This window comes from Triturus cristatus, chromosome 10 (assembly GCF_964204655.1).
Source record: "Triturus cristatus chromosome 10, aTriCri1.1, whole genome shotgun sequence".
Classification (NCBI taxonomy): Eukaryota; Metazoa; Chordata; class Amphibia; order Caudata; family Salamandridae; genus Triturus; species Triturus cristatus.
Genome location: NC_140593.1, coordinates 588,047,684 through 588,119,772, shown reverse-complemented (window position 1 = coordinate 588,119,772; position 72,089 = coordinate 588,047,684). Strand labels below are relative to the sequence as shown.

Genomic DNA, 72,089 nt, shown 5'->3' with positions numbered 1-72,089 from the left:
TTGTCTTCACACACACTACCTCAGGGATTTGCAGCATGGCTGCATATGTCTTTCTTTCTACCTCAGCCAATGCTGAGGTTCCCAGATTATCCAGGCAGGCAGACGGTGTGAGTTTTGAGAGACCACTATCTGTTTCAGGCCAGCAACCCCTCCACCCCCCAGCCTAATGTCACCATAGCCACGGCATGGTTAGTAGTGGCGCTGTCATCATTGTTGACTGGATAGGTTTTTCCAGTCAGGTATTGCTCTGGGGAAACCTGTGTGCCTCTCACCATAGTGGCACTGGCACCTGTATCCCTCAGGGCTTCTATCCTTGTCCCATTCACTAAAGGGTATTCTAAGTACTTATTTAAATTAAGGGGCCAGACAGCCAAAGTGGCTAACCCTTCCTCCCCTTCAGAGACTAGAACAGCCTCAGTGTGAATCCTGATTTGCTCTGGGCATATTGTTGATCCCGTCTGGAGATTTTTCACACCAGTAGTAAATGGAGGGGGACTAGGGACATTCTTAATGGGACAGCCAACATCTCCAGTAGGGTGTTGAACCTTCTTACAGGCATGACACCAAGCCTTTAAGGGATCAACATTTTTCTCCCTATATCCCCCAGTGGACAGGGAAGACTTCTGGGACTAGGCTAGCCAGCTGGGCAGATGAAAATAACATTCTAGCAGATGTCCAGTATGGTTTTCACCCAGGACAGCCGACTGTGGACCAATGTCTAAACCTGTTTTTGCTTCTTAACAAGTACACTGTTGCCTGCCCCGGTACTATCCATCTGGCCTTTATGGACGTGTCATCTGCATTTCATCGAGTCAACAGAACTAAGCTCTGCCAGACCATGTTGACCATCAGAGTGGATAGAGATATTGTTCTCTTCCTGCGGAACCTCCATAGAGATACAAAGGCTGAGGTTCGATACGCACAAGAGTTCAAGGTTACGCGCCAGTTTCCAATACAGAGAGGAGTCCGGCAGGGTTGTATTTTGGCCCCTTTCCTGTTCAATTTATATATAAACAATTTGGAGAAGGTATTAGTGGAGTCCAAGGTGGACTATACCTAGGTGGGCCGGTGTGGTATGTCTGTACTTTTGTACGCAGACAATGCTGTCCTCATGGCTCGGACCATAAGGGGATGCAAACCTTGCTCAACTCTTTTGCTCTATTCATGGAGAAACAGGACTTGCTGATTAATAACTCGAAATCCCATGTGATGCAGGTGGGACCCTGTTCGAGAAAGTCTTATCCCTTCCAGGTTGGATCTGTTCCAGTCCCTAGGACTGGTGTTTTTTCTTACCTGGGGGTCCTTTTAGATGATAACATGAATTGGGGGCATTTAAAAAGCAGAAAGAAAGGAGACCTGTTACGGGTCTAAACCACTATTTTAAATTTTGCTTCAAGATTAGGAAAGAGACCAATTTGGGCTCTTTTGCAGATATATAGGGCCAGGTATATTGCTAAGGTGTCTTATGGCAGTGAAATCTGGGGATATATCGCTCAAGACAAACTACAAATAGTTGAAAATAGCTTTCTGACACGGCTCTTAAGTGTACCCCAGGGAACCTCTACCTTTGCAGTACATGAAGAGATGGGTGTGGCTTATCTTTCTGACTTGTTGGCCTTTTGCCCCCTTTCCCTGTGGATAAAAATATGGCTCAGAAAAGGGACCACTCTAAACAAACTGATCTTGAAGGACTGTATGGCCCTTGATCATGCTCATCATATTCCCTGGCTCAATTATATCAAGGAGTGCTTTACAAGCCTGGGAAGAGTTGATTTATTTGTTAATCCGTAATTGACCAGCAGGCAGGATCTGAGATGGGTAAAGGAATCTGTCTTTAGACAGCGGACCCTAGATATGGAAGATCGGGAGCTAAGGAAGCCTAGCGTATGTAGGTTTATTATTCTGAAAACTGTGCAAGATACGGAACCATGTCTTTTAGGGCCATTAAACTGTTATGATCGATTTTTATTGACCAGGTTCTATTTCGATCTCTTTTATCTTCTTCTTGCGCATCCCTGTGGGTTTAACAGGGATCAGAGTTTAATACCCTAAGCTGCAACAGTAAATCTCCACAGGACATGCTCCATTTGTAATGTTTTGTAGCTACTACGAGTTACCCAAGAAGACCTACATCATCCATATTCTGAAAAAGCTTAAGTTTAGGCAGGTGCGCCCAGCTTTTACCTTTTTACAAATGCTTTCTGGTAGCATTGTATTTTATGTTCTTAGCTTTTTTTAAATCCACTGTTAGGCTCAGATCCACCTGTGACTAACAGTTGGAGGCATATTAGAGCCGGTTGCGATGTGACCCTGGTAGCACCGTCATTTTGTACCTAGTTTTATGCCTTCATTTTTATTCCTCTTTTAAGCAAAATAATATCCTCTTTTAAGCAAACTAATATATATATATATATATATATATATATATATATATATATATATATATATATATATATATATATATATATATATATATATATATATATATATATATATATATATACACATATAATATAGCAGTATACTTTTATTCATGGAAATAGTATTTGATGTTATCTGGTAGGCATTTTTATCAATATGATTATTTATACATATACTGTTTAATTGACTTATATGGTTTTTTGCAAAAGCCAAATAAAGTGATTTGACTTGATTTGACTTCTGAGACCCACCCTCCTGAACAGGTTTTTGGGGGGCTTTAGAAGACTCTTGGTTTTTATCTTTTGGGGGATCACCCCCTTTCCCCTGGTGAGGTTTTGTGACCCCTTTCTTTTGGTCACCCCCTGTGGAAGTTTTGGTCACCCTTGTCTTGACCTAGTCGTCAACCTTCTTTCCCAATTCTTGGGGAGAAATTGAACCTAGGTCTACCAGATACTGATGCAACTTTTCATTGAGGCGGTTACTTAATATGTGTTCCTTCATGAACAAATTATAAAGTCCCTCTTAATTATGCACTTCACTGCCAGTTAACCAGCCACCTAGTGTTTTTACTGAGTAGTCTACAAATTCCACGAGGACTGACTTTGGGTTTTCTGAGCCCCCCTAAATGTAATTCTGTACTCCTCAGTCAGGGTACCACTCATGAATTCATAAGACTCATCTTCAGCCCCAGTAAGGGTCAGGAGTCTGTCCCTGCACTTACTAGTGGACAGTTCCCAATGGAGTGACCCCCAGTGAGTCCTTCCTGGCTACACAAGCCCTCTCACAGACTGTGAACCATTTAGTGATATCATCACCATCCTCAAATTTAGGGACAATCCCTTTGGGGATTTTAGGGTCATAAGATCCTTCCTTCTCTTGATTGTTTAGATTGCTGCCACCATTGATGGGTCTAGGCCCATCTCTGCTCTTTCTTTTTCTAGACCTAGGAGCCTAGTCTCTAGCTCTAGTCTTTTGGCCATCCTTACTAAAAGGTTGTCCTCTTCAGTAAAGTTGTCCTCACTGTCTTTTCCAATGTCTGCCCTAACTCTGTAGGATCCAGATCCTCTACTCCTTGGTCTGGAGGCATAGGGTACACAGTCCCCATCCTCCCTAAGTAGTTGATGTGGGGGTCTAAGACCTCATCATCCTCACTACATTCTCCCACTACTTGAAGATCCTCACCTTCAGCAGTGGTGTGGTCCCTTGAATACCCTGCCAGGAACTCCTGGAGCTGTATTCTGGTAGGGTTTGACTCGGTTCTTATTTTTTTAGCTTTACAGAGAAGCCTTAACTCTCTAACCTCTAGGCTGGAGTAAGGGTGAGGTCGCGCTCCTCCGGCATCTTCTCTGGGTTGCTCATTATTTTACTAAAGTAGTGTTCTTTTTAGAAGACCTACACAAAAAGTTCGAAGTACTTCCTCCCTGACTTCACTGAGATTTACATTTTCTAACAAATACTACAGGGACTTAATCTAACAGCTCTATTTGTGGTAGCGTGGTCAAGCAGTTAGGCTTATCATAGGGTTTGTTAAGCATTTATTGTATTCACTCAGCCAAGAACTGATGGCACACACTCAGAGACTGCCTCGAGACCAATTAGGTAAGTATAAAAAGGTATACTTATGTTTTATTTCAAGAAACAAGCAGAACTTGGCACAGGTAGGTAAAATGTACTTTCAAATGCAAGGCTGTGCACAGAAATTGAGTTATAGTTGAAATGGGAATCATTACAGGTTTATATTAGCTTTCAAAACAGTCCAAAACACACTGAAATTACATTGAAATTACTTAGGATTACTTTTGCGTTACTTTTTAGTTACATCGGCTATTCGAAGTGATATGCCTATATATCACACCGTGGGTCCTACAATACAAAGGTAAGTAAGAAAATTTACTTTTCAAAGCACAGTTACTTTTGTTCTATACAAAAAGCAAGTCGAAGCAATGGGAAAGCAGAAAGACTTGCTGTGATTGGAGAAAGAAAGAACAAATATTTGACAAGAAATGGGGTAAAATGTATTAAAATTGATTACTAAATCAAGAATGGGGTCTTGTGAATATTTCTGGATATTGCTGTGCGACTGACAAGGGAACGCAACTGCACTCCAAACCTTATGGATTAATACAGGGATGTGTGCCATGTCGGCACTTCACTTTTCTCTGCACTAAAACAGGCAGCCTGCAGTGGCAACGTGTGGGTGTTAAGGTGCAGGGTCTCTAAAGGTGGCACAAAAGTGCTGCTGCCCTTAGAGGCCTTCCTTGGTCACAGTGCCCTTGGTACCCAGAGTACCTTTTACAAGGGGCTTACCGGTGGCCAGAGATGTGCTAATTGTGGGTACAAACATGCAGTTTTAGGAAAGAAAACAGGTGCTTGGGCCTGGTTAGCAGGATCCCAGCACTCACTCAGTGTCATGGGGAGGCAGACGAGGCGCACTAGATAGGCACACATTGTATGGTGTGAGTGAGGGGTCAGAAACTACAAGGCCCATAAGTCCGGGAGGAGCATGTGATGAACCTATTTAAGCTCCGACCGCACTGAGCCCTGGGCTTGTCACCTGATTTCCGTTGAGATTCCTGGAGGCGAAGAAGATGTTGTCTCGGGCATTTCCCGCCCTTACTGTGGATTAACTACGCTGTGCTGCCTCGTAGATCATCCCGTAGCGCCTGTCATCTGGGTAAGAGAGTAAGCCCTCTTCGGCACTGCCGGAGTACACGGACCGCTCGGAGCGGTAATACAAAGAGACGCCAAGTACGCAACCACGCAAGGCGCTCTTCTTATTTTGCATTTCCGGACACGGGGGCTGAGAAGGCATCAACACCCGTAGTCTAAACACTTGTTCTTGCCGAGAAAGTGGAGACGCCGAGTTCTGGTGATTAGTGGCGGCCACTGCAACGCAAGGGGGCCACGCCCCTTTTTTGTCACAGCCATTAGTTCCCGCCTACCGAGCCTAGGAACACGGAAGTATTCATTGACTGCCGGCACGGAGAAGCGCGCCTGTTTCATTGTTGGGTCTTACTGGTTTTCCGCCTTGGAGAGTTGCGGAAGCATTGATCTATCGTGGGTGCGCAGACGCACTCTGTTTGGAGGTGTGCTGTTGGTTCCACCACTACACGAAAGAAAGAATACGCATTGGACGAACTCCCTGGTTTCCTTGGATTCTTGCCTATCATCCCATTGAGCCTCGCACAGAACCTGGAGTACTCGAGGAGCGCTGGAGGGTAATAGCGAGACGCCTCTCTACTGTGAGATAAGTATCACGTGTTCATTTCAAGACTGAGAATCAATTCCGTATTCCTTATTGGCCCTGCTGTCGTGTTGGGAGAGGCACCATGGTATTTCATGTAAGTACACACACATAAGGGTGTAGGGGGGAGTGTGGTCCTTCGAGCAAGATTGACCTCCTGTATGTCTTGTGTTTCACTTTCAGGGTTTTCCGGGTGGAGCGTAGGAGAGTGAGGTTCGCCCTATCCAACGACACCCCCCAGCCCACGCCTAGCAGAGCCTTTTTATTTCTGTTTGGTTATTTTCATCCCTTTTTTCCCTTTCCCCAAGAGTGGTGTTATACGTGCCGTGTCTTTCCAGTATACGCATGAGTACCACCACTTCGGGGAAGGGATTAAGCAGCATCTCATCGTTCCCGCTGTACCCGGCTGTAAGGTTAGTGATACCTACCTCTGCACGACAGAGTGACAAGCCCACGGTTACATACAGACTGAACGATGGACACCAACACCGTGCTTTCCACGGCGTTGGAAACATTAACCGCTTTATGACTAGAAGTGGACGCATTTCGGGGCGAAAACCTAGAACTGCGTAACGAAATGAGTACCATGAGACGCGAGGTCGCAGGGTTGTCTCACACTAGTCCCAGCGATACAAGGGGGGCTCAATACATTAAAGCTTGGACGCTACCCCCACCAGCCTCTCATGGTACAGGGGTAGGGCAACTGACACAGGCGGTAGGAGGTGCAGGAAGTCCCTCTACTATACAAGTCATTCAGCCTGCTCATTTACCATTAGCCCCCCCCAAAAGATTCTATGGAGACCCGAAAAAATTTGGTATCTTCCTTGGGCATTGCAAATTGCACTTTATGTGTAAACCAGCTGGATTCCCTACCGATCAGACCAAAACTGCATTCGTAATGTCATACCTAGGGGGAAATGCAGCTAGTTGGTCCTTCCCCCTCATAGAAAGAGATGACCCAGCCTTGCGTGATTTCGATTCCTTCTGTGAGGAAATGCGCAAGTTGTTTGACAGAAAGGCACTCCTACTTTCCCTGGACAGAGAATTGATCACGCTCAAACAAGGTAGCCAGGACTTATTATCCTACATCACGACTTTCAATAGACTCGTTTCTGAAACAGAGTGGCCGATGGAAAAACGAACCTCCCTGTATTACCAGGGGCTGAGGAGCGAATTAAAAGACGTCCTGGCAGAGGTAGTACACCTGCCCTCCTCCTGTGATGAGCTCATTGATCTCACCGTACAATTGGAGCATAGATTACAGGAAAGGAGAGGAGACAAACACCGCTGTGAGACCAGGTATGCAACCCCTCGTTCTCGAGCAGTTAACAACGGAACCACCCCCAGCACAGATGGGACAGAACACATGCAGATCAGCGGCATAAGAGGACCCCTAACGCAAGAGGAGAGAGAAACACGAAGAAAGCAACGGCTATGCCTGTGTTGTGGGAGAACTGGACACTTTATTAAGGAGTGTAAGGCAAAAAACAGAACCACGTACAGGGATGGTAAAGAGGAACAAAAGGTGCCAGCACTGGCTTACCTGCCTGACAGTTCAGAAAACTAGATAACCCAAGCAAGTCTCAGACCCCTTGTTTGTGGCTACGAGAGGATGAGGTCTGCCCTGCAGTGATCAATACTGTACAAAACACTGTGGCCCACCTAAATGTATGTGTTACCTTGGATGTCCCTGGAGCAGGGCTGGTGGCAGTGCATGCTTTATTCCATTCAGGGGCTACGGGCAATTTTATTGACCAAAATTATGCTCAGGAAATCGGCATGCGATGTGTTAAGAAGAAATTCCCAGAACAGGTGAAGGCTGTGGATGGTACAGAACTAACGTCAGGGCCTGTAAGATATCATACACAACTAGTCCAGATGCAAGTGGGCGTGAACCACTGTGAGTTCATTCAATTTGATTAAATAGACACACCTCAGTTCACCCTGATATTAGGCATGCCATGGCTTACGCTTCATGATCTTTGCGTGCAATGGGCCGCAAGGACTGTAACGCTGAACTCTTCCTACTGCACGGAGCATTGTACCCCAGACAAGTTACAAGAAACACTCAAGAAAGAAAATCCAGCTGAGTTGTTAGCCAGTAGTTGCGTCACGCCTAGTGTGGGTTGTACCACTACTCTACCCAGAGAATACCATATGTACCAAAACGTGTTCAGTGAACAAGAAGCCGGTAAGCTCCCTCCTCATCGGGCGTATGATTGCGTTATCGACTTAGAGCCAGGGGCCAGTATCCCTTGTAGCCGCATCTACGCCCTTACGGAAGCCGAAAACACATATCTGCAGCAATACTTGAGTGCGCTGTTGGCCAATGGCTTCATTCGTCAGTCCTCTTCACCGGCGTCCTCGCCTCTTTTTTTTATACCGAAACGTGAAGGGGGCTTGAGGGCATGCATCGATTATAGAGCACTAAATCGAATTACCAAGAAAAACAGGTATCCCCTTCCCTTGATTCCCGTACTGTTAGATCAGTTGAAGGGAGCTACAGTATTTACGAAGCTGGACCTTCGAGGGGCGTATCATCTGGTAAGAGTGCGGCGGGGGAATGAATGGAAGACGGCCTTCAGGACCAAGTTCGGCCTGTACGAATATCAGGTCATGCCTTTCGGGCTTTGCAACGCCCCCGCCGCCTTCCAATGCTTCCTGGATGAGGTTCTGAGAGGGTTATTGGATGTCTCATGTATCGTCTATATTGACGACATTTTGGTATACTCCTCCTCCATGAAAGAACATATTTCGCACGTGTCAGCAGTGTTGGAAAGGCTCCAACAATATTCCCTATACGCAAAGCTAGAAAAATGCTTTTTTAATACCAAGGAAGTGGAGTTCTTGGGGTATATCATCGGCCCCAAGGGACTGTGTATGGATACGAAAAAGACGCAGGCCATTCAGGAGTGGGAATCTCCTTCCTGTGTGAAGTACCTACAAAGGTTCCTAGGGTTTGCAAACTTTTATAGGAGATTTATACAGAACTTTTCCAGTATCATTCAGCCGTTAACACACCTATTGAAGAGAGGAACTGTGTTTCGATGGACTGCATTAGCTGAAGAAGCCTTTCAGGCCCTTAAGCTGCGCTTTACCAGTGCAACCATACTGAGACATCCTGATGCCTCTCAACCGTTCATATTAGAGACGGATGCCTCATTCTATGCGGTTGGGGGAATACTGTCTAAGCGGCACCCTGACTCAGGCCAACTTCATCCGGTTGCCTTTTTCTCAAAAAAGCTGTCCAGCAGTGAGATTAACTATAGTATTTCTGACAAAGAATTACTGGCCATCAAACGCGCCTGTGAGGAATGGAGACATCATCTGTTGCGAGCCATGTATACGGTGGAGATATACACGGACCATAGGAACCTGCTGTTCCTGAAGAGTGCTAGAGCCTTGACACCACGACAACTGTGATGGTCCTTGTTTTTTGCGGATTGCGACTTCATCATCAAGTATAGACCAGGGCCACAAAACGGAAAGGCGGATGCACTCTCCAGACCCCTACCTATCAGTACACCAGAACACGAGAAGATAGAAGAACCTCCTGTAATCCTCCAGAAGGCGTCCTTCCCTATGGAGACTGTGGCATTACTCGCCACCCAGAACTTTCTCACGGAAGTGAAGCAACAAACCGCTCACATCAACAAGATGGCATGGGTACAGGAAGAACCCCAACATAGATACATAAAAGAAGAACTACTCTTCCACGATGACAAACTCTATGTACCCAAAGGAACCCTTCAGCAACAGGTCTTACAGTGAATCCATGATTCACCCTTGAGGGGTCATATGGGTATTCAAAAAACAGTACAAGCCATGCATCGCTACTTTTGGTGGGAGTCCCTCAGAAAGGACACGGCTACATACGTATCAGAATGCTCAGTCTGCTCCCAAGCCAAGGCACTACATCAACGACCCAGTGGGCTGCTCAGGCCTATTCCCACACCACCGGCTCCCTGGCACACGATATCCATGGACTTTATAGTTGAGATGCCTCCTAGTCTGGGTTATGATACCATCCTAGTGGTTGTTGATCATTTGACCAAAATGGGTCATTTCATCGCCCTCAACAAGATACCCATGTCGGCAATTCTAACCTCTATCTTCTTGCAGCACGTGATCAGACTACACGGAGTGCCTTCGGTCATCATCACAGACCGAGGGACTCAGTTCACCTCCCGGTTCTGGAGAGACCTATGTGGGATCATGAAGTAGATGCTCGTCTGTCCACGAGCTACCATCCCCAAACAGATGGCAAAACCGAAAGACTCAACCAGACCCTGGAGCAATACCTCAGATGCTTCACGATAGGACAAGACGAAGAATGGAGCATGGTGTTATGGACAGCGGAGTTCGCATATAACAACGCCAACCACTCTTCCTTGGGGTGTTCCCCTTTCTACTGTCTCCAAGGGTTTCACCCCAACATGTTGCCCTTTGAACACCCTGTTTCCTCTAAACACCCTTCTATTCAGGACCACCATGCTCACCTCAAACTGGTCCTAGAAACCACCAAGCAACATTTGGAGGAAGCGCGACTAAGAGATAAGGTTCAGGCAGATAAGAAACGAACACCTGAACCAGTTTATAAGGTGGGAGACAGAGTATGGCTTAGTACCAAATACTTAAAGCTCAAAGGTAACAACAGGTTGCAGCCTAAGTACATAGGTCCCTATCCCATAGTTAAAGCCATAAATCCTGTTGCAATGAAACTCACACTACCACCTGCTTGGCGGGCTCATCCAGTATTCCACGTGTCTCTCCTCAAACCATGTCGCCAGAGCACACGCTTACCAGTCAGGCCACCTGCTGTAGACATAGCAGGAGGGGAGGAATACGAAGTACAAAACATCCTAGATTCCAAGATCGTTAGGGGCCGAGTACACTATCTAGTTGACTGGAAAGGTTACGGTCCCGAAGAGCGTACATGGGAGCCTATGGCCAATATGCATTGCCGCGGTCTGCTGAGGCGGTTTCATATTCGCCACCTATCTAAACCCGGAGGTCCGCAGAGTCGACGGACGTTGAGAGGGGGTACTGTCATGGGGAGGCAGACGAGGCGCACTAGATAGGTACACATTGTATGGTGTGAGTGAGGAGTGAGAAACTACAAGGCCCATAAGTCCGGGAGGAGCACGATTGACCTCCTGTATGTCTTGTGTTTCACTTTCAGGGTTTTCCGGGTGGAGCGTAGGAGAGTGAGGTTCGCCCTATCCAACGACACCCCCCAGCCCACGCCTAGCAGAGCCTTTTTATTTCTGTTTGGTTATTTTCATCCCTTTTTTCCCTTTCCCCAAGAGTGGTGTTATACGTGCCGTGTCTTTCCAGTATGCGCATGAGTACCACCACTTCGGGGAAGGGATTAAGCAGCATCTCATCGTTCCCGCTGTACCCGGCTGTAAGGTTAGTGATACCTACCTCTGCACGACACTCAGTCAAGTTGGCATCGGGTATCTGGCAAAAAGTTAGGGGGTAACCTTGCAAAAAGGGGCACTTTAATACAATGTCATACTCTACTGAGGCAGACAACTCTGTTACTGAGGCAGGGTGGTTGCAGGACACACCACTAGCCCAAATGAACACATGTTATAGAGTCCCAGTGCCAGCAGCATCTCTTTACCATCAATGAATGGAGTGGCAGCAGCACAGAGCATCACTATTCAAGCGGAGTGGTGACAGTGCAGAGCACCACCACTGAAGTGTAGTAGTGGCAGTGCACATCACACCACCATATAGTGGTGGCAGCTCACAGCACAGTCATTGAGGTGATACCACAAAATACCTCCTTGTCTGTCTTCCTTATCCCAGTCCTTTCTCATGTAGTCTGCCTAGAAGCCAGGTAGGATTTGCCCATCCTGTCCTTCCAAATTTCCAATTGCCTAGGCAACAAGATACCCCAAAACTCCTTCAATTGTTAGAGTGTAAATGAGGTAGGCAGATCCCAACCCCTCCTCTCAGTAGAACACCTGAAAATAAAAATAAAAATGTGCCCAGATACTTCCTGTGTTTTCCTATCTCAAAGACTGACACGTTGCCTGCTCTCCCCACCAGTAATCCATTTTTTTAAAATTACTTAGTTGTATTGTTAGCTCATATGAATAGTCTTGCGACTGTGCTGAACAAACGGGTGAACCTTTAGTCTTAACGATTCATGATTGTCTGTTGGAGAACAGGCCTGCTTTACCTATCTTTTCATTTGCCACCTCATGCTCCTTATTCCCGTGCAATATTTTTTCTTACTGGCAAGCCACCCAGGTGTGAATGTCAGCTCATGAGGACACGGATATTGTCCTCTCTTTTTGGGTGTTCTTGCAAGTCTGTTTCCCTTCTGCATAGCTAGTCAAGGAGTTGGCTTGCAGTCTGCATTTACCTATGATGCATTGAAGGTCGCTGCCATTTCATTGATTCTATCATGGAAGCGGTGTATTGAGGATTTCAGGTTTACACATCATCATCTACTGTCTACATACCTAGGGATCTCGGTATGGTTCATTCCAGGTAAGCAGCTTGTACAGGGCGTTCAGCATAATGGAGCACAGGAAATGCTCTAAGAAGTCACATAATTGTAAGCGCTCTTTTTTTCCACTTGTTTCATCTGAGGGGGAGTCTTCCTAAATCTTTTTCCTCTCTTCCACCCTCGGAGATATTACAGGGATTAATCAATCAAGCTATGGAACCAGGATTGTCGTCCTCCCCAGAGTACCCGGATGGGATTCATCAATAGATCCTGAAATGGAAGTACCAGAAGATGATCCTGAAAAAGAGTACTTTATATCCGATGCATGGACCAGTCCAAAGTCCTTAGACGCAATCTAATTTGGATTTTCCTAATACACCCTGCCCTGATCATGCCGATGTTTTCCCACAATCCCAATGCAACGAACCATTGAGCCTAACCTTACACATTCCTATATGTAAAGTGTTAAGCAGAGAATTGAATGACCAAGAGAATATGGCAAAGAAAACCATTGGGTGACATTTGGATTTCTTCATTCTTGGATAATGAGTTAGCAGTTACAACTAGAGAGTTGTAACTGCACTACATAACTCTCGAGGTAGGTACATAAGGGTCAGCCCTTATGCTAAACCTTTGCTAAAAGTAAGGTTGAAGGCATTTGACTACTAGTACCTATAAAAAAGGTTGCCATCACAAGTGTTTCAAGATATTTATTGAAAGTTGCAATATTGACTAATTATCTTAAACCAGAATTGGCTTATTTATTTATCCTTTTGAAAACAACCACAAATCATTAAAGCGACAAAAATTTATATGTGAATTTGTATTTAGAAGCAACTTTCCCTCATTTTGTGAAGGTCATTCTAAGCACTTGAATCTGACTTTAAAGGGAAAACTAGTAATGACTTGAAGTGCTGCAGCTTGGTGAAGCCTTCAAGTGGTTGGATCTGACTTGAGAGGGAAACGTGGTAACCACTTCAAGTACTGCAGCTGTTACGTACTGCAGTTTTATGAGAAACTTTCAGGCTTTTGCATCTGACTCAAGAGGGGAGTCTAGTAACAACTTGTGGTATTGCATGTTTTTTTAAGGTCTTGGCCATCTCAAGAAAATTCATAGCAATAATACATACATATAGATGAAGAACAGGACCTTTCATCAAACTTGTATATCTAATGATTTCTTCAACTGCATTGACACTTTACTTCCTAATAGCACAGCACACATCATAGGGCATTGGTTCAGCACAATTCTCTTATAGGCTGGCTGCAATTTTGTGACTCTCCACATCTATACTGCCAGTAAAAAACTGTTTGCTAATAATAAGGTGTAAGCCACTCGAAATTACCTGTGACTCCTAGTGCCTATACATATTAAGTTGTTATAAGTGTTCTATAGTAATGAAGACATTTATTGAAAGTTGCAATATTGGCATAACATTATAAACCAACTTTGGAATATTTACTAATCCAATAGAAAACAAACTCATTCATTAGAGTAGAAAATGTGTATAAATTCCTTTTTATGCTGAAACCACACCCTGTCAACTTTGTGAAGAACATTTGAATTTGTTGGCTCTGGGTCAAGAAAAACTTCTAGTAACAACGTGAGGTACTGGAGCTCCGTGAGAGTCTTACTAAGCCGTTGCTTCTGACTCGACAGAGACATATAGTAAAGCTTTGAAGAACTGCAGCCACCTATCAGACTTCAAGCTGTTCTTTATGACTCAAGATCGCCATCTAGTAATGTCCTGAGGTACTGCAGCTAGGCAAAAGGCCCGACCTATTGGCTTTACCAGTGGTTGGTATTAGTTTTGTTAAATCTAATAGGTTACATTGAAACAAACCAAGACTTCAACTCACAGTTGTAAATTGCACCAAGTCCTGAAATGGAAGTCCAGGACTGACCAGCGGTGTCCTGCCAACAGAAAGCTGGGTGCCTCGATTTGCTTTACTGTACTTTTTTCTAGTTGATTTATCACTTCGAGATTAATCGTTGGTGATCAAACTCAGAGTAATTAATCTGAGGCTCCTATTTTTTCATTATTTGTCAACTAATCTTGGTGATTTGTTCATGAATTCAAACGTAACATTTGGAATTTTACTTTGTATTTATCGAAGAGCTGACCTCATTACCTGGTCCTTTCCCTTTCCCTAAACCTTTTACCTTTTTTCATCCTTTATCATTACCGTTCTTTTTAAAAGTTACATTTTTTTTTTATTTGCGGTCGAGACCCCTCTATCTCTCTCTGTTACCCTAATTTTTTCCCTTTTCTCTATACTCTAATCCTTTCTTTCACCATAACCTTTACCATGTAATACTTTTCAGAACCCTTTGGTTTTAGTATCTAATATTTGTGTTCCCTCTATTTAATTACCCTTTTATTTTTGCATTCTCAGCAAAGCAAACAGAAAAATAGATGTCACTGCTGTTTCTATGTGTAGGTCTCCATGTGCATCAAGCAATCTCTGAGGAAGGCATTTTAGTTGTTTGTTCTGATGTATCCCTTAGGGAGCATATATATCCTACATTTGTCCTGTAGCTCATTCCATGAACCAGGGCAGTCAACATCCCTCGACTACAGCCCTCCACATCCTCCCGGTTGTATAATACAAATGATGCCGCTTGTTTGGTTAAGGTGCTTACAATTTCAAAATCTTACATCTGAACCTCACTCTTGAAAGGTGTAAAGCTAGAGACTGGGTAGGGTCCAGTTGTCAAGAACTGGCAAATAACTGGCCAGTAAGCTGGCAGGTTGATGGGGGCGTCTATCACTATCTGGGGTGAGGCCAGATCCTGGGTGTAACAGGCAGCCACCAGAAACTGAAAATTGCAGCTGACTCAATATTATGACCCTGGCGCAAATTGTGCCCACGCGTCCCAACCAGAATTATGCCTCATCTGACTGACTCTAACGTGGAAAACAAATAGCACACAGGCACTGTATGCCAACATTGGAAAGGGTAGTGACATGAATTATTCTCAACTTCCATGTGCATTAATCAAAATAGATCACCACTGGTGCTTTCCATAAATACTGAACCCAGTGCAATTTGTAATTGCTAGGTATGCAGTCAGTGCTTCATTTGAGCCAGTGGTTTCCAGTGCTCAGCACCAGCACTTAATCATCAACACAGGCACTTTTCATGAGCACCAGTTAAGGACACGTCCATTTATGGTAGGCACTGGGAGATTAAGTGATTTGCTCAGAATCACAGGATGTTGAGCTGATGCTGAGACTCGATCCTGGCTACCCAGCTCCGAAGTAGGCAGCTCTGGCCATTATGCCACATCCTCACCTCACTTTCATGGTCAGTAGTTGGTTCTGTTTTAGGCAGCGCTAACAGGAGAAATGGGTTGGTGCAAGCTGCCTCCTGACAAGAGCCCCGGCACTTTTTCAATGTAACCACTGTATGCAGTTAGCCCCTGGCGTTGTTTATTTATGCGGCTCTCAGGATCGGACCTGAGTGTTTCCCCCGTTGCCACCAAAGCAGGCAGACTGAAAAAAAGAAGTGAAACTAGCTGAGTAAATAAAAACATCTGTGCTGTGATCTGTTTCCCTTTACATACTCTTTCCCCGACAACAAGTGGCGGCTTCCTAGTTTAACAGTAGGAAACATTTCCTGCAACCTTAGCAAATTCAAACGGGACACTTTGAATTCGAAATATGACCAAGAAAGCTGCCTAAGTGGGGTTTTCATTGAGGAACAAAAAAAGATATAAATACAGTTGAAAAGTATCCGTTGTAACACTAGGAAACAAGCATTTGCAATGCAATAGGTCTAGCATTTATGCAAGTTTGAGCTATTGCCATTGTAAATGACAATGCCTTTTATTTATGTTTTGGTTTTTAACCCCTTTGCCGCGGCGGGAATTCCGCCGCGGCGCTGGGGGGTGCGGGGGGGCAGCGCGGTGGCGCTGTGCTCATGACGGAGCCCCTCCGTCATGAGCCACGGTTGAGCTGTGCTCATGACGGAACGGTTCCATCATGACTCCGCCCAGTTGCGTTGTCCCCCCGCACAGGCGGGGAAACAGCGCCGCGTGGGCGGAGCGGCCGCCAACGGTCGTGGCATGACGGAACCGTTCCGTCATGAGCACACGGCAACCGTGGCTCATGACGGAACGGTTCCGTCATGAGCGGGGAAGGGGTTAAAACATAAATAAAAGACATTGTCATTTACGTTGCCAATAGCTTCAACTCCCGTAAATGAGAGACCTATTGCATTGCAAATGCTTGTTTCATCCCAGCTACTTGGCGTTGCCGTGCATGGGAATTCCTACCTGGAGAATGACAATGCTGTCCAGAACTGCACATTCCTTCCTGACTTCAGTGATCTTGCTTGGCCTCCACTTTTACCCTTACTTTATCAGTACCACAGAATCAGTACTTCGAGGTTATTTTTTGCACAAATATTCTTCTGGGGGACAGTTCTATGGATTTACAGCACAGTCAGTAAATCAAGGCCATTACACTACAAGTCTTTGCTCATAGGCAGGACCACCTGAATAACGCAATATTGTGGCTGCCGCATTCTCGGAGTATTTTAATATTTTCCACACTTGCCGCATGATTCAGATCTTCAGTATCAGTTGCAAACATTGATTCTAGCTCAGATGGATCAAAAGAGGCTTTAAAAAGCATCAGCCGTGGTCCCCCGGGGGGACAGACGCTTTGCAAAGATTAACTGTCACCATTTCATTGCTGATGGCTGTATTCGGGTGTTAGATTGCTGCTAATGAGGACTACTGCTGACCTGGTTCTCAGGCTCTACAGCAACTTGCTGACCTGGTTTTCTGGCTCTACAGCAGCTCTGCTGACCTGGTTATCAGGCTCTACAGCGGCTCTGCTGACCTGGTTCTCTGGCTCTACAACGGCTCTGCTGACCTGGTTCTCTGGCTCTACAACACCTCTGCTGACCTGGTTCACTGACCTGGTTCTCTGGGCCAGTTCTTTGCCATAGAGCAGATCTGCTGACCTCGTTCTCTGGCTCTACAGCAGCTCTGCTGACCTGGTTCTCAGGCTCCAGAGGAACTCTGCTGACTTTGTTCTCTGGCTCTACAGCGGCTCTGCTGACCTGGTTCTCCGGCTCTAGAGCGACTCTGCGGACCTGGTTCTCTGGCTCTACAGCAGCTCTGCTGACCTGGTTCTCTAGCTCTACAGCCGCTCTGCTGACCTGGTTCTCTGGGTCTAGAGCGCCTCTGCTGACCTGGTTCTCTGACTATAGAGCAGCTCTGCTGACCTGGTTCTCTGGCACTAGAGCAGCTCTGCTGACTTGGTTCTCTGGCTCTACAATGGCCCTGCTGACCCAGTTCTCTGGCTCTAGAGCGGCTCTGCTGACCTGGTTCTCTGGCACTACAGCTGCTCTGCTGACCTGGTTTTCTGGCTCTACTGTAGCTCTGCTGACCTGGTTCTCTGGCTCAACAGCAGCTCTGCTGACCTGGTTCTCTGGTTCTAGAGCGGCTCTGCTAACCTGGTTCTCAGGCTCTACAACTGCTCTGCTGACCTGGTTCTCAGGCTCTACAGCGGCTCTGCTGACCTGGTTCTCAGGCTCTACAACTGCTCTGCTGATCTGTTTCACTGGCTCTACAGCGGTTCTGCTGACCTGGTTCTCTGGCTCTAGAGCAGCTCTGCTGACCTGGTTCTCTGGCTCTAGAGCGGCTCTGCTGACCTGGTTCTCAGGCTCTACAACTGCTCTGCTGACCTGGTTCTCAGGCTCTACAGCCACGCGCTAAAACTCCGAATACAAATACCAGACAAGCTGTTGCCATTGTGAAAAAAATATAGTGCTTACCGACTAATGAAGGAGACAGTGTAACGTCCAAGTAAAAGATTCTGTCCTGATGGGCTGTCCCAAAAGGAGACAGGGCGGTAACAAGGAGGGACTAAGAAGCCTCATTATCAATCGGAAGCCAGCATTTACCATGGACGATGACTCCAGCCAATGACAAATATGGGCGGCGCTTCCACACCACTTCTGAAACATACCCTAATACAGCATGCCTCGCAAAGTGAGCAACGCATGCCCTGCAACGCTAGGCTCGACCTAAAAATGGTGAAGGACAACAACCTCGAACTCGAAAAATCTGAAGTCATACCAGGCACCTGCATTGTACCATTCCGGTAGACTTTTTGAATCAAAATAAATTGCGGCAGCAACATGACGAAATATTTTATTATGAGTGAAGCTTGCAGACTTTTATACTTTTCTTCCATTGTTTACACCGTGATAGAATTCTTTCCTGGCAACTGTAAAGTGGCAATATTTCATCGCAAGTTTTAGCAGACCCTCAAAATACATGTGGCATTTTCTCGCAAGTTAACTTTAATATTTTTTTCCTGCCGAATTTGATACTAGGTGGATGTTGGCAAAGGATGTTTTCTAAATAACTTATGAGTGGTGAAAAGGTCCAGAATTTAACGTGAAAATATCAACATACAGAATATATGGGTAGTAATCGTAGAATTTGCCTGAATTACGGGAAGTTTGCCGCTTCGCAGTCGAGTCAAATTCACTTTGACTCGAGTCAAATACACATCCAGCTGAAGACAGAGAAGGAAGTTACCTTAAAACTAATATGTCTTTTAAGAATCGATCTCCCCAAATAAGTGGATTGAGGGGCCAGGAAGCACATGGTCACCTTACCTTATCGGGATATCCTGCTCCCATAGGTTGGTCTGAGGAAAGAGCAGCCTTTGTTGACTGCCAGCAATCAGCTTCCCATTGATAATGGCAGTGTACACTGCCCCATTTGATGTAGGACCAGTGAACAAAATCCTTCTAGTGTCTCCATCTGCACTTTTCATTTCCCCAAGTCACTGCACTGGGTAACAAACATCTTTCCTGGGGATAACAGAAAATGTACTGCTCTCATGTGGAAGATGATGGGATCCTTTTCTGAGGGAGCGAGGGCTGCCCAACCCTGGTGGAACTGGCCTACGCTCACACATCATTTACATAAACACAAGGATCTCTATCATTCTAGACTGTTATGGTCACTCTTCGTTTACTGAAGCTAGGATATTGGCCCACCGGACACACCGTAGTTTCCATGTTTCTTTCTAGCAGCAATTACACAGTGTACCCTATTGTCTATGTGACCCAATAGAGCTATCTCCGATACTAGGGAGATGAATTAAAATTATCATGAGCTGTATTACAGGTATACGTTAACGGAAATAAGGACTGATTTAAATATTGGCGGTAAGCATGCTCCATCGCAATGACAATGGAATGTGCTTACCGCCAACATCATGGTCCACCCACAAAATGTTAAAGCTGGAGGGTCAAAGTTTGACCACGGCAGAGACTACTTTGTCTCCCACGTGGCCAAACGTGTCCCCGGGCTCGATGGATAAGGGCCATCCGGGAATTGGCAATATCTCCATCCGCCCAATTAGAATGGGCGGACATATAGCCAAGTCTTACAGCCTGTCACTGCCAGGCAAACTCTGGCTGTAATGGACAGTAAAAAACTAATAAAAATCCCTTCACCATGTGAGATATCTCCCATGGTGACGGGGCATTTTTGGGGTGGATTTTGTATTTGGAAAAAAAAAAACTTTAGAAACTGCTGTACAGCTCAGTCATGTTTGACAGAGCCGCAGGGCAAAGTTCCAATGAATTCACTGGAACCGCTTTGATGCTAGAGATGTTCAGTGGCCTGACTGACATTTCTAATTTTGACGGCCGGGACCTCCGCCAGTGCAACAGAGTATTTTACTTCATTGACCTGGCAGAAAATAGCCCAAATGCGAAGAATTAAATTGAGCCCTGAGTCTCCCTCTTTAGGAAAATACTTGCAGGTGTGGCTCCCATATATCCTGTACCAGGATTTGTACAGGCCAGCAGTTGGCTTGCCACCAAGAAAAGGAAATAGCACCATCTCAGGACAAGATAGAGCACTGTCCTCTGCCCACCCCCACCCACACAGCTGGTAACCCTTTAGTGTTCCCTTGCATGCCTTCCTAGTTCTTTACTGTGTCTAGAGTTAAAGTACCATCTTGCGGATGGGTCTTGGCCACTATGCCCTTCAAAGTGATGGGGGACCAGGCAGAACACCAGCCCTTTTAGGCTGAGAATGTGTCTACTCCCCAAGTGTATTCCTTTGAGTTACCAACTGGCTGCTATTCCTTCCTTGGGAGGACCACTTTCACTGAGCCCTTTGGGGGCTTCCATTGCTGGCCAATAATGACTTCAGGGACACACATCTCTTCACCTGCCCAAGCTCACTCTCGCCTTGGCCACACTGTAAGACGAGACCTACCTCCCTCCCTCATCCACCCCCAATAGTCCATATAGCCCCTTTCTTGCTGCAAGGGAAATTAACAATTAGTCAATCAATCCTGGTTATGTGTAGAATTGCAATCTTCAGAAATAAAAAGACCAGGCATATGAGTGGCAAACTACAGGTTGTGTCAAATACTTTTTTGCTATGTTAACCTGTCTTATTTCTGGAGTGAAATGAATCAGCTGTTAGTAATCTCCTTCCACTTCTCATCTAATTATCAAACCCAAGCCGGAAGTAAAAACTGAAAAGGTCAATTGAAGCCTTTAACAATTGCTCAGAAGTTACAGCAATGGACATCAGTGGTCTGACCTGCACACCTCTAGCAGAGTTGGCGTATAAACAAACACCTTCCACTCGCTCTAGCCTTGGATAATACCCAAAGGCTTTTTTTCCTCAGAACTTTGGTCCATGTGATGGGAAGAGGGAGAAAATGATGAGTGCTTGCTAGATCAAGTTAGCTTAACATTTGACACAAACGGAGAAAGCATCTAACACTTCGTCCAATCACCATGCAAGACCAGCAACTCCATGCCAAGAATGCAATGAAGTCTGACACTTCTGTCAAAAAGCAGATCCAGGTTGAGCTTTGAGTCACAATACAAAGGACTCGACACCATCGCTAAGTCAAGAAAATGGGAAGCAGCATTTACATTACGGCTCAAACCCCGATGTGCCTTAACAACTTGGTCCGATGCATGAATGCGTCTTTACAATGAATACCTTTACCACGCAAGTCCTTACAATGACTTGCCTTAAGGAAAGCGTTGTTGGACTGATGTTGGACTTTAAGTCCAACACTTTCCCTACTGTTGCACAAACTTGAGTTGTAATAGTAAACTATTCCAAAGTCCAGCACTTTCCCCAACATGGTAAAAGAATGTGTTGTAAGGACACATTTGTGTTTCAGGTCACGTTGTTAAGGTAGGCATGGTAAATGCTTGCGTGGTTCCGACATACAACTCAAGAAAACTGGCAGTAGACGATATCAGCTTGCCTGCATCGATACAAATATTACCACTGTTGCATGTTCCACCGTCCCTCCACCCTCATCAGCCCAGAAGCACCAACGAGTATGAATGAAGACGCTTCAGAAGACAGTGGGCTGCATCAAAGCACATGAGGCATTGTAGATATGCTAAGGGAGGACAATGAACACAGGCTTGACTTACAAAGGAGTCTGGTAGTAGGGCCCAATTCAGTAAGGGCTTGGCCCTGGCTTAATACATTATTAAATCTTTCTTGAGTAAGAGAGAACCTTTTTAACAGTCTTATGGGTGTTTTAACCACTATAAAAGGGGAACCCCTAGGTAGATGAAGGTAGAGCAGCAGGGGATAAATCAAAAGTAAACACGAAATAATCTGCTGTACCTATAATTATTTAGTTAATGCATCTAAGTCAATTTTTAAGGCAAAAACCACTCTATCTAGACCGTGCAAAGATTACGTTACAAATCAAAATATGGTGTTAATCCATTTTTTTATTTTGAAATTAATTGAAAAAAAATTATAAATTGCAGAGACAATTCAACAAAGCAAAGGACATAATAGTCCTCCAAGACAATAATACCCATGGACAATCTGTGATATAAAATTATTCAAACATTCTCATTCATACTTAAATCCATTCACACCATAACAACAAAATAACACATACACCCTAAAATCTTGAAAGATGAACAATTTAAAGGCCCAACATGGTAGGCGAGTCTTATTGGGCGTAAAGATTACACAAATAGGTACAATCAAGAATGTCCAAGTATGGAAAGAAGAATGGAACAACAAAAGGATTATTCTTGTGAAATTGTAGGGTCTTAGTGGATCTGTGTAACGAACAGTTCAGTTCGAGACGCCGACGCGCGTTTCGGTGTAACACCCCCTTTCCCTGGGGTAACACCTTCTTCAGGGTGTTCTTCTTTCCATACTTGGACATTCTTGATTGTACCTATTTGTGTAATCTTTATGCCCAATAAGACTCGCCTACCATGTTGGGCCTTTAAATTGTTCATCTTTCAAGATTTTAGGGTGTTTTAAGCCAGGAAATGCAGACTTAAAACAGGCACAATCCATCGTATTTCAGGCCCTTAGGACTGCCTTAAATCTGGATTTCTTATTTGCAATTCAGGGCAATGGATCAAGCGTAAATATTACAAAATAAAAAGAGAAATAAGGAAGCATTTCACTTTATTTACTAACATGTTTACACGGACGCAGAGTATAGGCAAGCTTACTGTTATGTTACAAAATACGGAAACAGGTTGAAAAGCAGTGATTAAATAAATAGGCATCGAAGTACAAAAACCAGCTAATCGGAGGAGGAAATGGGACAGTTAACACTTTAAAAAATATGTCTTCCCAGATTTCTACAAAGGTTTGCATAAAAGCGAATATATGGGTCGTTAAATGCGTACTATCATTTATATGTACCATAGTTTTGGCTCAGACATTCAAAAAAAATATTCTGGTACGACAAATAATATGTGTTCTCCATGTGCCACTGCAAAATGTTTGTGCTATGGCAATATGGACACTTTCCACTCGGATATATGTGTAACCCAAGTGCCATTATGGATAGACGTTTACAGGCTTGTTGGAAGCTTTTAGTGGGAGCAGGGCACAAATGTGATGTGGGGCCCTTCTATGACTTTAAGGCGCCATCTAGTGGCAGCTAAGGTTATCTGCCTTATCAAAAATATAGTGACGTATAAATAGATTTCGCAGTGGCAGCGCGAGGCCTTGATACGAGCTGGGCCTGGAGAAAATGGCCCTTTATGCTCCCTTCCCTTGTGACAGCTCTGGAGACTTAAATGCTTGGTGACTGGAGTTTTAAGTGAAGCTGCACGTAGTTTACAATGTAAACGTCTTTGTGTTGTGTGTGGAAAAGGAAACAAAGAGGCAAAGGAAGCTAAAAAGACGGGTAACACTGCTCACTTGCTCTAAACATGAATTGGCTCACTTTGTATGCTAACTCCAGCATGATACATCGAAAATCCCAAAGGCTTTAGGGGCATATCATCAAGACGACTATCGCCACTTTAGCGGCCGTTTTCGGCCGTAAAGCAGCGATAATCCTAACGCGGTATTAGCAAGGGCTCGCTAACCGGCTTTAGCGTGTGCCATCGCACATTTCACTAACGCCTTGCATTTCATCGCTAATGAGATGCAAGGTAGGCGTTCCTTCCCGGAATAACTGGATAAATGTCGCTAACCGACATTTCTCCAATTATCAAGGGAATCGCTAACAAGCATAGCGATAAGAAAAGTAGCGCTAACCACGGTTATCGCTACTTACCTTATGCCTGCTTGTAATCTGATTCAGCCATGTAATCCAATGGGAGGTGGATTACGTGGCTAAGACCACCCTGCCCTATCAGCAAGGTATCGCCGGTCACTGTGCGATTATCGCTCGATTTCCAGCAATAATCACACTGTTTTCCAGCTAACGCTTGCATTACTATCGCTTTGGAGATAAGCGTTGCTGATAGCACGCTATCTCCAAGATAGAAAGCAGCGATAGCCGGCGATAATTATCCTGCGCTAAGTGCGCTTAGCGATCATTCTTGCCGGCCCTTGCTGATATGCTAAATTGTTGTCTAAGTTGAGGCAAACATTCAGGGAACTTTTGCGTGAACTGTACTTGGGATGCGAACTGGGGACTGCAACTCATAAAATAAGCAAAATCTTTATACATGGGTTTATCTGTATAGGGAAATGGATTGTAAGAGTATCTCATACAGAAAGCTACAGAGTCCGAGGTAAACTCAACCTTCCTGATCGCATAGGCTGCGTGAACAAACATGGAATCATGATCCTTCCATTGTTTTCTAGTTTTTGTAATAGGTGCCTTCTTACTTTGGCCCCTTTAGCAACTAACTAGCATATTAGTAGGTACGTCTTGGTATTTACCTAGCAGGGAAGTAATGGAGAACTGTGCATGGTAACATCGTCGAATTACACATCTGGGAAACCGCAGATCAGAGCGTGTAGGCCAGGCTGAATGAAAACCCCCAAGTTCACCATTAAGGGCCAGTCATTCTGCATTTTAAGTGGTTTTAGCTATCAGGGAGTAATTTTAAATGTTTTGGGTTCCTGGGGGTCCCAGCTGAACAGCTCATGTCTTAGCTCTGCAGAGCGGTGGGAGCAATTTTTAATCTCCCATCTCCTACGGAGAAAGAGACTATCTCCCCTCTTTTAAATGTGTATAAGGCTAAGTGTGTTCTGGCAGCCACGATTGGGTGGGGATTTGGGCCCATCATCATAACATCTTCTTGCTCCAAGCAGAGGAAATCGCATATGCCGGAGGTTTTTGCACCTCCCGCCGTCTAGCTCTACTGTATTGTCCACGCGGAGCTAAACCAGCATTACACGCAGATAGGGCGCATTTGGCCCCTTTGCTGTTATGGATTAGCGTATGGGTTAACCCTCAGGTGACACTTTGCAGAGACATCATTCTGGATTGTCTCAGTTTGGATAAGGGGTATGCTATCCAGTGGCTGAACTATATCTCAAAAACATCTCATGCATTGGGTGTGGCTTCCTTATTTAAAACCTCTAGGAGTATTAATAAGGATAAATTACAGGTCAAGCTCCTTTTTCTGCAATTTAGTGAAGAAGGAAGATTGCAAATTGAATTAACAAAAAGCTCAGTGTTGAATTTCTATAGGTCCTTTGCCTGCTCTCTTCCTTTCTTTAGATCTCACACACTGGGAGAGGTCTCTCCTTTTTCATTACATAGCCGGCATGGTTTGGCGGCTATTGTACTTCGGCAGAGAAACTGGCTTCTTGGGGAATCAGTCCCACCCTGCCCCTGTGACGACACTGCTGAGCAATCACTGCTGCGTTTTATGTTTTTTTTGCATTCTTTTCAATCTGACACATAGACATTTTCTCAAGCCCCTCATAAACACATTGGGACACCTGCAGGTGTAGATAAGTACTATTTCATTTACAGTTATTGAACACCCCTGTTATATGTTTTAGGCTGAGCTCTTTTCTTAAAGATATGGTAAGATCTAGAACATCCATGGATGGGTAATTCTTATAGCTTGGTTGCTTTCGCCATCCACTATTCAAACACTGTGAACTCCCCGCCAATAGGAGCTTTAGCTTTGCCGCCCCTCTTCGTGTCAGTGATCTCACTGTTACTCAACTATCTTAGCTATAGTTTTACACAAAGCGTCCCTGATTAATTTCCCCAATTTTATTGTGTATTTTGCATGATTGCAGTTTTATGTTCGATAGTTGCCTTAAGCCTATGTTCCCCAATACCACTTGTTCTTATTTTGCTGCTCGGCTTCCCCCAGCAGGTAATGCTGTTTTAATAGGAACTGCTGATGTTGTTTTTATTTGGTAACTGTATCTTATGCGGCACATCATTTTTATTTTATCTATTGTGTTTATTTTACGTCTTAGATCGTATGTTTAACTGTGTTTTCTTTATCTTCTATGGCCATGTATGGCCGAATAAAGATTTCTTAAAGTAAAGAATTACACGTTCTCATTCCAGTTCACATATTTACAATTGCATTTGACGCATTTGTATTTCAGGCACAGGGAAATTAAATGGTTTGCTCACCATTGAACTAGTTTCAATTTAGTGTCAAGGCTGGATTTGCACCCAGGCCCCAGGTTCAAAATCAGTAGCTTAGCTGATAGTCCACTCCTTTTGGTCAAACATCTCCATGCTCAGTCTTGGCTGATAGAAGGGTTCTCCATTTTTAGGACTGGGGTTAGCCAAGAGCTATTGATCTTACTAAATCATATGTAAAATATACTTATAGGGACTTCCAGCCAGTCCTCTTCATCCATTGCTCTGTTATTGTGTCATTCACATTTTCTTCCACCCACAACAGCGTACACTATCACATTTTCTTCCACCCACAACAGCGTACAGCATGAATAGTGGGTCAACCCACTTCATCCAATGGCTAATGTCTCTGAGTGATGGCTTGCTGCTCTTCCTGTCTGTTGTAATGTTTTTTATAGATTGAAAAGGGCATGGTAGCTTCCCATATAATATTATTTTGCAAACACCATAAAAAAATAAAATAAGCAAAACGCCAGCAGCCAGCCCCACACCGATTGGCTTTGTCAATGCAGGTTTAAGTGAATGAAGCGCCCACTAGTAGAGGATGGCTGGAAAAGGAAATTGCTATCGTGAGTGGCTAATTTCAAACACATTTGAAAGAAAAATAAGATCTCAGAACCAGCACAAAATATTTGCCCATGCCAAAGTACATTTCTTCCATTGTATCAAATGCCTACTTTAATGTGCCTACTGACTTGTTCATGCACTGAGATGTCCTCTCATTGGGTGGGTTTCACACCTTCTGTTCAGGTTTTGCATTTTAATCATCCTTCAAAAACAGTAGGTATGCCATCAATGGACAGTGAGAATTTTTCCTTAAAATAGCCCCTCTTGGCAACGGATCTTTACTTAACACGTGGCGGAGGTATACTTTGGTGAATGGCGCAATCCACCATCAGTCGCCTAAGTGGTGAAGCGTGGTTTCCCCTTCCCCACGAATGTGTCACCCATTGCCTTTGCCATCTAATTGCCTTAGTCATATGTCTTTGTGGTGACCAGAAGAGTCGCCCCTTCTTCTGTGGCTGGTACAGGGAAGAGAACGTCAGAGGCTGCCTGGAGTTTCATCAAGCCACACACTTCACAAGTGCAGTCCTTCACTTCTGCTTCACGCGTTTCTGGTCGTTTTTCAGTTTCATAGGTCTTCGTGAGATGGTTTTCTGCGGCCTCTCCTCTCGCGCGACTCTCAGTGCCATTTTGAGGTGCAACATGTGGGTCTGTCCCCGAATCTGCAAAAAAACACCAATTGGAATGTTTAGCCAACCACGGATCAATCGATCAAGTAGTTGAAAATGGGGAACAACCTTTACAACGCAACTATTACAACGCACTACACTTACAACGCAGGCATTACAACGGAACATCCTTTACAACGCATGACACTACAACGCATACCATTACAATGCATACCATTACAACGCAGACACTACATCGCATGTCACTACAACGCAGGCATTACAACGCACACCATTACAACGCATACCATTACAATGCATACCATTGGAGTTAGAATATTAATTTTTAACCCCTACACTATCCAACACTTACCCTACTGTTGCACCCCCTGGAGTTAGAATAGTAATTTTTAACCCCTACACTATCCAACACTTACCCTACTGTGGCACCCCCTGGAGTTAGAATAGTAATTTTTAACCCCTACACTATCCAACACTTACCCTACTGTTGCACCCCCTGGAGTTAGAATATTAATTTTTAACCCCTACACTATCCAACACTTACCCTACTGTTGCACCCCCTGGAGTTAGAATAGTAATTTTTACCCCTATACTATCCAACACTTACCCTACTGTTGCACCCCCTGGAGTAAGAATAGTAATTTTTACCCCTATACTATCCAACACTTACCCTACTGTTGCACCCCCTGGAGTAAGAATAGTAATTTTTACCCCTATACTATCCAATACTTACCTTAAATGCAATGTAACATTATGCGTTGTAATGGTATGCGTTGTAAAGGTAGTATGCGATGTAATAGAATGCGTTGTAAAGGTAGTTTTTTAAAATGCGTTGTAGTGTCATGCGATGTAATGGAATGCGTTGTAGTGGATGTTGCGTTGTAAAAATTGTGTTGTAAGTGCATGCGTTGTAAAAGTATGCGTTGTAACGTCATACATCCGTTGAAAATTGACTGAACAGGATTATATCACATAGGTGTGCAATGACAACTCCTCCTCCTCCTCAGATACCCCATCAGCTACCACGCAATCCAAACTCTGTTTAGATTAAAGATTAAAATTGTCACATGTTCATATTTTCCGTATTGTCACTCTCCTCAACCGTACAGATTTTACTTTAAGATGGGTTTTTATAATTACAAGCAGTAATGCAATATTTGCACCCTAGAGAGAGCTACCTTCCCCTCAAAGGTTTGGATGATGTTTCTAACTAATGTGGGGCAATTTCCTCGACATGTATGACTGCTATACTCTAAACTTCAAACATGTCCTTAATTTGCTGTATAATGTATGCCCTTGGCCGTTCAAGTATTGCTATTTAGTTGTTTTTATTGCAGCTTCCCATAGTTGTCATTAATATTCTTTTAATAAATCTAATATATGTAAAATGTAATTACAATCATTGACAACAAATACAATTGTGAGACTCTCTCTTGCCTTACTTTTTTTTCTGAATTCCATCAAATTGAGGCCGCCCATAATATCATGGTAATTGAACAAAAAACATAAAACACCCTCAATAAGGAAAAGAAAAACGAAGAACAATAAGGCAACTTTATTCATCCATATACAAGTCCTTATACCCAGATTCAACCACATTTGGGTCCTACTTAACTAGTTTAATAGTAAAGTTGCATAGCATATTCTTAAGCGTTATTGCCCTCTCTGAAGCTATTAACTGCTGTTAATTGCATTCCAAGTAATTAAGATGAGGGCACAAATCTCATCAAATACAAGCAAATAAACACCACCACTTTATGTGTCTTATTAATGGCCATTCCACTGAACCTGCATTGCTGGTTGTACTTCCGCATTTCGATGAAAATCGGAACTAGAAAACATCAGGCTGGGGACTCAGTAGCTGACGCATCTCTATTCCAGAGAAATGTTCAAACATTGAAAAGTTATTTCCGCGGAAACAAATGATTACAGGGGAAAATATATATATATATATATATATATATATATATATATATATCGATGCCTGACTCTCTTCATATCTTTCTCTATTTTCTCGCCATATATAAGGGTAAGGTGCTTACAGTGACAGTAGTCTGTTTTCTGTGTCTAGTAGTGAGACACGGTTCATTCAGAGCAGCACCGAAAAGTTACTTAATAACAGAAAAGTGAATTGGGCTCAAAAAGATATATAAAAACTTGATGGTGGCAAAACAACCTGCAGATAAGTATTTTTTCAACTAGAAGAGCTTTCACCAGGTTGAATTAATCATGTGAGAGAATCTTCTTATGGTAAAAAATGTAAGGAAACCCGTTGGACAGAAACAGGTGGTCTGTAGTGGTTTCACTTTTGTTTTCTTGTACATATACTTACAACAAATGCAAGTATAAAGTAAAAACTGTTTTTTGTCAGCTTTCTAATTGCTTTGATTGGATGAAGCAATCCAACATCGCTGTGTTCTAATTTCATTTATACATGCCAGAAATAATTTGGTTATTCTTAATGCGAAACTGATATTCCCTCAGTCAAGCATGCACAGCTTCATTTCGTGGTTTATGGATAAGTGATTGGGGTTTCTTCAGATAAAAAGGAGAGTGTTTTCCCCCTTCTTCCTATGTCTTGGCTGGTTACCACACCAACACCTGCACTTCCATCATTGACAAACACTTTTTAATAGTGTGCATCCGCTTGCTGCTGCTCCTCCGGCAAATGTATATTAGGTGCAATGCGACATACCCCCACAAAATCAATTCTTGTTTTGTTCCATTGTACATTGGAATGGGTAAACAATATTGCCCAAAGCCATCACCGGCCGCATGAGGCCCCCTCCTGTATGGAATTCTGATCACATTAATTAACTCTGCATGATTATTCGACTCTCCCAGTTTAAGGTTTGCCATGTTAAATTCAATTTTCCTTGAGTAGTTATAATCAGCACTTCTGTTTTCATAGATTCTTTAGTTCAGCAATTTTGGTTCAATACTAGGAATAGAGAGTTTGTGGACGGTGGGCTAAGATTTGAAGCTTAAATGTCGGATGTTAGTAACAACATATATATTGACGCATCAAGTCACACACACAGTCATGTCAACAAGGGTTGCAGTTAAAAAACTTTAAATACACAAAAGGTGATGGGAGAAATGCTTGCAATTTGTCTAACCACTGGCAATGGCTCAGGGTAGCATTCCAACACGTCCTTCTTTTACTCACCATGCCGCCTCAGTTTGGACCCAGATATGTGCAAATCAGTTTTGACCCTGCTCCAATAGGAACAGTCCAGCCCCCCAAACTGTTTGGTGTACATGGCCATGGGTATTCCCAGAATTGGGGCCCTTGCTCTCTAAACCACTGGAACCAAGCTACAAGCGACTAAAGAACCCCAATCAGGTGGAAACCGGTCTTGGGTTACTTGTGTTAAGATTCAGAGAAGACCTGGCATGGCAGTTCAGGCTAGACTGTTTCCACTGGAGCAGGGCTAAGACTGATTTGCACGTGGCTGGGTCTAATCTGAGGTAACATGGTAGGAAAAAGAATGATGGATGGAATGCTACCTCAAGATGTTGCCAGTGGTTAGACTTATTGCATCCCAGTCACCATTTTGGATGTTCGCTGAAAAACTTTAGACATTCGAGAGACTCAATGGAGCCAAAGTCGAATGTTATGTAATGAAAGTAGCCTTAGTGGGGTTCGCAAATATTACTATGAGGAGCAGTGGCAGTGGCTTTGCTTTATTTAGACTGCTCCTGTCAAGGTGGTGGCAGAACGTTAAGAGGGAGTATGAAAGATAAACAGAATCAGAAATGCCCTATGAGGAAACAAACATGAATTTAAATAAGATGCAACTGGCTTGTAATACAATGAAGCTAAGAAAATTGATTAATCCAGATCCCCTGGCTGTATCACCGTTTCTTTGATTCTTCTTTGTTCCAAGTTGTGTGTCATCAGTGTGTTGGTAAATGCTGATGCTGGTACCTGTGAGTATTGTCCCACTGGGCTCAATTAGAGGCTAAAAATGACTGATAAGGTGTAACCCTGGGGGACTCTGCAGGTGATAGGGATCTTCCTGTATCAGGACGTGTCCATGTGACTGAACTGATTTCAGTCGGATAGATAATAGAAGGACCAGTGATGAATGTTGCCAGTGAATCCCAGTCGAAACTTCAGGATGTGGATGAGGTTGGGATGGTTGAAGGAGCTGAAATCAGCTTATTGGTATAGCAATATCAAGAGGAAGGGCTCATCTTTCTAATCAGGAGGACATCTTCTGTGATCTGTAAGGTAGCTGTCTCTGGACTGGTGTGTGATCTGAAGCCAGATTCATATGGATATGGTCACCACACATTCTATCAAACCTCCATTCATACAACCATTCTTGCAATCGTGAAGCCCTGAGGAAGGACAATGGCTGCGCCTGAAACATGCCATGTCAGTAGGATGCCCAGTGATTTTTTTTTTTTTGCTTGCCTCATATTCTAGAATTAACTGACATTAAAGATATAAACTTTTAAACTGTGGGAAGGTAGAACTCCGGGGTTCTGTTAGTGCCAGAACTCACTCCTCAGTGGTATGGTATCAGAATATCATGGCCTAAATATTGTGTGACAAAAATATTTCGTCTTAAATATTGTTTACAAAAATGCCACCCGCATGGGCGTTTGATTATAGAAAATCTACACCTAATGGAAATATATTTTTGTAATCGATATTTAGAGCATGATATTTCTGTCATACAACATTTTTGTTATCAATATTGGCACACACAACCCTTTAAAGCACCTCCTCTGAATTTAAATACATTTTTTGATACCCTTCATTAGTGACTGGCATCCAAAGAAGTTGATGGACTGTTGCATGAGCACAGAGTTGGTGTCATGAACCACCCATCAAAAAGGAGTGTCTTAAACATTCTTTTTACAGGAACAAGACTCAACGGAGCCAGTCCGATTTGTAGCCCTCTTCAGGTTAGACTGCGGTAATGCCGTTTTCGCTGTCATTCCAAATGAAATTCACCTAATTCCCTCAAAACTACACTTTACTCTCTGCTTGATATGACCATATTACTCTTGTTGTACTTGAGATGGCTTCTAATTGAGAGGAAATCTACCTTCAAACATGCACGGTTAATGGACAAACTATTATTCTCTCAAGAACCCACTTCCTGACTCAGAATCTCAGGAGGTTCTCGTCAGCTTTGTAACTCCTACTCTCTCTTACTAGAGATTCTTTTCCCAAACAGAACATGTACTCGGAATCAACCTTTCTCTGGCTGGGCTCCCAAAATTTTTAACCCCATTCCTCCTTCTAGCTGCATCAATGTACTTCTTTTGTTCTTCAAAAAAAGAGCTAAAGCAACTGCTTCTAATACTGGGGTCTCCGCCTTTTCTGTGATAAGAGTTACTTATATTCAATTAAACTCATTGAGATCTACTATTATTAGAATTGTAATAATGGCCACCATATGCAAGATTTCTAGCAGTTTACTACCAGCGATCCTCTCAGTGCATCAGACATGGTTGCGAGCAGTAATGTAAAGAAGCATTTGCAAATGCAATAGGGCTCGCATTTACGAGAGTTTGTGTAAATGACAATGCCTTTTATTTATGTGCTATTTAAAAAACAGATAAATAAAGAGCATTGTCATTTACAATTCCAATAGCTTGAACTCTCGCAAAAGCAAGACCTATTGCATCGCAAATGCGTTAGGAGAGAGCGTGTCCTGCCTTTTCCTGCCGGCAAGAGCAGGCAGGACAAAGCTCTTTGAGAAAATAGTGCTCGAAGGCTGTAATTAAAGCCTAGCGAGCAACAACACACGTAACAGGGGGTGCCGTCATGGGAGGTTACAAAATGGGGAAAGGTGGTACTAAGGAGGGACTACTAAGCCTATTGACTAATGAAAAGCTACAGTTTACAATGGAAAATGACACAAGCCAAGGAAAAAACTGGGCGGAGAGTGGGCGGAGCTTCACGGCCATACCTTAATACAGCATGCCTCGCAGAGCAGCGCATGCGCTGCCCAGGCTCGACCTAAAAAGGCTTTGTCAGTATGAAAAGCCTCTACATGGGTGAGCCATAGCAGCAATGCCTCTATGACCAAGGTGATAACAGTTGTAAAAAGTCTACTCAATGCCAAATGATTTATCACTCAAATATCAGGTTTTCAAATTTTATTGGAAATTCAGTCATTTTCCTTAAAATATCAGTTCATGAGTTCTGAAAATGAACACATTTTCATCTCAAATACACACTCTCAATTTTGGTATATGTAAATTATTTCAGCCAAGCAATAGCTTCTAAGTTAGTAGGGTTGGCAACACACAGGAGAGCTACTTCCAGGTTGCTGGTGAGCTACCAGTAGCTCATGAGCTGCTCGTTGAAGAAGCCTGCTCTAATACATAATTTTCTTCCCTCCTGCCTTTATGTGATCAAATAGCATGACGTATTCCACTGCTAGTTACTCTGTGGCAGTAACACCTATCATTGCCAGTATTACACTTTTATATTTTGTGCTGTTTAGCTTTGCTTTTCAGTGTGCTATACCTGCCTCACTATTGCTTGTCTATGGTACTTGAACTCAATGTACAATATAAATATACATATATAAAGACCATTTACAGTATTAAATATATATGACTGTACTTGTAATACCTGCCTGCATTAAAACACTAAATAAATAAATAGATTTAAAGTGCCTGCAATTATGTGTTTTGCAAACAAGCGGTACTACCAGCCTAGTTACTAAGTATAGTAGATTCCAAACATATCAGATATTAAACATATATTTTGTGCCTGTGCTCCAAACCAGCATGAATAACTTTCAGTTGTGTTCTTTGGTTTTGGTAGTCCTACCCCTATTTTTGATTTGACATAGCACTTTGAACCTTGTAGTTATATTTTGTAGTTCACAATAAGCAAAGCAGTGTGAAAAAACACCTGTCACAGAATTCTTCTTCACCTCTCCAGACAAGGCAAGTGTGTACAACATTGGTAATTTTGCTTAAGAGGTAATGATCATTCAAGTTTTTCATATACACATACTGTCATTGGAAAGCACTTTTTTAGATTAATGACTTCATAAGGTTTTTAAAAAAAGTACGAATATTTTTACCTGTTATAAGATTAGCAAGTAAACTAGTTGGGTACGATTTAAACTCCCCCCAATATTTTAAGAAAGAGTTAAAAAAAAATTGCCTTGACCAAAGTGCTGCCCTGAGCGCACAACCGAATGCCAGAAATCTAAGGGCCCGATTTACTAACATTTTGCTTTGTGGGTGCACAATTGTTTTGACGCAGCCACAATGCAAAATGTATTTTGGTATTTACAAAGCCACACAGAGTCCAATTTGCATGGCTTTGTAAAACTAAACAAGCATTGGTAAAGGCCAATATGTCTTGCCTATGTGAGATCTATTGACTTTGGTGGAGTGGCATTGTGTGGAGTGGAATGACATTGTGTGGTGTGGAGTGGCGCTGTATGGCATGAAGTTGAGTGGCACTGTGTGATGTGGATTGGCATTGTGTGGGGTTGAGTGTCATTAAATGGAGTGGGGGAATTATGTGAAGTAGCATAGTGTAGAGAGGAATTGTATTTTGAGGAGTGGAGAGTCATTGTGTAGAGTGGAGTGGAGTGGCACTGTGGGCTGTGTGGTGGAGTGGCATTTTGTGGTGTGGATTGGTATTGTGTGGCATGAAGTGGAGTGCAATTGTGTCGCATTGAGTGGAGTGGCATTATGTGGTGTGAAATGGCATTGTATAGCATGGAGCGGCATTGTGATGAATGAAGTAGAGTGATATTGTTAGGTGTGAAGTGGCATTTTGAGGAGTGGAATTGAGTAGCTCTGTGTGAAGTGGCATTGTGTGGGGTGAAGAGGCACTGAGTGGAGTGGAGTGGTATGGTGTGGCATGATGTGCTGTGGAGTGGTACTGCATGGCATAGTGGCATTATGTGGCATGGAGTGTAGTCAGATTGTTTGGCATGAAGTAGCATTCTATGGCATGGAGTGGCATTGTGTGGAGTAGAGTGGCACTGTGTGGCATGGAGTGCATTGTGAGGCACGGAGTGGAGTCAAGTGATATGTGTCAGGGAGTGGATTGGCATTGTGTGGTGTGGAGTGGAGTGGCATTGACTTGAGTGGAGTGGCATGCTGCTAAACACTTTAACGTCTCATCAGGGGTAATGAGGGTTATAAAAATACCATTACCATTGAGTGGAGTGGAGTGGCGTCGCACAGAATGGAATGGAGTGACAGAGTGAACTGGCATTGTGTGGAGTGGAGTGGCATTTGTGTTTAATGGAGTGGCACTGTGTGGCATGGACAGCATTGTGAGGATGTGAGTGAAGTAGAGTGATAATGTGTGGCGTGGAGTGGATTGGCATTGTGTGGCCTGGAGTGGCATTGTGTGAAGTGGAGTGGAGTGGAATTAAATGTTGTGAATTAGCATTGTGTGGCGTAGAGTGAAACAGAGTGGCATTGAGTTGAGTGGAGTGACATGCCACTAAGCACTTTAATGCCTTGTCAGGGTAGTAAGGGCTATATAAAAGCAATTACAATCAAGTAGAGTTGCATGCCACTGAATGGAGTGGAGTGACATCGATTGAATTAGCATTGTATGGAGTGGAGTGGCATTGCATGGATTGAGGTGGAATTGCAATGTGTGGACTTAGAGTGACGTGGAGTAGCATTGTGTGGCGTGGAGTGGCATTGTGTTGAGTGGAGTGGCACTCTGTGGCATGGAATACATTGTGAGGATTTGAGTAGATTAAAGTGATATTGTCTGGTTTGGAATGGATTGGCATTATGTGGTGTGGAGTGTAGTGGGATGGCACGATGTGGAGTGGAGTGGCATCGAGTTGAGTGAAGTGGCATGCCGCTAAGCACTTTACTGTCTTGTCAGGGGTAGGAAGGGCTATATGGCATTGTGTGGCATAGAGTGGCATTGTGCGGTGTGGAGTGGCATTGAGGGGAGTCACGTTGCATTGAGTGGACTGGCATTGACTGGAGTTTCATTGTATGGTGTATCATGGGGTGGCATTGTGTGGTGTGGAGTGGCATTGTGAGGTGTGGAGTGGAGTGGAGCCGTATTGTGTGCAGTGGTATTTAGTGGAGAGGCATTGAGTGTAGTGGAGTGGCATTGTGTGGTGTAAAGTGGAATGGTATTGTGTGATGTGGAGTTGAGTGGCACTGTGTGGTGGGGAGTGGCATTACGTGGGATAGAGTGTCATTGTGTGGTTTGGAGTGGCATTGTGTGGGGTTGAGTGGCACTTGGTGGAGTGGAGTTGTACTGAGTGGAGTGTCACTGAGTGGAGTGGAGTGGCATTGTGTGGAGTGGAGTTTAATGGGGTGGCATTGGGTTGAGTGGAGTGTCATCGCATGGAGTGGCATTGAGTGGAGTGCAGTGGCGTGGTGCGGTGTGGAGTGCAGTGGTATTGCATGGCATTGTTTCATTGTGTGGCATAGAGTGGAGCGGCCTTGTGTGGCTGGAGCTGCATTGAATGACATGGAGTGGCATTTTGTAGAGTGACATTGAGTGGCATTGAGTGGAGTGCAGTGGCATGGTATGGTGTGGAGTGGTATTGCATGGCATCGTTTATTTGTGTGGCATGGAGTGGAGTGGCTTTGTGTGGCTGGAGCTGCATTGTATGACAGGGAGTGGCATTTTGTAGAGTGACATTGAGTGGCATTGAATGGTGTGGAGCATAATTGTGTGGCAGGGAGTATCACTGTATGACGTGGAGTGGTATTGTGTGGAGTGTAGTGGCATTATTTGGAATGGAGAGGCATTGTGTGGCAAGGAGTGGCATTGGGTGAGGTAGAATGGAGTGGCATTGTGTGGTGTGGAGTGCGCTGTGAGGTGGTGGAATAGAGTAGAGTGAGATTGTGTGGAGTGGAGTGGCTTATATGGATTGAAGTGGCACTGTGTGGTGTGAAGTGGAGTGACATGCTGCTAAGTGCTTTAATGCCTCATCATGGTGTAGTAAGAGCTATATGGCATAGATTGGCATTGTGTAGTATGGTGTGGAGTGTAGTTGCATTGTGTTGCATGGACTGGCATTGTGTGGCATGGAGAGGCATTGAGTGGAGTGGCACTGAGTGAAGTGGCATTGTGTGATGTGGAGTGAAGTGGCATTGTGTGGAGTGGAGTGGCATTGTTGGCGTGGAGCGGCACTGAGTGGAGTGGAGTTGCATTGAGTGCAGTGGCATTGAGTGTACTGGAGTGGCATTATGTGGTGTGGAGTGCTTTTGTGTGGCAAGTATTTGAGTGGCACTGTGTGGTGTGGAGTGGCATTGTGTGGCATTGAGTAGCATTATGTGGTGTGACATTTTGTAGAGTGGAGTATCATTGTGTGACATGGCATATCAGTGTGTGGCATGGACAGGAGCGGTTCCTCCCCTGGAGCGTAAGGACGTTGACCCTCTCTCACCACTGGAAGCCACCACAAATGTAAAAGTCCCTATACATGTCCAAAGGAATGGGCCTTGGCTGCTGCATTTGCTCGTCAGTGCAGAGACAATGCAGTAAGGTAGGGCGGGGCCAATCCTTGAGTGGCAATAGAAGCCTTGGGCAGTAGGACTGAAGTCCAGTCCTCATGTCAGGTTAGACAGGTCTCTGACTGTAGCCAACCCAATATGTGCACTTCGGGCCTGGAACCGGTGCTCTATTACGAAGCCAGAGGGAAGACAGCACAATCCTTTGGAATGCTGGGTTCACCTGCCCTAACCAAACCTTGTGTTGCTCTCATGCACCTTAAAGTATAAAAAGCATGAGAGAAAATCCTGGATTGGTTCTGGTCAGAGTGACCTGCACGCGTTTCGTGCTTAGAAGGCAGTGCAGGGGCTGGATGATTAAAGGGCATGACCAATCACTGTGTGGCTTTATTTTAAAGCCGGACAGTGACTGATCATGTTTCTTTAAGGGGGACGCTATTGCGAGGCTTCTCCCTTCTTACACTGTGCCAGTAGTGGCATTGTACAACGAGGGAATGGGATGTCTGCAGCTGATTTTTTTTGTCACAAGTGCAAATCCTGCAGTCAGGTTGTCTCCTGTCCAGGCTTGAACTTTCAGACCCGGCGTCCTAATGTGGACATGAAATGTGTGTACTCTAAACTCTGTACAAGAAATAATTAAAGAAGTAATTTAGGGGAGAGGATGTGGCATAACGACCAGAGCTGCTGACTTTAGAGCTGCAGATCCAGGTTTGAGTCCCGGCGTCTGCTCAACATCCTTGTTGTGGTATTGTGTGGAGTGGAGTTGTGTGGCATTATGTGGAATGGAGTAGGATTGTGTGGCAATGTGTGCTGTGGAGTGGAGTGGAATTGTATGGATTCATTTGGCATGGAGAGGAATTGTGTGGCATTTTGTGGAGTGGAGTAGAGTGGAACTGTGTAGCATGGAGTGGAATGGAACTGGTGTTGCATTGTGGCCAGTGGAATGGAATTCTGTGGCATTGAATGACGTGGAGTAGAGTTGAATCGTGTGGAATTGCGTGGTAAGGAGTGGAATTGTGTGTCATGGAGTGAAGTGGCAATGTATGGCATTGTGTGGCATACACATTGTTGTAAAGTGGGTTATACCACTTGCAACAAGGCCACTAACACTGTCTAGGGCTCAGAATGTGTCTCAGAAAATGATTACCATGCTCAACCCTTGGTAGCTTGGCTGCAAGCAGGCAGGATTAACTTCAGAGACAGGTATGTAAAACATTTAACAATGCCAATTCCGTAAATAATTAAGACCCAACACACAATAAAAATCCAACACCAATTTATAAACATAGGAAATATTTTTATCTTCATAATGACACCAAATAAAAAACATCCAATTTAGGAAACCAGAGATATTAATTTTTAAAGAGTAAACACTTTCTACTGCTTAGAAACCAATAGTGCCATTTCTGGACATTTGGTCGGCTCTGACCGGAACAAAGTCAAAGTTTGAGACCGACCGCGATGGGGTTCTAGTCGGATACATTAAACAGGAGGCCCCGGTCAAGATTTTACCTTCACACTTATAAACTTTTCTGGAGGATTTGTCTCCAGATGTCGTGCAGCATCCTCCAGCAGGCTGGATTCAGTGAGGGTTCGCCGGGTTGCCTTTCTGTGAGGGTCCCGTCACCCTCTGGAGCTTTTTCACTAAAGTTCACCAAATTTTCCCAAACTTCTGGAACTTCTTCCTGAAGTTCCTCCTGAGGGTCCAAAGTTTCCAAACCAGAATCCAACGGTCTGGAAACTCGAAGATGGTCATTGACACGGTGGGGCCACAATTTCTACACTGCACCTGGCAAACACCCTTAAAAGTCCACCGGATACACTCCAGGCAGGAGACTTTTGGTGGAGTTCATGCAGGTGAGATCTGTCAACATGTAGCTTGCAGGAAGACCACTCTTTAATCCTTTTGAAGCAAGGTACATCCAAATGGCTATAGTTCCAGATAATGCGCAGTCAGTCAGAATGCAGGGACTGATGGTGCAAATTAAGATTCCAGCTTGGCAAGCCTTCTTCTTAGTTTCAAGCAGCCGATCCGAGAGGCTCTTCCCCTCTCAGATACTTATTCAGTGTTCTCTGAAGTCAAGCAGGAAGGCCCTCCTGTCCAATGAGGTATAGGGCAAACCCCACAGCATGACCATTTCCTCCAAAGTTTGGAATAATAGTCTCCCAGAAAGCACTATTCTTCCAAAATTCAATATGGCTGAAGTCTCAGCAGAGAAGCAAGAGCTAGCTAAACCAACCACCAGGATTGCTCATTTCCATAGCTCCCCTCCCTCCTACATATGCAAATTTCTTCCTTAAGCCTACCGTCTGGCTGGGCTCAGAGTGGAAGGGGGTAAATGGACCTGGCTGTGCCCTTCTACCTTTGAAGCTGATGCTTTACGACCCTGCCCCCTGCTCTGGCATTCCTGTGGAGCAGGGTCCTCTTACAAGAGATAACCTTTATCCCTGGGTGCCACTTACAACTTCAACAAAGCAGCCTGGCTAATCCACTTAACTCTGACCAATCAGGGCAGACCACTAGAACGCTGAATTTTGGCTTACAGACAAGAAAATCATAAAAATTATTTTATGTACATTTTAGGATAAATTCAACAACAGCATTTGTTTATCAATACCATTCTCCTAAGGCCTTCAATGATATTTTTCATTTGTCCCTTGCAGTAGTTATGAATGCATACACTATTGCAATGTTAGCCAATTTAGCTGGGGATCTACAATGGAGAAAATAACATGTCCAATTTCGCCAACACCAGGGCCTATAAAACCGCTTTCAGAAGGACCCTGATTATAGCTACATGACCCCCACCCCTGGCAGACCTAGGGGACACTTTAGGGGCCTTGAATATACAAAAATCATGTAGATCCTCACTCCACAATGCTCCTAGCACAAATGTCGATTTTGGGAAGCACTTTACTACAATAAGGGAAGTGAAATGTGCAATTTCTCTATCCCCAGGGCATATTAAACTTCTTTTATAATGGTCCTCCTTATAAGTACCTGACCTCCCACCCCTGGTACACCCAGGGGAGACCCTGGGGGTACCTAATATACCAAAATATTGTAGTTTATCAAGAGCCTCGAACACTGTAGTCAAGTTTGGGCACTGTTCTGGAACACAGGGCTACTTTTAAAATGACCTCAGACTCTCAGCAGTGCACACATGCAAGTTAGAAAGGCCTGCTGGCCTCTAAACTGCCATGCCCTATTATATACTAGAGACGTAAATGTAATTTTAATCCTCCTGCCCTATTATGTACTAGGGACTTATAGGGGAGGTCATGGCAATCCTACGGGTACCCTAACACATAGTGTATCCTAATATGTGTAGGTGTTTTTACTGTTTTCTCAGTGTTTTCAGCATAGCGCTGGCCCTGGGCCAGTCTGAGTCAGCTACCACCAGTACCAGTCAGCAAAAAATGGGGGTGCCCAGGGCACAGGATGACATTGCAACACACACAAATCTCTGTCACCTTCTCTCTTTCGTCTAAACTGAACTACCACTGTCACGTTTCAGCTGCCTGACTAGCTTTATAGACTGCAGTAAGTGCCTCATAATGCATGGTGGAGTTTGCAAAGGCTGCACACATGCCCAGGAGCCACCAGCAGTAGGGAGCAGAAGACACAGGCACAGAAACAAGTGAGTCAGAACGTAACAAAAATGGTATTACGGTTGAGGTTCACGCAGGTGCAGTAGGCAACTATCTCAGACCATAAGAAAAATAACGTTAAAACATACATGCTAAGTGCATCCTGTTTGGAGAATGTGCATACTTTTTCAGGAACAAAAATTACAATTTAGCTGCAGTTTACTTTAAAGGATTAACACAATGCCTTGCAGCGAAAATTTAAGTTAGACCAGTATTTTCTCCTATTATTCACAAAGTTTGTTTCCAATAGCAATGTAGTGTTCCTGAAGCAATGGGGAGTGAAAGGGAGCAACAGGGGTTGAGGGGCATAATATTGGGGAGAAAACACTGAAGCAACACAAGGTAGGATGTAGGAATGAATGTGAAAGCAACGTTGGGGAGGATGTGACCTAATGGCTACAACTGCCGACTTTGGAACAAGGGAACCAAGTTTGATTCTCGTTGGTGGCTTAACATCCTGTGATTCTGGGCAAATCAGTGTTGCTCAAATTATGAATGTGTAATTGTGTTATACAACTGGTGCTCATGTAAAGTACCGCAATACCTTTGCATCACATTTTTATACATAAAACTTTGTATATATAAAATATAATTTAAAATCTACATTTTATATATAAAATATGTTTATATATCAAACTTTTTCTATATAAAACTGCAAAAAAAATGCAACACGGTGGCGGGTGGGGGATGCATAAGGAACATGGAGGGCATGGTTGGAGAGAAGCACATGGGTGGGTACAACAGAAAGGGGGCCTGGCGATAGAGAAGAACATGGGCGAGACGTACATGAGGGAGTTAATAAGAAAAAAAAGTGCCTCAATCACAGTGCAAGCAGCAGTGGAAGGACACTAATCAAAGACAATCAGCCTGGTCTTGGTCTATGCTCTTGAGGAAAGAAGAGGAAGTGAAGTGGGTCGACATTGCCCAATTAGGAGACAGAAACATATTCCTGCACAAAAACTAATTTGACCACAACACAGGCACCCTAGCATCATGGTGCAAGGATGCCTGTATTGGTTCCAGGCTGCCACAATTGCGCCAGTGCAAGGAGGAGGCAGAAGTGCACCATATCTAATTAAATATGGTACATCTTTGCTCTCTCCCTTTCACACAACCCAGTGCAGCAAGACCTTTTGCTTCGTTGCGTGAAAGTTTAGTATATCTGGGTCTCAGAATACCCTGACCTAAAGCCAGACCAGAGTATATTTTGTAAATCAATTTGGATATCTGATGCATTTTTTTAGTTTCTGGTTGCCTTCTTGACTGTTTTCTTGAGAGTTATACCACTTGCACGTAGTTTGCATGGGAAACAGCCTTTACAACATTGTCCTTACAACGGGATGCCTTCACCAAGCATTCTTTAAAATGCAATGCCTTTACCACGAATATGCCTTTCACAACACACGCCTATACACCTTTACAAGGAAAGAGAAAGGAAAGTATGTTTAAGCTAAATGTGTGTGTGTTTACATATTCATATATTACCTAGTGGCAGTCACAACTAGGTAGTTATAGTTAGCTCTGCTTTTTCATAGATGGAGCCTTTTTTCAGTTTGCTAATAACTTGGGTCCCGTTTGACGATTATACACAAAACCTTTCCCCCAAAAAATTAATCCGCCTCTGTTCCTTCCTGGAAAGTTTTGTAGTGATCTGTCAAGCAGGGGTGAGAAAAAGAGGGGTCGCAAAACACAAAATCTCCATGCATTTTCCATAGAATTTTTTTAAGATGGCCTGCAGCAAAATCTGCTGAACAGGATGCATCATATTCGGCAGGAAGCTAGATCTTGGTCCGCAGATTGTGCTTTTTAGGTCTCGCCTGATCCAGCGCATGCGCTGGTCTGGCCGAGACATTTAGTGTACGGGTTTTCAAAGTGCTGCCACACCGCCTAGCGCTTGCGTTCACGCGCGCAGCCGGCAGCTTTCAGCGCCCGTGTCTACGTCGCTTTCCTTGTCTGTTTATCTCACACTTCACCATCTCTCTCTCTCTTTCTTCCCTTCTTCGGTCTTCCTCCTCTGGGGTCATTGTTTATGTTCCAGTTTACCTTGCGGTGTTGCACGGAGGCAGTGTGCTCCCCTGACTTCAGTAAAGGCTCTCACCTCTTGTTGAGCCGGAGACACTCTGTGCTCCCTCCTGTAACAGTGTGATCTTGGTGTGGTAGAGTCTGTTCTCCCAGAGTGCTGCTCGCTGCTTCTGTGACCAAAGAACAAGGGGTACCCCCAAATAACACAATATGGGTAGAGATGTAGGGGAAATAAACAACCAAGCAAAAAACACAAGAAACTCTACCCCTATGTTTGAAAAGTACTAAGTATCATAGATTTGACTCCAAACAGGTATGGCACTCAGAAAGGAGAAAAAAGAATGGTGTAACATGGAGGTGCAAAAAATAACAAAAAAGACAAATGCAAGTGCAGCATAACACACGATGGTCACAATGGATAGAAAATAGTTTCCTTTTATTTAGAAATAAATAAATATGGGAATTCAATGATTCATTTATGTTCTTTTGCAAAAAGTCAATAACATGCAAAACATACTAAAAGGCTGTACAACAAACAGAGATATGATACAAATATAGGCCAAAAAATAAGTTCCCAGGCAGGGGGGAGAAGAAAGAAGGTATGGAATAAGGGAACGATTTCCAATCAAACAGGCATACACTCAACTTCAAACAGCTCGCATTCATACAGCATCACAAAAAATCATTCAACAAAGGCCAAAAAACCTTTCAAGGGCCCATTCCCGAGGAAGTGATCACAGGGAACTCTGATAATATGTCAAGATGGTAAGAGTGAACTATTAATCAAGCTATATAGCGAGTCTCAGGGGCGGGAATGGCAGGCCCAACGAACAACGCCGACGCGCGTTTCGGTGAAACCACTCCTAACCAGGAGCACCACCTTCCTCAGGGCGTAACAGACAAACCCCCACAGGCTGGGACCTGCGTAAATGGAAAGTGGAAAATCAAAGAAGGCAAATGTTTGCTAGTGAAGAACCTCTTTGATAGGGCTCTCTAGATTTCAGAACAGTCGATCGTGCAGCGGCAAAAACATTCATACGTTGTGAGGAAAAGGATCCGGCTAAAAAGCTCCCGTGTTTGTTGCAAATACACTCGGGCCGAAAAGATCTCCACAGGAGGTTAACATGGAGTCTGGGTCCAAACGGACCTTTCCTAGAGCACACTGCAGCTGTCAAAAACGTAAACGAATTCGCTGAGATTCTTTCAAGATGGAGTACCTAGAGCTCGGAATGCTGAATGATATATCCAATGCCAGCGTTCTAGATAACGGCGGTCAAAGCAGCAAGAACTTTTCGCGGGGATGATCGCACAATCATACGGATCCTTTTCCTCACAACGTATGAATGTTTTTGCCGCTGCACGATCGACTGTTCTGAAATCTAGAGAGCCCTATCAAAGAGGTTCTTCACTAGCAAACATTTGCCTTCTTTGATTTTCCACTTTCCATTTACGCAGGTCCCAGCGTGTGGGGGTTTGTCTGTTACGCCCTGAGGAAGGTGGTGCTCCTGGTTAGGAGTGGTTTCACCGAAACGCGCGTCGGCGTTGTTCGTTGGGCCTGCCATTCCCGCCCCTGAGACTCGCTATATAGCTTGATTAATAGTTCACTCTTACCATCTTGACATATTATCAGAGTTCCCTGTGATCACTTCCTTGGGAATGGGCCCTTGAAAGGTTTTTTGGCCTTTGTTGAATGATTTTTTGTGATGCTGTATGAATGCGAGCTGTTTGAAGTTGAGTGTATGCCTGTTTGATTGGAAATCGTTCCCTTATTCCATACCTTCTTTCTTCTCCCCCCTGCCTGGGAACTTATTTTTTGGCCTATATTTGTATCATATCTCTGTTTGTTGTACAGCCTTTTAGTATGTTTTGCATGTTATTGACTTTTTGCAAAAGAACATAAATGAATCATTGAATTCCCATATTTATTTATTTCTAAATAAAAGGAAACTATTTTCTATCCATTGTGACCATCGTGTGTTTTGCTGCACTTGCATTTGTCTTTTTTGTTATTTTTTGCACCTCCATGTTACACCATTCTTTTTTCTCCTTTCTGAGTGCCATACCTGTTTGGAGTCAAATCTATGATACTTAGTACTTTTCAAACATAGGGGTAGAGTTTCTTGTGTTTTTTGCTTCGCTGCTTCTGTGACCCCCGGTGCGCGGGGCAGACCCGGCGCTCGCTGTGGCTCTGCCCGGTGACACCGTGCGTCCGAGTGCGCTGCGTAGAGGATGCGTGTTCTTCAGTGCGCTATCTGGAGGCTGTTTGCTCCCCTGCGCCTTGGTGTGCTACACCGGGTATCCGTGCTTCTTAGAAAGCTATGCACAGTTTGTGTTTCCTGGTGCACTGCCCACTGCCTTCGATTCTTGGCGTTCTGGGGTAACGTTCTATGTGCTCCACAGTACACTCCCCTCTGCTGCTCGGATCTCCACACCCTGCAGTGCACTCCTCTATGGCTGCGTGATCCCTGCCTGCTATTCAAGGTGACTATGCTCCCGGGATGCTGTCCCGGGGCTCCGGTGACTTGCACCAAGGCTGTGCGCTGACCGAGGTGCTACAATATTTCTGCCACCCCCCGCGTGATGCTCGAAGCTCTGTGCTCCCGCTGTGCTGCTCTGAGGCTCGTGACACAGTGGTGCCTTGAGGCCCCCAGATATGCTGTTCAGAGGCGCTTCTGTGAGCTGCACCAATGCTCACCCTGGCCAGAGTGTCACAATAGGTCTGTGCTCCCTGGTGTGAGGGTGCGCCCTGGTGCTCGGGTATGTTGTCAGAGGCCCCAGAAGCTACACCTGAGGTTCTTCACTAGCTAGAGTAGCTCTGTGCTCTCGGGAGCGCTTCTTTGAGGCCTTCCCTCGCTGCTGAGGCGCCCAGAGACGATGCTCCCATCTTTGCTCTGCAGACTTAGTTCTCTCCAGTGCACGGCTTAACGGTTCATTGGTATGTATGCCCAGGGCTTTAAGTGGGATGAAAAAACTGGGGTGTGGGGGTCTCTTAAACGGTGTGGCCAGTGTGATTAAGGGAGTGGCTTAAAATCACGTAAACAGAAAATCTGTGTTTACTTAGCATAGTGTGCCTCCTGTTTGGTATTTGGCTGCTTCTGTCACTGCTTCCAGATATATTATACAAGTAATTACATTTACAACAAGCCAGGTCTATTGGCTTTGTCAATGGTTAGGTGCATAAGATAAATAAGCAACAACTAAAGCGTCCTTGTATAGCGTATTGAAAATGCTTCAGTTCTGAAATGATGAGACTATGAAATCATTTTAGCGAGTCTCTTCAAAGTTACATCAAAGGTAGGGAAGGGTGGCACTGCTACAGAACTAATATTTATTTTTTCATACAGGGCGAGGGCAAAACTGGAGAGCCCTATAGGAGATCCGTGATCGTCACAGCACCTGCTGTTTAGCACCGGCAGGACCCGGCCCACTTAAAGCCATGCATTTGCCGTCATGGGCGCTGTGCTCTCAGCCACGCTGCGCGGAGATCTGCCCATCCAAGGCTCGCCCTCTAGAACCGTGCGCTTTTCTAAGGCCCCTTGCTCCCTTCTGCTCCCCTCTGTCTCATACAGAGGCTGGATGCTGCCAGATCTCCGCACTCTGCATGTGGGTATATGTAGAGATTTTACTCCCCTGTGTGCATAGCACAAATGCCCCTATCCCCACCGCGGTGCCCTACCAAATAGCCTGATCTCACTAGTGCGCTGCGAGGCGAGGGGTCTCTGGAATTCCTTGTGTGTTGCACGAATAGCTGATCTCAGTCGAGCGCTGCGAGAGGGCCCTGTGTGTTCCTGGTGTGTTGCACAAATGCCCGGAGACGCCTGCCCTGATCTCACCAGTGCGTTGTTATTAAGCTCTGTACCTCCTGGTGTGTTATGCAGATCCCCGCCCTGATCTCACCAGTGCGTTGTTATTATGCTCTGTACCTCCTGGTGTGTTGTGCGGATGCCTGCCCTGATCTCACCAGTGCGTTGTTCTTAGGCTCTGTGCTTCGTGCGCTCTGCTCCCCGTTGCATGTTGAAGCGGCTCTGAGCACCCAGAAACATCGAGCAGGCGCTAGGTCGCCCCCAGTATACGGCGCCGGAGGCCTCTGTGCCCCGGTGTGCTGGTCACGATGGTGGCAGCGAACATTGAGTTATAATATTCAAAGCGCTGGGACATCGTGGGCTGAGCCATGGATTATCTGCCGACTCCACGATAGGCCAGCATCATATTACATGGGCTGTTTACTAATGATTCGGGAACATGCTTTTCTCTCGCTGTGAACCAGACGCACAGGTGAGTGTCGGGTCACATATCAACAAACACCATGGAGGTGAGTGGAGGCTCTGAGAGCCTTTAAATCCTCTCTAAACCCAACTTTCAATATATATTTTGCAATATTTTAGTTTTCTAAAAATTGTACACATCGTTGCCTCGGGCCATGCAACCCCAACTCCCTCTTCTATGAGACCTAATACCGCCATGAGTCCAGGGCCGGACTGGGACCTCAAAGCAGCCCTGGCAAATTTTGTCACACCAGCTACCAGAGGCGTTTTAAAGCATGGGAAAAGTGGTCTCTGGCCCGGGGACCCTGACATTCAGGGCCCCACCTGATATTGTATCAACAGAAACAAGCATTAGCATAGCCAATAGGTCTCGCCTTTGGACCTTATAAATGTTTAACCATGCAACAGTTGATGTTGTTGCATCAAGGATATTGTGCTGCATAACTAAATACTTATAAGATCCCAAAAGCGAGACCTATTGTCTATGCCAATGCTTATTGTAATTTGGTGTTAACCCATTCAGTAATTTTTGCGATTTTAAGAGTAAAAAAAAATAGATATCTGGACGGTTGGACTCGCAAGAGTCCCAGAGACTCTCGCTAGAGCGCAAATTTAACAATAGACTCTTGCGGGATCGCCAAAAAATAGATGCTGGGCTAAATTTATTTATTTTAAGCCCACGGGAGCCTACCCTCCAGGGCTTTGTTTCCCAAGGGGAGTGGGACTGCGTAACCCGAGCCTCCAGAGGCCTCGGGGAGCCCACCCCCAGGGCCAAAAACAAAATTTTATGGGGATGGAGACATGTGGCTTCCCTCCCCAAGGTATTAGAGGCCCTGGGAGCTTACCTCCTGAGACCACGAGACCCTCTGCCCTTCAAAATTCTGCGGGTCCCGGGGGACAGGTTCCCAGGGGTTGAAATCAGCTTGTGGAGGGGAGCTGCGTGCCACCCTCCCTCTAAAAATGTTGGTAGGCCCTGGGGAATGGGGCCCGAGGACAAAATCAGCCCAAGGAGGGGGCACACATGCCCCTCAAAATAACACCGGGATCCAGGGAATGGTGGCCCTGGGGCCAAATTTGGCTCAGGGAGGGGGCCGTGTGGCTCCCTCTAACCACTGGGTCCAGGGGCCGGGCTCTAAGGACAAGCTTACTCAGTTGATAACTCAGATAGAAACTCTGCTTCTACAGTTTGCATCCATGGAACCATTCATTCTTGGGGACTTCAATCCACACAAAATAGGGGATACTGTGTCGCAAAACCAACGCTTTGGGAGTACCGCAATTTTCAACGCCCTTATGCGGGCATACAATTTGGCAACAACGCACTCCCTATCCTTAAAGTATAAGCCTGGGACATTCTTTGCACCCACTTATAACAATCAGACCACAATAGACTATATTTTATTAAGTGAGAGATTACAAAAACTCATGTCAATCTATACTGTGCACCCACGTAGAGAAAGTGACCATGCCGCCTTAATTGTACAGTTAACCATCACAGCAGACATTCGCCACTTTCCCCACGGCATTGGGGCATCCAAAGGGGAAGAACAGCATAAACTTCTTAGAAGAATTAAATGAGGGCTGATGTCAATCAACAATTTTGCCTTTTGGAAACAAACGTGGACAGGCTGGCAAAGCGGCTTAAATAATGGGGGCATCATAGACGAATGGGACCATCTTGCCTACGAACTAGCCTCATTGCTTTGAGGAGCACCACATACAGAACTCCCATAGACTCTTCTCATACCCTAGGACACATCCCAGCAGTCAAGGTAAGCGCCAAACAATTAAACGCCAAACACAGAGTCTATCAGAAATACGGGTCAGAATCCACCAAAATACAATTCCAAGTAGCTGCAAAAAGCCATTCAAAACAGGTTTGGAAAGCAAGACGTGAACACACGGACACAAAATGGCTGAAGATCTTTGAGCTGCTGGCACCGTGTAAGTCCCAAGAATTTTGGCAATACCTAAACAACCTAACTCACGGGGTCACTAACAGAGGGAATCCACTTGATGCGGGCACTTGGGTAGCCCACATGAAAACCCTGTACTCGGACGATTCGAACACGACTCCTCCAAATAGTCCCACAACAATAGGGGAGGGAACTGGCAATGCCACAGCTGAACCTACCATACCGTTGGATGATCCAACCCTCCCAGGTAAAGGACTAGTTGGTACAACTCTAAAAAAGATTTGACACAATGGGGCGCTTGGCCCCAACAGTCTGCCTGGCTCCCTCTTCAGGGAAGATACAGACTTTTGGATGGAAAATTTGGCTCAGTTATACGCCGAATGCAGGCTCCTGGGGGATGTTCCAGATTTGTGGAGGGGATCACTGCTGCACCCAATATATGGAAATGGGCCTAACACTGACCCCAGGAACTACCGCATGATCGCCCTGCTGGACATTGAGGGCAAGGCTTATGCAAGCACTCTTCTGGCAGAACTAGTGGACTGGGTGGGCACTGAAGGCCTCTTGCCCTTCTTTCAGACCGGTTTTAGACCAGGGGGCTCCACTGTGGACAACATCATCGCCCTGTCATACTTAGCCCATCAAGCGGTGGCCCATCAAACCCTGCCGCTTTTCGCCTGCTTTATTGATTATTCAGTGGCCTTTGACGGGGTAGATCGCACCACCCTCTGGCAGAAATTGTCTAGCTGGAACATCAGCCCATCTTTACTACAAGCTATTAGATCGCTGTATTCACGAACCTGGGTACGGGTCAAACTCTCGAGTGAGTTTGCCACAGAGAAAATCACCACGGATCGGGGACTAAAGCAGGGCTGCGTTCTGGCCCGATGCTTTTCAACTTATATACAGCCGGCATGGGCCAAGCCCTGCACGGAGCCACTTTAGCCACCCCCAGGATTGGGCACACAAAGATCCAATTGATGCAATACGCTGACAACCTGGTTCTTTTGGATCATACCAAAATCGGCCTACAAAAAGCACTCACAGCCCTCGCAGTCTACAATGCCAAAAATAAGTTGGTCGCCAACCCAACCAAGTCTGAGATAGTGATCTTTGGCCACTACCCGAATAAAAAGTTGCTACGTGGAGGCTGGGTCCGTTGACTTTGGACTGTGACCAACATTATAACTATCTGGGGGCTTGGCTTAGCGAAACGGGCCGCCCACGGGTCCACCTCCACAAACTGCAGCAGAAAGGGAAAAAGGTCAACTACGCCCTCTGCAAATTAAATGCTACTTTAGATAGTCCAACAACAACGGCCATTCAAAGAGTACTTAGGGCAAAACTACTACCATCCCTCAACTATGCGCAACAGGTATTTCCAGAGAAATTTGCGAATGACCTAGAAAAAAATACACTGCACAGCTTATAAAAAAGTATTTCGTCTACCAGCCTGCACCAGGAACAACTTAATTTGCATGGAATTTAATCTTAATCAACAAAAATTGGAAGAGATGGCGACCTTGACCAAATATTTTTATCAAACAACGGTGGAGGTAGAAAGCTCCATGAAGGCCGTTAAAAAAACGCATCTTCCAACAACCTGGCAATCCTTGGTTTGCCTGTCTCGCCTCCGCCAAAGACCTCTTGCAACTTGCAACAGAGAATTGGGACCCCAGCATAATCAAGTATGCCACTATTAAAACGACAATAAAAAAATAAGTACGTCTACGTTCTCGCACTTTAGATACGGAATCCTTGGTAGCAAGAGGCTTCCACGAGACCCAAAACCTCCCCCACACATTGCCCAGCCTCAAACTTCATCTTACGCAGGCTGTGGGGAGACAAGCCCTACATAGGATCCTAGCAGCTAGACTACATCCTCTCCCTCTTAAAGAACTATATCCAACTGGGAAAATAAAGCCGGTCATCACGGAGTGCCGCCTTTGCAACTACAAACAAGAGTCTTTGGCCCACATTTTACTCTGCTGCCAGGCACTGCGCCTAGTCCGCAGAATTTATCTCAGGCCCATCCTCCACCAACTGGGCACTTGCACAGCAAAGGAGGCAGTCCATCGACTCTATACATTGGACACAGTGAAGCATATGGCCAACTTTGGCAAATTTGTCCATTATACTCGTACAAAAATGATTGTCACCTCCCACTAGGCTGTTAGACGGGCACTGCTGGGGCTGCCCTCTGGCCACTTTTTCACAATAGACCTACTTAATATACAAGACTGATTGCCACTTGATTGTTTTTTTATCTAAGATAGCAAAGAAGAATTTTAACAATGTTGTGCACATATATTTGTTTTTTCTATTTTAGATTTTTAGATTTTACTCTCTCATTTTATAAGCTGTATTTTTGTAATGGTTTTAAGTAACCACGCAAATAAAGAATTCATTCATTCATATGACATCACTCATGACATGTTCAATGACATCACTGATGACACCTCAAATGACATAAACGTAACGTTTTTAACTCTAAAAAACACTGAAATTCACCATTTATAGTTATAGTTATCTGAAGTAACTATAACTCATGCTCTAAGGTAACTAAAACTTGCGCCCTCGCCATACACTGCTAATTATGCTACATATTACATAACTCATGATACCTTTTATGACATAATTGATATCAATGCAACATTTGCAGTGAAATTATTGATGAGAAAACTGCACGGCGGGGGAGCGAGTTACAGTCACCTTACAACACGAGATATAGTTACTTGAGATAACTATAACTGGTGAATTTCTGTGGTTTTAGAGTTTAAAACGCTACGTTTTCACCTAACTATAATGTTACTTTAACCTCTGATTTTTTTCAGGAAATATATAATTTAATATAGGGATTAGGGGTGGTTAAGGGTATTATGTCCTAAGTGTGTTTTTAGGGTTTATTGTTTGCTAGGGGGTTAGGGTGTTAAGGGTATTTTTAGGGTTTGGAGGTGGGTAAGGCTATTGAGTGGTGAGGGTGTTTTAGGGTTTATGGGTAACAGAATAGAGTGGTAATGGTGTTTTTAGGGTTTATGGGTAGGTAGGGGTATAAGGTGGTAAAGGTATTTTTACGGTTTAGGGGTGGGAAGGGTATGGTGTGGTAAGGGTATTTTTAGAGTTTGTGGTGGGTAAGAGTAAATGTATTTTAGGGCTTAGGGGTGGGTAGAGGTATACAGTGGTGAGAGTATGTTTGGGTTTAGGGTGGGTAAGGGTATTGGATGATAAGGGTGTTTTTCGCGTTTGAGTTGGGTATCGACTGCTTGGGATTTGAAACTTGGAAACTGACATGGCAGATCACGCCAAAAGGTACTATACCTTATAATCCTTTGGAACAAGAACATCTTGAGAATACTTCTCACCCTTAATTTCCACCACAAGAGGGCACATTATTTACTCCTTTGAGGAACATATCCAACTCTGATGAAGTCCTGTTGGACGAAACACGTTGGCTGGGATGATGTATGCATGTCATTAAAACTTCAATAAAGTCGACTTGGAAACAGACGAACAAGACTCCCTGATCAATATTTCTGGATGCAATTGATTAATTTGACTTATTGTATCTACAGTTATACATGATAAAATAATATGCACCTTTTCACTCTTTGTTGATCATTGGGGGTTTAGGGGTGTTTAAGGGTATGGGATGGTAAGAGTATTTTTAGAGTTTGTGGTGGGTAAGAGTAAGGGTGTTTTAGTGCTTAGGGATGGGTAGAGGTATACAGTGGTGAGAGTATGTTTGGGTTGAGGAGCGGGTAAGGGTATTGGTACTGCAGCGAGTTCAAAACGCTGCGGCCAGAAACCTTCTGGGCCTCCCTAGAACCTGTCCCACCTCCAGTGTGATTCGCCAGCTACATTGGCTGCCTGTTGCCAACCAAGTGGAATTCAAGGTTCTCTGTACTGCGTTTAAAATTCTGAAATCCTCCTCTCCTGGCATTTTGTCAAACCTGCTCTCATTCTATTCTCCCTCGCGCCAACTTCGCTCGATGGGACAACATTTGGCGACTGTGCCTCGAATGAGGAGGGCTTGGTCGGGCGGGTAATCCTTCCGTTACTGGCTGCCAAGCTCTGGAACGCTTTGCCACTTTCCATTTGCGCCATAAACAACTACCTGGCCTTTCGTAAGGCCATCAAAACTCATCTTTTCCCTTCACTTTAGTGCCTCTTTCTGGTCACCAGCCTCCATGTTCTGCTTTAGCGCTGGGACGCCGCTTTGCTGAGGCAGCTGTGCGCTTTGCAAAACAGTCTAATTGGGTGATAAGGGTGTTTTTAGGGTTAAGGGGTGGGTATGGGGTATAAGGTGGTATAAGGTGGTAAGGGCATTTGGGGGGTTTAGGAATGGGTAAGGGTATTGGGTGGTAAGGGTGTTTTAGGTGGGTCGGGGTATAAGGTGGTAAGGGTATTTTTACAGATATGGGATGGACATGGGTACGGGATGTATGGGTGTTTTTAGGGTTTAGGGGTGGGTAAGGGTATGGGGCCCTTCACGCGCCATAACATTCACACAAACTTTCGAAGGAATAAAATAGGCCCAACTCGCCTTACCTGTCTGCTCAGCTCGACTCCTCGAGTACGTAGTGCGCAACTTCCGGAATATGAGAGACAGTGTGAGCACTGTCGCTGTTAGAAACAATACTATTCCGAGGCAGATCCACAGGTATTCGCACGTATCTTTCGCCGTGGCTTTCATCGGTCCTATGGCATCTTTAGAAAGAGGAAAGGCACGAGCGTTACGGGTGCATTTCTCAACAACATGCGGTGCAAATCTCATTTTATGCCACATTAGGTTTCCTCAAAATAGCTCAGTATCCATCTTTTTTGATGGCCTCATGGAGCCGTCAAATGTTATACAGTAGATTGTTTCTGCTTTTTATCTAGTTGTTCCGGAAACAGCTTTTTTCTGAAATTTGCAACCTTTGCACCAGATATTGCAGTATGTGTGACGTGTGCTAAATAAAAATTCATAATAATGCCGAAGACGATATAGCCGCAGAATCACGTGAGCCAAGCAGCGCCGTTTATAAATACCTGCCAACATAACCAGGATTGGATTGGGATCAAAAATAGGCCCGGGCACCCTAAAAAAGTGCCCTACATGCAGACTGCGCCTTTTCGCAAGACTCTGCTAAAGTGTTTTAAGTATTATTAAAAGGGGGAGGGGGTTGGGTTCTCTGAGAGAGGCAGGTGTACTTAACTTCACTGAGATACAAAAAAAAATGCTAATGTTTCCAGGGCTTCTTGTGCGGGGGCGGGGAGCGGGGGGGTTAGTTCACACTGGTGAAAGACACCTGCATATAACTGAGGCCACTTCTGCTCAGGCACCCTGCCCCGCCCCATCGGCATACATTAATGGGCCGGGCCAGCGTGAGACTGGGAATGAGTCTTCCACCCTGTTGGTAGGAGGGAGTTTTTAGAGGCCCTTCTGCCTCCAGAGAGGCCGCTCAGCCCCCCACTGGGCCGGTGGCAGCATCTGACAGCCAGACACAACCTAAATCGGCCACCATGCTGGCCAAAAAAGCGTCCCACAGCTGTAACTAGGGTACCGGCCCACCCGCCATTGCCCGATTTACCAATCCGACCCTGATTACATATCTTTAGTGTATTCAATAAGCATTTCAAAGAAACAATTTGTGCGGAAAAAAGGTTGTGATATTTTCAAATAAAAACTAATGAGGGACGGAAAAGACACCGAGTGGTGTAGCAGGGGTGCCGTGGCCCCAAGGGCAAGCTAGGCAAACGGACCCCCTTACTGCTGGGCGGCTAGGAAAACCCAGCAATACACAGGGTTCAGCGTGCCCCGGTGCCACTGCACCTGCTGCACCATGTGTTAGCTACGCCCCTGCGCCCACTTGAGAGGCGTACGTAGGTGGACCACAGACAGACTAATAACGAGGCTGTAGGCTGTCAATCTTCGTCACGAAAATTCTGAAGAAATGCATTAAAAAACCCAAGAGAACGACTTACAAGAGTGGCAATACCGCTGACAGACGGACGGAGGCGACCTGGAGCACCGCAGCTGACAAGAGCGACACGCCTGCAGGAGCGAGTCGAAATACTGATCTGTTGGGCAAGGATGAGCCATGGGCGATGACTTGTTCTAAAGTTAAACAGACGACAGGTCAGGAGCACGGGCTACTTAAAGTTAGCTTTAACCGTGCATCATTTATCAGATGGGACAGATAAGGGCGCCTAAATTTAGAGACTCGTCAGTGGATCGCAGGGTGTCGACTGCAGGACTTTCCCATCACCCTCGGCTCCCCAGGGGCCCGGGCTCATTTGAATACGCGGTGCTGATTCAAGTTTTCACAGTAATTATGTAGATGCAGGGGATTTCGTATACATTGAAAGGGAACCGGCACAGAAAAGGAGCGAGTGTGTGTGTAGGGTGACCAACTGGCATGGGTGCAAATTCAAGACAGTGAGTGTAAAAATTCAGGACAAAGGGTCAAAATTCAGGACAAAAATTCAGGACAGGAGATCAAAATTCAGGACAAAAGGTAAGTTTTACTGACACATCAGAGGAGGTTGTGCAATAGTATATAAGTAAGTAAATAGACAACCACTTAAGTACAAGTGAAAATAAGTTTATATTAGGTTGAGACAATAGTGCACTGCATGGTTTTTCAGTATGCCCGCAGCTTTAAGCAAATGTGCAGGTCTTTTTGTGGTAACAATACCGCCGCCCCACCCCACCTTTCCAGCTCACAGAGAAAACGCCCAATGCACGGTCCGGCCAGTCTGGCCTTGCTGCCACCCTCCAATGGTGCCCCTCATCTTCACACAGAACATCTCTCGTGTATTTAATTTCATTTATAGTGCTTCTCATACCAAGTATGTAGGGCAGAGTGTCGGAGTGAGTTACAACGCACACATATTATATAGAGACAATCACTCATATAAATGTGAAAGTCAATGTATAGGAAATGTTGCTTAAGATAATGGGGCTTACAATGTGCAATCATACTTTCATCCATCATTCGGTCTTTCACCATTCATTCTGTCCTTCCATCTGTGTGCCCATCCATGTCCATATTCAACCATTTACAAACCTATCCATCACGTATCCTTCCATCCATCATTTTACTCATTCATCCCTCCATCCACCCTTTTACTCATCCATCCATTATCCATCCATCCATCCACCCTATCCATCCGTACACTCATCCATCCACTCTTCCACCCATCCATTAACCTATCCAGCCATCCTTTCACTTACTCATTCATCCACCCATTCACCCGTTCAGTCATCCATTTACCCATCCTCCCTTTCTCTCTCCATTCCCCTTTCACTTAGCCATCATACCTTCCATCCACCCACCCATCCATCTACTCATCCACTCATTAATCCATCCATTGAACCTATCACTCATCCATCCTTTCACTCATCTATCCATCCTTTCTCTCATCCATCCACCCTTTCACTCCTTCACTCATCTATCCATCCTTTCATCCATCTACCTGCCCTTTCACTCACTCAACCAGCCTTACACCCACCCTTTTACCCATCCATCCATCCATTCACCCTTTCACTTATCAATTCATCAATCCACCCTTTCACTTATCAGTTCATCAATCCATCCATCATTTCACTCATCCATCCATTCACTCGCCCATCATCCGCCCGTTCACTCATCCATCCGTCCATCATTTCACTCATCCATCCAGCCATCCATCCACCCATCCCTTCACTTGCTTACTCACTCACCTTTTCACAATAATTGTGAGCTGAGCCTTTGTCTGCAGAGTTGCAGACAGAAGGGACCCATCAAGAACTCCACCCTCGCTGTAGTTCCTGAAGTAAGGGATGGGGTGGGGCAGGGTTCACTATGCCCCTGCACATAGGCAATCTGAAAAAGTGGAAGGCATGAGTCATGCATGATGCACAGTGCCTTTATATGGGGTGACTATGACATGGTGTTGTTTCCAGAGCTTTAAGTGGGATGACAAAACTAGGGGGGTCTCTCCAAAAGGGTGTTTGATGTAATTAAGGGTGTGGATTAAAACACCTAAGCAAAAAATCTGTGCTTAGAATAACGCGCCGCCCGACTGGTATTTTTGTTGCTTCTGTCATTGCATCCAGATGTATAATACAAGAAGTAACGTTACACCTAGAAAAAGTAACGTTACACCTACAACAAGCCAGAACTATTGGCTTTGTCAATGGTTGTTAGTTGCATAAAATAAAAAAGCAGCAACCATGGCTTCCTTGTGTATAATATTGAAAATGCCTCAGTTCTAAAATGATGAGACTCTGAAAGAACTAAAATCCTTTCCTTTGAACTTCTTTCACTGCCTTCCTTCCATTAACTGGATTCTCACATAGCAGCAGCTTGGGCGTTTTTGCACTTCCAGGTGACAGAAAGCCCTGCCCTAGATGGAGGCTGGTGGAGGCCACCACATGCTGTGCCAGCCCAGACTGACCCATTTTCATTCTGTATGTGGCAATCAGCCGCATACAGAATGACAATGGGCGGGGTGGGGCTGCTCTTGTGCTCAGAGGAAGAGCGCAAGGCTCACCATCTTGGAGCTGAGGCCTTTCGCAGGGGAACAGCTCTGTTCCCTGGCTAAAAGGCCCAAAATTACGGACAAAAGGCGTCCGTAAAAGGGATCCTCACGGACAACGGACGTGAGGTCCAATTTACAGACGGTCCGTGAAATTTACCGACGGTTGGTCAACTTATGTGTGTGGGGGGGGTTAGAAATAACTTGTCGGTTTAAAAGCTCCTGCTGCAGAGGTCATTGTGTGTCCAGCAGTTTTCAGGCAACAATAAAAATGTCGAACTAACTCTGATGCTTTATGTTGTAGCAGGAGAGAGATAGAGTTTAGTGACAGTTTTGACTCGTCATAAAGTAGCACAGTGGGTTAATAGGCCTGCTGAAAAGCACATGTACCATGCAGACCACATAACTGTGGCTAGCTCAGTGGATTATTGCTTTTGTCACAAAAATACATTTGTTACTTGCAGTTCATAAGTTTCAGTCCTAATATATCATAGTGACAAATGACTGCCATTAAAGAAGCTGCATACACGCTGCAGGGTATAGGTTAGAACAATATGTTTTTTTTCACAGTCTTTCATTATCCTAATGTTGCTAAAAAATGGTTGCACAGGCTTCCCAAAGAGGGGGACCCCTGAGGCAGAGAGGCTTATAAAAGTGGATCCAGTCCCAGAAGTGCTTCACTAAGGGGGTGGGGGGGCGACCACCTCCCCAGGTGCACCCAGCCCCCCCCCCCTGCAAAGTGCATGTAGGGGCCCCCCACACTCCGGAGCCAGTTTGGAGCTCTCAGGCCAGGGACCTGCTAGTGCCGCTGGGGCTCCCAGAGCTCAGGGCCCCCTGCACCGCGGGTGCTTTTGTTATGACACTGGCAGCATCAAATCCTGAGTTTGTGCTTCTCCAGACCAAACATTTGAAAAATATACTGCCTACTACTATGAATGACGTGTAAGTCTTAAACCTTGTAATCCTCCTCATCTTATGTAACATTGCATATAGCCTGATTTACACATGTATGACTCAATATCTCTGTATAAGGTGTGTGTAATGTAATGTGCTCGGACACCATGCACTGGCATGAGTGACACTATATAACAAACACAATGCATGTGAGACAGGGGCTATGGAGAGATGAGGGGCACAGTTGCAGGGTGGTAGTGAGGGAATTCGTGGAGAAGGAGGTCTGGGGGTGGGCGGGCGCCAAAAAACATTGTCGGACCGGGTGCCAACAGCGCTAAAGCAAGCTGTGCAGGGGCATAGCTTTCATTGTACATCAGGTGCAGTGGCACCATGCCAGCTTGCCCCAAAACTGTTGATGCATTTTTCTGCTGATCTCTCTGGGTAAAAAACAATAAAGGGTCTTGGCTCTAATTAGTAAGGCTGAGCCCATATGCAAAAGACCAAACAACAATGCCAATACTGATGGACACTTCAGAAATTGCTTACCAGGTCATAGCAAAAACATTTGATGATGCCCGACACTCAGAATTATAATTTCTCGTTTTTTATTTTGAACATCTTTTTTTCAATTTTCTTTCAATGAGTGAAAAAAACTTTATTTATTTCAATCAAATTTCACAATAATATACAAAACCAGTGTACTCAAACACAACTAAAGATGACATCATACTCACTACTATTGTTGTCTGGTGGTGGGGCTCCCATTCTGGTTTGCCTTATATAGTAAAGCAAGATGGTATAATCAGTTGGGGCCCGGTGTGGATGTTTGAAGTCTAGTATGGGTTATAAATGAGTTTGAATGGAATGGTTATGGTGAGAAAAATAATTGAAGTGTGAATATGGTGTCATTTTTAGTTGTGTTTGAGTACACTGGTTTTTGTATATTATTGTGAAATTTGATTGAAATAAATAACGTTTTTTCACCCATTGAAAGAAAATTGAAAAAAAGATGTTCAAAATAAAAGACGAGAATTTATAATTCTGAGTGTCGGGCAACATAGAATTTTTTGCTATGACCTGGTAAGCAATTTCTGAAGTGTCCATCAGTATTGGCATTGTTGTTTGGTCTTTTGATCTCGGGGTAAAGCAGTTCCTTTTTAGGTCGAGCCTAGCAGCGGACATGCGCTGCTCTGTGAGGCTTCTTGTATCTACTCTGTGTGGGTGTGACTCCTCCCACACATTGGATTGGCAGGGTTGGACTGGGAACCAAAACCGGCCCTGGCAAACTGCTTGGCCGGCCTCCCTGGGGGGGGGATACAAGGGGGTGCGGCCGAGCTGTTTGCTAGGGCAGGTTTCGGCCGATTTTGTTATAGGGGGGCGATATTGCCGGCCCCCGGTAACAAAAATGGCTCCCCAGCGGCCCAAAACCGGCCCACACACTGGCGGACCACCAGGGTAATGCCCGGTGCCCACTACGGCCAGTCCGGCCCTGTGGATTGGCTTTTGCTTGTGTCTTTCTATAATGAAAGCCTGCAAATGGCTAAAGGTGGGTGCATGTCCCAGCTCTTGTGAAATGTTCACTCCCACGGCATCTTGCCTCGGGAGCGAGCAGGGCGGCAGCTGCAGCGCCTCCTTGTTATTAATGAGTTTCTCTTACTGTAGGCAGCACATGGGCTTCTCTTACTGTAGGCAGCACATGGGTGCCGCTTTCAATAACAGGGGCGCCCGCTTTCACTTTAACCCGGGCCCGGCATTATCTCAATCCCCCACCCACCGCTGTTTAATCTCGCTTTATCGCACTCGTGTGTTTCTGCCTTCCCCCACCAAGCAGACCTAAAGCCCTGCCTCCTACACGAGCCCGCTTCGTTGCTGTTATCCTTGCTTGTGTTATCCCGTGGTGTTTGAGAAGGAAGCAAAATATCTGTTTTGCTGCTCGGAATGTCCCTGTAGGCACAGTTCCAGACACAAGAAACAGGGAATTGCCTGTATTAATGGTTTTGAATGTCTGTAACCGGAAAGGCCCTGACCGTGCTGCAAAATGTGCCTAACTGAATATAATCAATCCACGTTTGTGCCATAAACTGGAACTGTGATGGAAAACATTACAAAACGTGCATACTTTTCCAGAAATTGACACCGACTTTTTAAAGCACAGTGCAAAGGTACAAAACCTGCAGCGTGTGTGGTAAGGCTTTGGCCTTCACTGCGGTGGGCTCCACTCGCCGGAATTCACTGCTGTGAGGAATCAACCCGCATCTGCCGCTGCAGCTTGGCACGAGGTCACCTCCTGTCCAGGCAGCCCATGAGCGATACCAGGGCACTCTGTCTTAGACAACAACAAAGAATGCGTGTTTGGTGAAGGCGTCTTCGGCCCTCGGAGCCAGATAGACCTAACTGTGAAGACCCGTATATCTATCTCTAGGGGGTTTGTGCAGGTGGAGATTTCAGTGAGTTTTTTCGATTACGCCTTCGATCAATCAATCAATCATAGCATTTGTAGAGCGCGCTACTCACCCGGAGGGTCTCAAGGCACTGGGGGAGAGGGGTCCGTTACTGCTCGAAATGCCAGGTCTTGAGTTGCTTCCTGAAGGAGAGATGGTCCTTGGTCAGCCGAAGGTGGATGGGGAGGGAGTTCCAGGTCTTGGCTGCCAGGTAGGAGAAGGACCTTCCTCCAGTGGTGGCTCTGCGGATGCGTGGTACGGCGGCGAGGGCGAGGCTGATTGATCGTAGCTGGCGGATGGGCGTGTAGAAGGTCAGGCGGTTGTTGAGGTACTTGGGGCCTAGGTCGTGGAGAGCCTTGTATGCGTGGGTGAGGAGTCTGAACGTGATCCTCTTGCTGACGGGGAGCCAGTGCAGGTCTCTCAGGTGACCGGAGATGTGGCTGTGTCGGGGGATGTCCAGGACGCGTCGTGCGGAGGCGTTCTGTATGCGTTGGAGTCTTTTCTGAAGTTTGGCTGTGGTTCCTGCGTAGAGGGCGTTCCCGTAGTCCAGTCGGCTGGTGACGAGTGCCTGGGTGACCGTCTTCCTGGTTTCGGTGGGGATCCACCGAAAGATCTTACGGAGCATGCGTAGGGTGTTGAAGCATGATGATGAGACGGCGTTGACTTGCCTGGTCATCGAGAGGGAGGAGTCCAGGATGAAGCCCAGGTTGCGTGCGTGGTCCGTTGGCTTGGGAGTGGCGCCCAGGGCAGGGGGCCACCAGGAGTCGTCCCAGGCGGAGGGCGATGGTCCCAGGATGAGGACTTCCGTCTTGTCTGAGTTCAGTTTCAGGTGGCTGTTCTTCATCCATTCGGCGACGTCTTTCATCCCCTCCTGGAGGCTGGTTCTGGCGATGGCGGGGTCGTTGGTGAGGGAGAGGATCAGCTGGGTGTCGTCGGCGTAGGAGATGATGTTGAGGTTGTGTTGGCGTGCGATGGCTGCGAGGGGGCTCATGTAGACGTTGAAGAGGGTCGGGCTGAGGGATGATCCCTGTGGTACGCTGCAGATGACTTCGGTGGCCTCGGATCTGAATGGGGGGAGGAGGACTCTCTGAGTTCTTCCGGCGAGGAACGAGATTATCCACTTCAGTGCCTTCTCTTGGATCCCGATGTCGCTGAGGCGCTGTACTAGGGTGCGGTGGCAGACAGTGTCGAACACTGCAGAGAGGTCCAGGAGGATGAGGGCCGCTGTTTCCCCGTTGTCGAGCAGGGATCTGATGTCATCGGTGGCTGCGATCAGTGCGGTCTCGGTGCTGTAGTTGGCTCGAAAACCGGACTGCGAGGGGTCAATTACGCCTTAGATGACTTGTCATTCAGAAAGGCCGTCTCAGAGAGTGGCCCTCAAGTGTTAATCTCGTACTGTGCTGCGAGTTGAGTGTGTACACAAGAGCCTTTGTTGTTCGCAGCTGACAGGGTGGGTTGTGTTCTTTCACTGTTGTCGAACAACTGTTCTCACGTTAAGTTCCTGTCTGTCTACTCGGATGTGAAATTGTTGTGACTTTTCTACGTGCGTACATCTCATAAAGTGTAGTGCTCAACACTTAAAAAACTTTAGCAACGTCTTTATCGAGAGCCAAACTTTTGTTAATATTGCAGAAGCACGTGTTTGTTTACAGCGCTAAATATTGCACTTCTGCGGTGTCTATTAGACCAGTTCAAGCTGAGGAGAGGTGTAGATAGCCGAGGGGCGTGGTTAGTTCTCTATCCCATTTATCGGGTACTCCATTGGCTCCATAAATTGATTCGTCTTTGACTGCAACTGTTTATTTTTTTTAAAGGTCAGTTCACATATTTTGTAACAAGATTACAATTTTCATTGTTACAACTTAAGTATTTACTTCTTTTTGCGCTCTGGACGGTCCTGGGTTTTTGTCCCTGAGTTCACCATGTGGAATATCTGTTTTTGAAGTCTCATCTGGTGTTTCCACAAAACCAGTGGGGGCAGCCAGCGCTTTCCGGTATCTCTTCAGCCTACAAACAAAAGCATAAATGTGTTTTAACAATTATATTGGGGGTTGAATAATTTGTAATCATTCTGCTAATGACTTGCTTTATGATTCTTTCCGCAGCTCCTTTCTTCGGAACAGTGGCTTACACTGCACTGTAAAATTCCAGTACCACAGCCCTTTTCCGTGCGGCATCATCTGTCCTATTATTATTACTCAAACTCCCGTTCCACACTATTTCCTCCAATTTCCACTACAACAATTGTAAGAAATCTGGCACTTCTTTGACTGTCTCTGCAGAGAGGCCAAAAATAGAATGGTAAGGAGTTTTAATTATGTTCATATCCCAAACATTTTTATCAATAACAGAATGTGGTGCCAGCATTTGCTAGGGCACGGGGTAGCGGGGGCATCAGGCCCCAGTACTCTATCCTTACATTCTTGACCAAAGGCATACCATACAGTCTCCCATGGCTGTACAGGCGAATCAGTTCATATTGTGCACTGTACTAAAACCTCATTTACTCACACCGCTTTGCACTTCCAGGATGACTTAACAGAGATCGGTGAAGGGAGCTGATGGTCCAGCTTTTCTGCTTCTCAGTAATGTGCTCAAATGTTTTCACCCACCCAATATGGCTGTTTGTAGGCCCCAAGTAGAGCTCCCATAAACTTTGAGCTCCCTTTGGTGGAAAGCTTCTTAACTCTATGGCTGAGAGCATTGTGTGACGCCAATATACTCTACTTGAATGAATTAAAAACGATTTTAATTATAATTTGGCAAATGGCGATCACTTCTGGGGAGTGAGATCTTTTTTTCAATGAATATACTCTCACCACACCGTTTGCCTCTCCTGTCATTACTGTGATTTTGAGGAAAAGATGGGCGTTGATGATGCCACACATCAGGTTGCCTTGCGTTACATTGCGGCACAGAGGTGTGTTTTGGGTGGAGTGTGGACGTTCCCATGCATTCACCCATGGTTTTTGACACAATCCTAAATTTACTAAAGTCTTTAAACCTAGGATTGCGTCAAAATGCTGCACCTCCATGACCAAGATGTAACAATGAGAAATATCTTTATTTCTCTTTGTTACTTCTTCTTTCTGTGAGTCCTTCATTCTGTTGCACACATAGAAAGAGGAAAATGCCTCAAAGGATTGTTTTTGTGGAGAAAAGAGTCCCTTCGTGCACAAACAATCCCACTTGTAACACAAGCACCCTTGCAGCATGGTGAAAGGGTGCCTGCATTGGCGCTAGACTGCCACAAGTGCGCCAGCTCACGGAGACAGAAGAAATGCACCATATCTTACTAGATATGGTGCATTTCTGCGGTCTCCATTTCACGCAATGCATGCAGCAAGTTGTCTGACTGCATTGCATTGCTTTAAATGTTGGTAAATATACTCCCGTATCTGCAGGATGGGGGGGTTTCTGCTGGTGTAAGGGTCTTTGGTAATATAGGATGGACATTCAACCGTAATACGCCTTGATGTCCACGCCGTACATCTAGTTAGGTGAGTGAGAGAAACTCTTTTGATTGGGTGCACTGATCTGGCAACTTCTTAGGGGAAAAGTAGTCACCCGCACTCTCCCCATAGTGAACAAGTGTTCATTTCATTTCACAGCAGTGATTATTCGGTGTACCCTCCAATTCCCAGGAAGCTCCTTTGACTTATGGCGCCACCAAAAAAAGATACACCTAGTGGCAAATTCTTCCAAGAAATAAGCATGTCAGCCAGGGCCGGCTTTAGGGCAGTGCGACTGGTGCGGTCGCACTGGGCGCTGACCTGTGGAGGGGGGCACCGTGACCTCAGGGGGGCGCTGTGTTTAGCAATATCTTATGATGGGAGAGATAAGGACCACTTTTGCAGGTGGTAGGGAGAGAATCCGAAGAGGTGGTCATGGGATGTGGGGGCGCCAAAAGTGATTGTTGCACAGGGCGCCATCAGCACTAAAGCCGTCCCTGATGTCAGCTGTAATAGTAAAGCAGAACTTTATTTATTTGAAAAACTATGTTTTAACTGTGCATAGGTATTTTATAGGTTTTAAGGTTGTTGGACCCAAGGGTCAAGAGTTCTGGTAGCAGCGTCTAAAGAAAGGGGCGCGGCCACTATGAAAGTGCTCTCGCATTTGCAAGAGTTTGAGCTATTGGCATTAGAAATGACAAAGCTTTTTATATATGTGTTGGTTTTGAAAACACATAAATAAAAGGCATTGCCATTTACAATGCCAATAGCTTAAACTCTCGCAAATGCGAGACCTATTGCATTGCAAATGCTTGTTCTGCTTGCATTCGAGAACTTAGCAGCTTTGCTAAACCCGGGCATGTCAGAGAAGCACTGGAAGCAAGCTGGGGGCTGTTTTGTTTCCAAATATATTGAACAGGCTTCTGTGGTCTTCTTATTGAAGTGTGTTGTATTGCTGTTAAAGAAAATCAGTTTCACTGGCGGCAGCAGTGTGGCACGACACAGTGGCCGCAAAATAAATGACACGGAGTCACCCAAACTCCAGAGTTAGTAAAACCTACAAACTTTGGCTTCCAACGATTTCCCCTACTTGACAATTGTCACATGCCTTTCAAGTATTTTATTCTCAAAGCCAAAAGAGTAAATGTTTTACACAATCCATCCGCAGAACACAGCTAGCTACGTTACATAGCAATAACAAGCGTTGGCAAAGTCAATAGGTTTGATGTTCACAATTCAGTGATGAAAAAATAAATAATAAATGCCTGTTGCTGTGAAAAACAATTAAAAATGATTGCTTTCACTATACGTGGTGACTGTATTTTTTCGATGTTAAATAGTCCCTAATGCATTTCAGTAGAGGCAGAAGAATACATCTAAAGACCAAATAGAAAGAAGGTGACTCTAAAATACTCCTCAGAGGTGATCAAGATGTGATTGACAAAACCTCAGCCAATGGTTGAAGGTGCTTGAGCTAAAAACAAGCCATCAACCGAAGGAATTATATTGAGGACACAATGTGTTTTCCATGAATAACACAACCACCATTACGTAAGACCTAAAAAGAAGGAAGTCGGTCCTGGGTGCGAAGTTTAAGTTGTCTTCATACATGTTTTCATCAGAGTCGTCATTGTAGATAGGATCTGCACTTCAGTCGGTATAGTCATTTATCCATAAAAGTCTGGGGGAGTACGTAGCCAGCAGCACGTTGAGTGTTGATTATGGAGGAATGGCAGGGGAGAGGATGTGGTCCGTCGGCTGCGCTGCAGACTTTGGTGCTGGAAACCAGGGTTCGAGCCTTGGGGTCGCGTCCACATCCTATGATTCTGGGCAAATCACTTAATTTCCCCGTGACTGAATATGTAATGTAAATACGGTGGCAGTGTACAGTGCTTCAATACCTTCGAGTCGAGTTCTTGCTATATATAAGATGCAAAAAAAAACAAGCATTGGCATAGCCAATAGGTCTCGCTTTTGGGACCTTCTAAGTATTTAGTTATGCAGCACAATATCCTTGGTGCAACCACAACAACTGTTGCGTGGCTAAACACTTATAAGGTCCCAAAGGCGAGACCTATTGGCTATGCCAATGCTTGTTACGTTAGCTAGTGTCACCGTATTGTCTGTCCTGACCATCACATAACACCCCAACAGGACATCCTGAAAATGCAACAGAGCTCGCTTGACTGCCATCAAATCCCTCCAGTTGGAAGACTGCCTGCTCTCCTCCAGAGACCAACGAGATTGTGTGGAGGACATCTCCAGAGTTGCACCTCATCCAAAAGAGCTGCTGTCCATCATCAGAATCTTAAGGAGGTCTGGTTGTGGCTCTATCCCCCTAAACAATGACTCCAGCAGAAGCCACCAAGACAGATCTTCCTTAATCTCAGGAGACAGAGGGAAAATCATGTCATAGTCCCCTGAAGAAAGAACCCAGAAATGCATGGAGGTGGCTCCAAAGAGGAAGAAGATGGAATCTGGCCTAAGGGACTGTAAAGACAGAAGCTGCAATATGACCCTGAGGATGCAGCCGATGACGAACCGATAGAGTCTGAATTTGAATAGCCTTGGACACCAAAGGGCACATTTACTAGTAAAGTGGCGAAGCGTGCCTTAAAGCCAAGAAGTTTAACAACAAGCTCCATCACTTTAGAAACACAGGGCTGCACCATATTTACAAGAATATGGTGCAACCCTGCGTTCCCCTTGTGGTGGTGCTAAATTTAGCTGCCTAGCGCCAACGCAGGCACCCTCGCACCATAGGGCAAGGGTGTCTGCGCTGCAGGGGAAGATGGCGTTGTGTTACTTCTATGTGTGCTGCTCAATGCAGCCCACATAGAAGTTGCAAAATGTCATTTTTTGTAAATGATTTGTTTATGTGCAGGAAGGAGCACCTTCCTGCACATAAACAATCACTAGAGTTTTGCTGTTTCCATGTGCGCTGCATCACGCAACACACATGGAAACAGCAAAATTTTGCAGCAATTAAACATTTCTCCTTCTTTCGCCAAGGTAAACCCGGCTGCAGCCCCTGAGAGGCCTCTGGGGTACCTATGCCCTAGGTACATAGTATACCATATACTAGGGACTTATAAGGGTACCCCAGAATCCAATCTGTGGTGTACCTAAAGTACATGCAATCGATTTAGAGAAGAAGCAGCTAGGCTGGGGCCCTGGATAGCAGGGTCCCAGCCAGGCTAAAGTTGAATAACAGTGAAGCATCAGCAGAAAGTGGGGGTAACCATAAGAAGCAGATCCTACTCTTCTACAAGCATTGTACATTTACATCTGTGATTTATATGTATCAGTTCTTCAAAGTAGCCTGGAGTATTTGCATTCAGGGCAAACTGTCCTAAAAACTTGCTTTTCTATAGCGCTCCATACTTGATTTCAGCTGTTTCTCAGCAGAGGTGTTAACTTGCCAAATCTTTGTGAAGGCTGTGCATTCTGTTATCAGCAGCTCAGACATGATAATGCTTAACTAAATCAAGAAGCTCAAAACAAAATCAACAGGTGAGGATGAACTACTCACATATGAGGTATAGTTGCTACCTATAATGTACTTGCCGCTTGTATGGCAAAGAAGCTTGCATTGCTGTCTGTGCGTACCTGTTCTGTCTTGCAAGCAAACCTGTATTTATGGCTGTCTTTTACTACCTAGCCAGGGTTCTGGAGCCCTTTTCTCTTGATGCCACCATGGCGCCACTGTTACGACACCGGAGAGAAAGGAAGACGTGGACAGACCCAGACCCTCCAGTGCCGAGCTGCCTGCACGCACGTGAGACTGCCTCGGATAGCGGCTTGCACCTGAGGCACTGGCACAGGAGGGCTCGCAGATGGCCGGGCAGCAGCCACCACCGAAAAGGACCGTGCGGGAAGTAGCGGTGAATTAAATGCATGTGATTGGCAAGTGCAGGGCGGCAGTAAACTTCATAGTTAACTAGACCACAAACGAACATGTAAGCCGAGACCACGGCGTCAAGACTGCATGCTACTTACTGCACTGCTGCCGATTTAAATATGAGCCCAATTTGAGCTGATGGTAACTGTGAGCAGAAAGAAGGGGAAAATGTGTGAACAGTGCCTCTTTTTGTGCAAATCCATGAATCGGGTGTTCAAAATGTGTCATTTGCGCTGGAGAGTTTTAGTGCCTAATTTTAAGTGGTTAAATGACCAGAATACTGTTTATGAGCTGGCTGGTTAAGGGTAATTTCAGATTAACATAGACGAGGGACTAATAGCAAAGAAGAGTATATATCTAGATGTATTTGCCTGCATCAAGACGCATGCTCACGCCCGGCTGGCAATCTTGGAATTGTGTTTTTTATTAAATAAAACCCATTCCAAGATGGCAGTCAATTATCATGATGCGTGTTCATTAGTGTGCAAATACCTGTGCACGCGTCTCGATGCAAACGGCCGGTTTTAGTTTGGATTTCTAACAGAGCAGATGCCCATATTAGAATGGTTAAATAAAATTACAATAAATAAAAAAAATAATAGTGCATGAAGCACAAACAATGACTCATGCTGCTCAAAAGCACATTCTTGCTGCATAAATAAATAAATAAATAAATGGGAGTGAGGTGAGAAACAGTCCCGGGAGCATCGGGGAGTAGGAGAGGACACATCTTACCCAATCAGAACAAAGCACAAAGGGTACAGGAGGAAGGAAGCGAGGAAGAGAGGATCACGAAAGGGAATGATAGAGAAACAAATACCACAGGAGCAAGGACGGACGATAAATTGACATGAAGGGAGGAGAGCTTGAGAAACTAATGGGGAGGAGAGAGAATGAGAAGATGTAGGGACTTTGTCAGCATGGATAAGAGGTAAGAAAAGGAGCATGGCACAGAAAAAAATGCAGGCAGGGTCGATACGTAAGTTATAACAAGCATTGGCCGCGCGGCAGTAATAGTAACGCCGCGCGGCCGTAAATCGAAAGTCATCGCGATCGCGATCACTCGGAAAGCGAAAGTGATCGCGATGGGATGCGCATGCAGCAGCGGGGGGAGGGGTATGGTGCTGAAGGCTGGCACAGGATGGCTGGGCGAGAAGGGAGGGGGGAATGTGGGGAGCAGCTGTGCGCGTGCACGCCATCGTGCACTGACGCTTGTAGCCAGCACAAAAATGTGGACAGCACTTTCCAAACCCAACTACTAAATGTCTCGCCAGACCAGCGCATGCGCTGGGTCAGGCGAGACCTAAAAAATGGCCGCCAAGGCCAGCTGAACAGCCAAGCGTCATGGAGGTGGGGGTTCGTTGGAAGGCTTGGCTTTTAAGATTAAGGATTTTATATGGGCTTCTTTGCTTTTGGTGTGGGCTGCAGGACATTTCCAATGGCTGGAATTCAAGGACAGGGGAGCTTGGAAGGCACAGAGCATTTATTAGCGTAAAGTACAGTATCTGGAGTGATTTATGTGGGACTTATTTGCTTTATGCAGTGGAATATGGTAGGGGTGTAAGAGTGAAATGACTTTGAGAAACTAGCTTTGCAGGGAACACTGGCAGGACAGAAAATGGATTTATATATAATGGTTTGAAGAAGGTGTTTGGGTTTTGCTGGCTATGAAGAAGCTGGAAACACTTGTAGGGAACAGTTTCTGTTAACTACTGAGTCCTTTTTAGGAGGGAGAGGCAAAATTAAGGTATGTTGTGGTAAGACTGTGAAGTGTAGGTGTTGGGGATAGACAAAGGTGAGTGTTTTTAGAGGGAAACATCCTTTACTCCGCAGGTCTCAACAACGACCAGCCTTTACAACACAGTCACTACCCCGACTGCAACTTTACCATGCTTTAACCCGCAAGCCATTTCAATGACTTTCAGTAGGGGGCGCGTTGTTGGAATGGTGGTGGATTTTTAAGTCCAACACCTTCCCTACTATTGCATAGACTGGAGTTGGAATAGTAATTTATACTATTCAAAAGTCCAGCACCCCCTAAAGCAAGTCATTGTATCGACTTGTGTGGTAAAGTAACGTGTTGTAACGTCGCCGTCTGGGTTGTGACTGCACTGTAAAGGCATGCGAGGTAAATGCATGCGGGGTTCCGTCATACAACCTTTGGAGAGGATTGGTTGACAGTTTGTAACCTCAATTTAGAATGCTGCGAGCATTGGAATGCTATGACGGTGAATCATGGTTTCATGGTAGGAGGGAATGCTGTTTCATGTGTGCATGTTGAATGCTGCAGTGAAGTGAGATGGTCGGAGTGCAGCAGATTTGGGGCAATTTAATAAAGGGTCGGATGGGTTTTGAGGGTTTTGACGTGATGGAGTGGGCTGATAGGTTCATGATAGGTGGGGTCATAGACGTCAATTAGGGATCACCAGCGGTCACAGCTGCAACCCCTGGCTTGCTTCTTGCTAGTCCTGGCACATCCTTTGCTCCCCGTGGCCTCAGAGGTGGTAAAATGAGTGCCAGAAACACAGAAGCAGCTCACCCTAATGGACGTCGTTTGGAGCTCCATTATTATGGTTTTCTGTCAAATTTTTATTACACAAATAGTGAACGATATAATTCACTATTAGTGTAATAAAAATAGAGTATAATTAGCTGGAATATGACCGCATCTTACGGCTAGGGTAGCAAAAAAATGCTTTAAATGTATGTTGTATGCATGCTTGTAGTTTGAGTGTTTTTAACTGAAAGTGTGTAAATGTGAGTATATGCTTAAGCATGTCTGTGTGTGTGACTCAAAGTAAAGGCCAAATGGTGTGTGATGTCACTTCTGCTACCCCTGGCATTTTGGTGAATTTACACCCATGGCTGGGGGACACAGTTTCTTGCCTAAATTGACAGTTCAACAGTTCCTGTGAAATGATGTGTAGGGACTGTAGCATTGGGAGTGAAGAAGGAGTATTGCATTTAGAAATATGCTTCCAGACGTGGTGTTATTGTCATTGTGCAAAACCATGCAGTGGTTTTAGAGGTCAATTTAGCAGGCAGCTAATGTGAGGTATTATTCAGTTGCTTAATAACGGAGGAGATCTATTGGGTTTAGTGGTTCTGTTGATTGCAAGAAAGCTGGCAGTTTTGTGTCCTAGGGCATGGGGTTTTTATGATTTTACAACCCATAGTAAAATAGGTGGCACAGCTTATGGGAAGGTTGGGCAGGGAAAGGCAGGTTGTGGTGTGTTAAGAAGTAGGCAGGCACTAGAAATCAGATACAGTGTTTTATAGGTTTGGGATAATATTAGGTGAGTGTCAGGAGGGATGTTGTGGAGATTTGTCACGTTTTTAGGGATTGTCAAGCAGCAATGGTGTGAAAAAGTGTTTGGCAGGGGAAGTGCGACAGTCTAGATGAG

General features: G+C 45.1%; 1 protein-coding gene across 1 annotated transcript; it reads right to left on the bottom strand.

Annotated features, from left to right (window-relative positions):
- Nucleotides 1-24,651: 24,651 nt before the first annotated feature.
- Nucleotides 24,652-55,755, bottom strand: TNFRSF17 (TNF receptor superfamily member 17). Its single transcript, XM_085630137.1, has 3 exons — nucleotides 55,460-55,755; nucleotides 54,041-54,199; nucleotides 24,652-27,228 (listed from the first exon to the last, which is right to left on the bottom strand). Exons 1-3 carry the CDS (start codon nucleotides 55,575-55,577, stop codon nucleotides 26,975-26,977), a joined length of 531 nt encoding a protein of 176 aa, XP_085486263.1. The 5' UTR covers nucleotides 55,578-55,755; the 3' UTR covers nucleotides 24,652-26,974.
- Nucleotides 55,756-72,089: the final 16,334 nt, after the last annotated feature.

Coding starts and splice junctions, on each gene's coding strand:
- TNFRSF17 (XM_085630137.1), bottom strand. CDS start 55,577: ATGGCTCATCCTTGCCCAACAGATCAGTATTTCGACTCGCTCCTGCAG. Junction 54,200..55,459: donor TCAGCGGTATTGCCACTCTT/GTAAGTCGTTCT, acceptor CTCTTTCTAAAG/ATGCCATAGGACCGATGAAA. Junction 27,229..54,040: donor GAGTCGAGCTGAGCAGACAG/GTAAGGCGAGTT, acceptor GTTTTTTTGCAG/ATTCGGGGACAGACCCACAT.